The 72,089-nt window shown below is 46.2% G+C and overlaps 3 protein-coding genes, 1 long non-coding RNA gene and 4 other non-coding genes across 15 annotated transcripts in view; 2 read left to right on the plus strand and 6 right to left on the minus strand.

Annotated features, from left to right (window-relative positions):
* Nucleotides 1-8,441: 8,441 nt before the first annotated feature.
* LOC147006597 (uncharacterized) lies at nucleotides 8,442-10,941 on the plus strand. Its single transcript, XR_015054722.1, has 2 exons — nucleotides 8,442-8,716; nucleotides 10,684-10,941. It is a non-coding gene; the product is annotated as an uncharacterized LOC147006597 (long non-coding RNA).
* A 10,480-nt stretch (nucleotides 10,942-21,421) lies between these two features.
* Nucleotides 21,422-36,752, minus strand: LOC147006598 (dynein beta chain, ciliary-like). 3 transcript variants are annotated; one of them, XM_085868415.1, is made up of 3 exons: nucleotides 24,856-25,208; nucleotides 22,375-22,616; nucleotides 21,425-22,140 (listed from the first exon to the last, which is right to left on the minus strand). In XM_085868415.1, the coding sequence occupies exons 1-3, from the start codon at nucleotides 24,860-24,862 to the stop codon at nucleotides 22,126-22,128; spliced, it is 264 nt and encodes an 87-aa protein (XP_085724541.1). In that variant the 5' UTR covers nucleotides 24,863-25,208; the 3' UTR covers nucleotides 21,425-22,125. The 3 variants fall into 3 exon arrangements, 1 of the variants encoding a protein (XP_085724541.1); XR_015054725.1 differs by lacking the exon at nucleotides 24,856-25,208 and adding an exon at nucleotides 36,511-36,752 and having other exon boundaries at nucleotides 21,422-22,616; XR_015054726.1 differs by lacking the exon at nucleotides 24,856-25,208 and adding an exon at nucleotides 25,217-25,627 and having other exon boundaries at nucleotides 21,422-22,616.
* Nucleotides 24,408-24,479, minus strand: TRNAE-UUC (transfer RNA glutamic acid (anticodon UUC)). The gene has a single exon. It is a non-coding gene; the product is annotated as a tRNA-Glu (tRNA).
* Nucleotides 27,382-27,453, minus strand: TRNAE-CUC (transfer RNA glutamic acid (anticodon CUC)). The gene has a single exon. It is a non-coding gene; the product is annotated as a tRNA-Glu (tRNA).
* TRNAE-UUC (transfer RNA glutamic acid (anticodon UUC)) lies at nucleotides 29,773-29,844 on the minus strand. The gene has a single exon. It is a non-coding gene; the product is annotated as a tRNA-Glu (tRNA).
* TRNAE-CUC (transfer RNA glutamic acid (anticodon CUC)) lies at nucleotides 32,706-32,777 on the minus strand. Its single transcript has one exon. It is a non-coding gene; the product is annotated as a tRNA-Glu (tRNA).
* Nucleotides 36,753-55,398: 18,646 nt separating the features above from the next.
* LOC147006603 (uncharacterized) overlaps nucleotides 55,399-72,089 on the minus strand; it is a 40,217-nt gene continuing 23,526 nt past the window's right edge. The window contains exons 1-3 of one of the 5 annotated variants that reach the window (XM_085868403.1): nucleotides 66,577-67,044; nucleotides 66,340-66,387; nucleotides 55,399-57,740 (exon numbers count right to left, since the gene is read on the minus strand). In XM_085868403.1, coding sequence (XP_085724529.1) covers nucleotides 55,750-57,740; nucleotides 66,340-66,387; nucleotides 66,577-66,637 — 2,100 coding nt within the window. In that variant the 5' untranslated portion in view covers nucleotides 66,638-67,044 and the 3' untranslated portion in view covers nucleotides 55,399-55,749. Of the gene's footprint in view, nucleotides 57,741-66,334; nucleotides 66,388-66,576; nucleotides 67,045-69,484; nucleotides 69,617-72,089 lie in introns of those variants that run through there. The other 4 variants (XM_085868405.1, XM_085868407.1, XM_085868404.1 and 1 more) reach the window with 4 other exon arrangements.
* The window catches only part of LOC147006604 (uncharacterized), a 52,208-nt gene continuing 49,731 nt past the window's right edge, over nucleotides 69,613-72,089 (plus strand). For both annotated transcript variants that reach the window (XM_085868411.1, XM_085868412.1), the window contains exon 1: nucleotides 69,613-69,733. The gene's annotated coding sequence lies outside the window, so the exon portion shown is untranslated. The remainder of the gene's footprint in view (nucleotides 69,734-72,089) is intronic.

The raw sequence follows: 72,089 nt of genomic DNA on the forward strand, positions 1-72,089 counted from the left end.
GATTTGTTGCTGCACCCAAAGGCACAACAACCCGTCATTTTGACTAATAAAGTTTCACTCAGTTTCAAACTCGGTCTCTCCGAGCTCACTCGGTGAAGATCTGGATTCGATGCGTAGCTTGGCGCTAGAGTGTGAAACAAAATGGCGCCCATGTGTCACGTGACCATCAAATTCTGGTCCCCCTATGTCGCTACTCTCTATATATAGGTACTCTAGGTGTCACGAAGCGGAGTAGGAGGGTTGCACGACGCGGGGGTGTGCATGACGAGTTTGGGTAGAGGCCGCGGGGTCTTTTGGCCTAATGCGGCCACCCGGTATGACTGTTCCGGTGGGTGTGCAGAGTGCGAGTCCGATGGCTTGGGAGAGTAACCAGGACGGTGCGGAGTACGCACAGACATGGACGGGCGTGGTAGATTACCCGGGCAAATGGCTCGGGCCCTGCGGGGGTGGGGCGCCATTGGGATCTGGGGGATCTACCCCTCCAGGAGTCCCTCGGGAACTGGAGGGGGGTCCTCAAAAGGACCTTACGGTGGCAAGACGGACTTGAGGGCGTATATGGCCCAGTTCCACTGCGTTGCCAGAGGCAATGGCTGGAACGAGATGCAGGGTGTGGCGCAGCTCACGACGGCCCTGAGTGGAGCGGCATTGGAGGTCTTGACCACGGTACCTGGAGAAGGGGTTCATGACCCTTCTTGACCACGGTACCTGGAGAACCCTGGCGGACCTCCATTCTGCCCTAAAAAAACGATTTGGCATGGACCAGCAGAGCGAGCTTGTTAAAGCTCAGCTCAGTGGGCGCAAACGACGCTCCCAGGAATCACTGGGAAAATTGGCACACGACATTCGCCACTCGGTGGGGATCGCGCATGCCAACATGCCTCTGGAGTACTGGGAGGAGATTGCCCTGGACCATTTTCTCCGAGCGATAGGGGGCACCGATGTCGGGGCAATGCTTACCGTATGGCGCCCGGAGAACCTCCAGAAGGCGGCTGATACTGCCGCCTACTGAGAGGCAGCCAGAACGTCATTTGGAGGGGCCGGGCGGCATGTGGTAGCAGTCCGGCAGGTGGGCCCCGTCAATGACAGTGCGCCGGGAACCAGAGTGGGTACCATGGGCGACCGGGCAATCATTGAGAGGATGGTCCAGAACGCGGTTGAAAACCGTTTGGCAAGATCTGGACCGAGGCAGTCGGGCCCCGGAGGGATGAGCGATGGGCCATCAGGGGGTACCCCAATTCGGAACGGAGGGGGGGGTATAATTCGGCTTACCGGAGGCAAACACCTTACCAGAGGAGGTGTTACAATTGTGGCGTGAGGGACCACCTGTCACGGGAGTGTAACGCCCCGCGCAGGGAAAGGCCCCCGCGAAGGGAAGAGCCATGGCCCCCCAGACCACCAGCTCTGCCCCGGGCCGATAGGGATAGCAAGGCCCAACCATCACTCCCCCCCCACCAGTGCCAGGGAAACTAAAAAGTGCCGAACATGTAGGGCTGTGTTCGGCAGACTCGGACGGAGAAGAGCCCTCAGAACTGCGACAGGTCATCAATTGTGGCCAAATTGGCAATGGTAGTGTGGGGGAAAAATTTATATTAATGTATTTTAAATTGTAACAAATGGAGTTTCAGAAATGTAACTTTTATGCTGCAAGTTGAATTGGCTGTCATTTCTGGCCAAAAGACTTTTGCCCGAAATGATAAGAAATGTGTTGTTCTGGAGCAGAGTGACCGAGCTGATAAATGAACCTTTGCTTAGAAACGTACGAAGTGGCTTTTCGTCTAAAGGACACGTCTACAGTCTGGGTGAATATCCCCCAACCTCTCTCTCATAAAAGTATAAAATGCTTTGAAATGTAAAATTGTTTTCAGTGCAAGCACGTGAGGAAGTATAGTTTCTCAGTGGCTTGTACTCCTTGGAACTGACCAAGTACCAAGTTAGAATAAAACTCTCTGATGTAATGTAGAAGTGAATTGAATCGGGTTGGTCTAACTGTTAACTAAAGTAAGAATAAATGAAATAGAACCAAATAATAATGCAATCAATGGGGATTCTTAAGTTCATTGTACAAGGGTGAGAAGTGAATGGTGTATAATTAGGAAATAAATTGTTTCACAAGGAAGGACTTGTGTGGACATCAGTTTTATCAGTGTCGATAGGGTTTTTTGTAGGATTTTATAATCAAATCGGACAAACGTTAAACTCTGTCTGAAGTCAAATAGGATTCCACAATCGGCCAGTTAGAATCCTTCAGGAGGACAACGATCACAACAAGGTGGGTTTAAAAAATCCACATCAGTAGTTTGACAATGCGCTGCAAAATTGCCAGCGTAGGGGAAGACGCCGTTGTAGACACAGGAGCGAGTGCCACGATCATCAACCCTGTGGTCCTTAATTCGAGTGTGGACGGTTGGGATGAGATCCACCGTCTGCAAAACCATAGTTTGCAGCGAGCTACCGGGGCAACGGCCCCAATCATAGGACATGGTTTCGTTTCCTTTAAATTGGGCACAGGATACCACTAGTTGGGGGATGGGTTAGTGAAAGTTAGACCGGTCTCATGGGGCAGGGGTAAGTCCTCATGGGGCCCGTGGAATGGATTAGTTAGAGGGATTGTAGTTGAGATCAAGGTTGGGAAATGGATTCATGGGATTATTTGGAGACAAAGACAGACTTTGGATGTGTAGAGGGGACGTAGCTCAGCTACATAGGTTAAATGGAACGTGCTGTAGTTTAAGGGACGACGTCGGAGCACGAGGTAGTTAGGGGATGTAGTCAGAAGAATGGCTGAGATCAGCGATGTAGTGTTGAAGGGTTGTGAGGTGGAGACATGTTGAGTGAGGCCAGCGAGCCTTTGGGTATGGAGTGAATGTGGAATGCATGGTGCGATGAGTGATTGGGGGGTCAGTGTAATGTGAGTTCGGGGGTAAGTCAAATTGACAAAATGGAGGTCGTTTTGTTGTTGGTGGGAATGTAGGCTCGATACCCGCTTGGAGGGGTGCAGGAGTCCTGTTGACGCATTGGGAGCGTGGCTGAGAAAGGTGAGTATCGCTGAGTGGGAACCCCGGGCACCGGGCTCGTGGGCCGCGGTAGGCCAAGGGTCCAGTGGGGGCCGGGATAGTGTAGTGGGCACGGGTGATTTGTTAGAATTCATAACAATAATTTTGTCATTTTGTCAAAAACGAAAATCCGACGACACTCACTTACACTTCCTCACTCATCGGCGGTCTGTCGGCGACTGACAGCTTCTGCAGGCGGGAAAATATTCACGCATACGAATTAGGATCGCCTACATACGTGCACCAAACCACGCCTCCCGAGCTTCATTTGTTTAAGCACGAAAAATTAAGGTTGGATACTTTTTGAACACACCTCGTATTCGTTCATGTTGACGGAAATTTGATGATTGATTAAACGCCTTGTTACACACAGAACACTTGAAGGGTTTACACCACATATGTATTTTTTGACGACGTAACAAACTCAATCTGGAAATGATAGCTTGAAACATTGAAAAAAATTTTAAAAAAAACACCACCATGTGAGGAAGGAGAAAACAAAACCACATGTTTGAGAGTGACCCGAAGAGATTCTTCCACGAATTAGGGAAACAAAAGCAGAATGTGTCAACTCCCCCTGAAAAATAAAAGATCGAGAAACATTCTGGAAAGGAATTCTTGGAGATCGAAAGGAACGTAACAAGGAAGCAGAATGGATCGTGGACTTCGAAAAGAAGAAGCACCATGGAGGTGGAGGAAATGTCCTCAGTAATTATTGATGAAGAAATAAATAATTGAAAACAACTTCAAAAAATAACTCCCGTTTTGGGGTGACGGTCATCTCCATAATGTTTTTTACTATCATAATCGATGAACCGTTGCCAGATATCTCCTAAAATGACAGACGAGGTTTTGAAAATGGCGACTTTCACAACTTTCGTGACCTCGTGACCTTGACCCTGACCTCAAATCCAGGAAAAAATATGTCGTTGGGTATCACTCATCGACTTCTACCCACATACGAAATTTCATCAAGATCAGAAGTAAAAAGTTTTCTTTGTACCGGGAAGTGTTTTTGACCATTTCCAGGTTACGTGGCGGCCAAACGGGACGGAAATTCAAAAATCTGTCCGGTTAAATACAAGATAATATTTTTTACTATCATAATCCAAAAACAGTTGCCGAATATCTTGAAGAATGGCAGACAAGATAGGTTTTGAAAATGGCGATTTTTATAACTTACGTGACCTCGTGACCTTGACCCTGACCTTGAACCCGGACAAAAGTTATATCGTTGTGCAACACTCATCGACCTCTACCCACATACTAAATTTCATCAAGATCGGAAAGAAAAATTGTTGACGGACGGACGGACATTTGCTCCGGCTTTATTCGGTCATCTCGGTAGAGATGACCTAAAATGCCATCAAACTATATAATCCAGGCCCAGATGGAATTCCAAACTTCTGGTTGAAGAAACAACTGACCCTCTCCACAATCACGACACCAGGACATTCAAACAACTGATCCAAGAGGAAAAGGAAGTTCATGAGTGGTTTGCAGAAGGAAACACATTTCTCATCTAAAAATCTGAAGAAACCAACTTCCTCACAAATACAGGCCAATAACATGTCCACAAAAAACATTCAAACTTCTAACAGGAATCATGACAGAAATTATGTTCCATCACCGAACCCAACAAGGAGGTTTCGAGGTTGAACAAAAGGGCCACCACCCACGACTGAACAAGGCCCAAAGTGAAAATTTCAAAGTGCGAATAACCAAATTGTCCACTACCTGGATGGACCACAAGATAACTTTTGCGAGTGTTCCACATTCATGGATGATAAAATGCATGCAAATATACAAAAAAAATAAAAACCAATGTCACCTGCAGGGTGACCTGCATCTTGCCAAAAGGTGACCACGTGTGACTTCTTTAAGGTCACACTGAGGTGAACAGAGCTGCAATCCACCAGGAGCGACTCCTTGAGGAATATCTGCCTACAAGAGATTCTGATGAGAATCATTCGACAGAGTAACCATGAAAGATATGCGTTTGCCTCATAACGTCACCAAATGACGTCATAATGTCTCAAGCTTGACATGTCTCGAAAGCACTCATCGAGGTGTTCAATTTGAGGTACTACACGATATGGTTCCTAAAACTTGAAAATTTGACCTTGGGGTCAAATATGTTTGACCGAAGGCGCTAACCATGAAGGTCAAGGCCTATCGCCACCAAAAATTAATCAGCTGAGCGCCAGACGATGAACTATATTCCCATGAAGTTTGAAGACGATCCGATCAAAATTACTCAAAAAATAAGGCTTTCGTCGACTCCCCTGATTTGCAACAAAGTGACCTTGACCTTTGACCTTCAAAATTTTATGTGCTGAAAGGGACCTCTATCGGCCTCTGATATGCGAAGTTACAAAAATTTCCAATGATAATTGTGCTCTGCAGAATTTTTTATACGTGATTACAGACAAAAAAAAAAAATACAAACTGACTTACATATCTTGTAAAAACTTCGTTTTGGCAAGATAATAAATTCCAAGAAATCAAACTGATTAAGAAAGCAATGGAACTCTGGAATGCCACATTGAAAGTGCAGCACCAGAAGGAAATGTCAAAATACCAGATGTGAAGACATGGCATGGGATCTTCCAGGGAGACAGTCTTTCCCCCCTCTTATTTTGTCTTGCTCTGAGTCACCTCATCAACAATCATGGACATGGATACACCCAAACAACCAATATAAAAACACAAAGAATCAGGAAAGGCAACACACGGACGATACGTGGATGATTTAAAGCTCTTCCTGACCCAGCTGTTGTCGCTGTTGAAATTCTGGTTGGGACACAATAACCAAGGCTGAACTCCCAGAGCCATGACCACCTCACTTGGAGAAACCGACAACGCGACCAAAGCGGACTCAGCAATGGCAACAAAACGAGTTATTTTTCAATTCAACAACAACAATTCAACAATTCCGGCTCCGCTCCAGACATCGTGACATTCACTAAATCAATGAGTTCCTGTGTTAGTACACAGCACGGATCAGCACGGGAAACACAAGTTCTCGGTACGGGGTGAACGTCACGTACCGGGTCTGGACCCCTTGTCCTCGGGTGAACCGAGCATGGACCCGCGGTCTTCCGGAGAACCTCCCGGACCGACCACGTATCCTCCATCGGAGCCGCTCGTGGATCTCGGGTCATGGTGGACCGCACGTCGTGTCCGGTGAAGGACGGTACGCTGTGGTAACCGAGTGAAGAGCGCGAGCTGTTTGGGGAAAAAGCGAACAGGGAGATCGCGGTGTCTGATTGGTTCCCGCCACATCACGTGTCCATGATTTAAAATATATACAAAGATTGAACGTTTCGTTTTAACGGATTGTTTGTGTTTCAGATTGTGTTGTGAAAGTGGAAAATCGAGTCCGAGTTCGTCGATAAGAATTCCCTCGACACGAATCAACGTTCTTTATTTCCTGTTTTTGTATTTATCGACAATCTTCCCTCTATAACGGAGTTATATGTGGGTGTGTAGGTTTGGAAGTGTGTAGGTATGTATGTGCGTGCATGCGTCCAGACACGCCTTTTCCAGGTCGACCAGGTGGGGTTTATTTGCTCCCACACGGTTTTATAGGGAACCCGGTAAAAAGAAAACCAAGCTGTTTGGGACGTCGTGCAGCGCCACCAGGATTAGGGAGGGACGGTGAACAACTCGAATAAAACTACTGAATGGTCTCGTTGATAATATATTATTTAATTTATACAAAAGCAGACTCTGAATGTTTGTAACGAATGGTGACGATGACCCTCAAAAACTGTCCATGTCCTCCAGGTGAGGAACCCACCTGTGGTGGGGAAGAACCGTCATCAAGGGGAAAGGGCAAATGCACAATCAAGCAAAAGGTCAAACTGATCAAAGTACAGAACGGACCAGGTGTCATCACGTGATCGACTGTAATATCATATTTATTAATTAATAACTATAATGTCCTGCAGAGCGCACGGTAGTTGTAGTTTTGAAGAATTTATGTATTTGAAATGGTCACATTGAGATTTCCGATGGTAAGTCAAGGTGGTGATGGTTTAACGGTGGTGATGGTTGATTGGTGATGGTAAATAATTATAGTTTTGATGGTGGTGGTTGATAAACGATGCTTGATGATCATGGAAAGTTCGAATGGTGAGTCTGGTGAAGTACTTGCTGTTTCGGCGGTTACCTGGTGCGATGAGTACGAGCTTTTCCAGAGAACTGTGCCAGGTGTTGTCAGTTCCTGCTGTTCTTGAGAACACCTGGTTCGTCAGTCAGTACGTGCTGCTCCAAAGAACACCTGGTTCGTCAGTACCTGCCGTTCCAGATGTTGTTGGTGCAGTACATATAGATTCAGGAGTGGGAGGTGAGCTCGATTGGTCGACTGCCCCCTTCGGAACGTGAACCCTCCTTCCGAACACAATGAAGGTTGTCTGTCCCTGTTTGCGCACCTGGATTTGTAGACCTCATTTCGTTCCGAGAAAATTTTGAACATACCTGTTAATTCATGAACTTTTTTAATTCATGAGATTCAACTCATATCTACAGGTGAGAAACCGAAACTTGAGCACGTGTGGATCTTCGCACCGAACTGGTCCATTCGATTATTTCATGTTCGTTTTATAACTTGGATCATGAACGGTTTTTGATGGGATTCACGGCCCTTACCCGAGCAATGGATGTGTTGGTGATTGAGAGTGTGGGGGTCTGTGGGGGTCTTTGTGCAACTCTTTCTTGAGCAGTTCATGTGCTGCTCACATTTAAACCGTCAAACCCGGGTTCGATTCCTTCCCGCACAACAAACTGTCACCTTGCTACGTCACTGGCAGCCATCCTTCGGGTGAGACGTTTAACCGGCTGTCCTTCATATTAGCATTAGCAGTGAGACGTTTAAGATCCTTCAATGTCTTCCACGAAGAGTCGGTGAGTTATCACCGGCACCCTGTACAAATTACAAATCCCTGCCCTGAGTGACTGTTGGGAAGGAAAGGTAAACCCACTCTTTCGAATCGAATGATGAATGAAGTGATGAGGTATAAAATGATGTCATACATGTACAAGAGGGAGGGGAACACGTCATGGATGGGATTTTCATTGACAATTCAATTCCGGCTCCGCTCCAGACATCGTGACATTCACTAAATCAATGAGTTCCTGTGTTAGTACACAGCACGGATCAGTACGGGAAACATAAGTTCTCGGCACGGAGTGAACGTCACGTACCGGGCGGGTCTGGACTCCTTGTCCTCGGGTGCACCGACCATGGACCCGCGATCTTCCGGAGAACCTCCCGGACCGACCACGTATCCTCCATCGGAGCCGCTCGTGGATCCCGGGGTGTTCTCTCTGAGATCTCGGGTCATGGTGGACCGCACGTGGTGTCGGGTGAAGGACGGTACGCTGTGGTAACCGAGTGAAGAGCGCGAGCTGTTTGGGGAAAATGCGAACCGCGAGATCGCGGTGTCTGATTGGTTCCCGCCACATCACGTGTCCATGATTTAAAATAAATACAAAGATTGAACGTTTCGTTTTAACGGATTGTTTGTGTTTCAGATTGTGTTGTGAAAGTGAAAATCGAGTCCGAGTTCGTCGATGATTATTCCCTTGATACGAAACATCGTTCTTTATTTTCTATTTATCGACAATCTTCCTTTCATAACGGAGTTATAATTATATGGGTATGTGGGTATGTAGGGTATGTGGGTATGTAAGGTATGTAGGTATTATCATCTACTCCTCCGGGAGGATTTGACCGAGGAAGCTGAAACTTTCAGGGATTAATGAGGGAACCCCGACATTGTGTCTGTGCAAGTTTCGATTGATTCCATCAAGTTTTGAGGAAAAAGTTAATTCAGGACCCTTCGGGACCCCCATTCATGATGATAGGAGGAAAACCACGGGGTGACCTTCCCGGGTCAGATTACGGTCACGTGTGTGTCCGAGTGGTGCTCAGGTTTCGTAAACCAGACGACGGTCTCCTTGGGTTAACCTGAGGCTGTTCCTTCGGGTGAGTGCCTTTAATGTCCTTTCCCTCAGAGAGGATGATCACCTGTCTCTGTTATCATCTGAGCTCAAGCGTTTAATCCGAACACCTCTCGCTTGGTGTGCGTGCGGTAACAAAAAAATAAAACAATCCGGTAGGCAGCCATGGGTCGCCGAGCATCCGATGACCTTTGACCCCTGATCTGACTTAATCTAGTACTAAGCACTTACGAAATTGCAATCGAATCGGTTAGCCCGTGAATGAGCAAGGGGGCTTTGAATGGTCATTTTGCCCGAAAAATGCACTCATTGACCTTTGACCCCTGACCGAGCCGAAATAGGTCAATATGTCCTGAAGCAAAGTTCTAGTACTCATTGAGTACGAAGTACCTGTGATCTTTCATTCGTATTGGTTAACCCGTGTAGGAGCAAGGGTGCCTTGAATGGTAATTTTGCCCAAAAAATGCACTTAGTGACCTTTGACCCCAGACCTACTCGAGATAGGTCATTATGCAAATGAGTAAAGTTGTAGTACTCATTACGGTCTATAAGCATGTAAAGATTCATTCCATTCGGTTCAACCATCTTGAAGCGAGTGTACTTTGAATTTTCAGCGGGAATGCTCAATGGCCCTCGGACACCTAAGTTGAGAGGGTTGCCATTTGGAAACTATAAGATCAAGAAAAAAATGGATGTCACATGGCGGATAGAGAATCACCTTGAGATTATGCATATCAAATCTCATCGAGTTCCATCTTCTGATAACTACTCGGTATCAATTTGAATGAAAAGTACCGAAAATGCGGTTTGATATCGGAAATCCCCAAAATTCGAGGGGGTGCTGTGGGTGAACACAGATATAAATCAAAAATCCGGCTCCATCGTTTGTGCACAATGTATTCCAGATGATTAGTGTGAATTTTCATGACCATTTGACCATAACCCTAGGAGGAGTAGCATTTGGCACGAAGGCACCTCCAGCTCTCGTATATTATCGATTTTTGCCCTTTGACCCCTGACCTAAGCAATATCAGTCAATATGTCCTGAGGCAAAGTTGTAGTACTCATTGCGTGCTATGAACCTGCAAAGTTTCATTTGGATCGATGCACTCACCTGGTCGCTTGGGGGCCTTCAATTTTCGGGCATACCCCATTTGTAGGGGGCGCTGAGGGCAAAGTATTCCATATATCACAAAACCCGGAATATATTTGGTAGAGCATCACCTGTAGATGATGCATGCCAAATTTCATTAGAATACGTGGGATAATGGCTTTCGGAATTGATTTCTCGTGAACGGTACCGATTTTGAAGGTTTTTCGGCTGTTGCTAGGGGACCAAAGCGTCCCTAGCAACCATCACAATTCCCAAAGCACTTGGTCATAAGATGTACCTACCACCCGAGTTTGGTCAAAATCGGCCAACGTTTACTACCAATTATGCTGATAACAAACGAACAAACAGACAGAATTACTGACAATAAGGGTCACCTATTTCGGCGACCCAACTGTTCAGCCTGGTGGATGTTTATGTGCTGCTCTTCCGAGTGCTGTTGCACTGTAGTTTAGAACTGTGTTAACTGTATACCTAAGCTCCAGATAACTGAGCTCTCTTCACCCTTGTTTGTCATTCATCAAAGCGATAATATCCACGTGCGTGTGGCAGGTGCTCCCCTGGTGACATCTGGAGGGGTTTTCCACCTGCTCGATACCTGTCAGCACATGCGCTTCCTCGACATTTCATTCTGCCCCCTGCTGGACAAGGCGGTGGCCATCCAACTGAGAAATAGCTTTCCACACATCTCCATCAAGTACACCAGCAGCTGGTGAGGTCACGTGACCCGTTCAGAGCGACAAACACACCTGAGAAGGAACTCTCTGATCCATGCATGAGAAACCGATTACATCATGTCGGTTGAGGATCGTCCGACCGCTGAACTGAAAACGAAATGTACAAGTGTGACATGATCAGCACGTTAATCAAACATCACGTTTTGAGATTTTTGGTTTAATTGGAGATTTGCTGAAAGGACTGCTTTTTGTCCGTCACCATAATGTACTGAACGTTAAAATTGACAAATGTTGTGCCAATAAATGTTCCCAAACTGAGAACCCACCTTTCTTGGAGTGTTATTCTTTCACCTTTCATCCCTGCGGCTTTTGCCAACAGATACAAAGGCTCTTTGTTTTATTCTCTGGGTATGGGCCAAGGTTCGTGGAGGATCTGCAACACAAATCGTGCACACACGTGCAGACAAATACACGAGACAGCACCGGACAATTTCGCACAAATACGGCCGCTGAGCTTGGGATGAGTGACGTCACTTCCCGAGGGCACTGCCATCTTTTTTGACGTCACTTTACTCGCCGCATCAGTGGGGCAGTCTAGAGATTTTCTCATCATGGATTCCAACCTACGGGGTTTGTCCACGCCATATCCTTTCAATGCTGAGCGTCCAGCGTGGAAGTAGAGCGTACCATTTTTTTAGTCGTGTGTGTGATTCTGCCAAGATTGGAATTAAACCGCCTTCCTGCCAGACTCAGGGTTCATGCTCCAACTGTTCTGACACAGAGTCTGAAAGTCTTTGTGGGTGAGTCCACGTTTCGTTGGGCATGTTGGTGAGAAATTATCAAGGTTGTCCTGGACTGAGATCGTGGAGTCGTGGCTTGGGATACCAGGCTTGACTCGGACAACACCAGTTGGTTGTGCCATTCGATTAATGATGCAAAGTTCATCTTCTCGACTATAAGAGAGAGGTTCGTCCGGCTGTCTGACGACATTTTTCTCAGAAACGGCCCAACGGATCTTCGTCAAACTTTCAGAAGTTCATCAGTCGGTGATTTCGGGATAATAATTATTTTTTTGAAAATTTTGAAAAACAAACTTTTATTTTTTTGTAATTATTTTTTAATCACTTGATAGAGTGCCGAAGCCTTTGGAGCAATATCAAAGGTAATATTAAATTACTTTTTATCAAAGGATCATGGTACCTCGATTGAAAACAAGTCCAACACCAAAGCTTTGATCTCTGTACTGTGAATGTTAAAATCTTCGAGATGAGGTTGAAAGCCCTGGAGGGAAGAATGGGATTTTCAAATCAGATTGAATAAAACTTTATTTTTTGGTGGGGGGAGGGGGAGGGGTACATAAAATCAAGGCTCATGGAAGAGCTTGTACATTGAACCCATCAGGATGCAACAGAACAAACGGTAAAGTGGAGAGGGTGGGGGTACCAGCAGTGGAGTTAAAAGACAAGATTGAGGCAGATTTGGACAAAAGTGGGTGTGGGGAGGAATGGGGGCAAGAAAGGATGGATGGGGTGGACATTATAATGGATGCAGAGAAACTCTCAGGAAGGAATTCGGGGGGATTCCGGTTCGGTGATCAACTCATGTGGATAACTGATCGGCACTCTCTCCGACCAGTTCCCCCAACATAAACACACTTATGTTCCCCCGACAATTTACGTTGAGTTTTACTCTTTCATTTTTAGTTCGGCTGTTCGAAGAACTGAGAACGTGAGCGTGAAAATGTTTAAAATTTTGGTGCAAGTTATTTTTTCCTTTCTAATGTTTTTATCTACCACATTATTTTTTATACGCCTGATATATATATATATATATATATATATATATATATATATATATATATATATATATATATATATATATATATATATGTGTGTGTGTGTGTGTGTGTGTTTGTGTGTGTAAACGATTTACGATTTTCCACGTTGCATTTACAACTGTTTTTACAGCTCTGACAAGTCCCCAATAATTACAATCTCTCACCATCTCTCATTTGTTCTTCCTCATTCTCTCCCCCTTTCCATCATTCCTTCCTTCCTTCCTTCATCGTTCCCTCATCTGAGGGAAGCTGACAGCGTGTGATCAATTTTGAGCCGTGTGCGTGCGTCCAGGTGCGAACGTTCATCAAGCGCATCCACCGCACCTCGATCTCTCCGTCTCCATTTTGTTTTCCGTGTCATCAACGTGACCACAAGGGTCACCAGCCACATCTCTCGGCAACATCAACAAGTTGAGAATTTTTCATCAACAAGTTGAGAATTCGTCGAGCGCTTCAGTCCTTCATTTTGGGCACTCAGGTGGTGAGGGTCATCTTGGACCTCGATGTGGCGGAAGACTCAATCCGGCGATGACGTCTCGGCCGACATTTTGTGCACGGCTCCGGCATCTCGAAATTTGGCACGACCACGACCCCATGAGCATTCCAATTGTTCCACAATGTGAACATTTCCGCTGAGTCTTATTTTCCCCACAATCGGGAAGTCTTCCAGTGTTCAAGCTGTTTGGTTTGTTAACCCTCATCGAGTGACCGCCGACCTCAATAACCAGTAAATCCTTCACATGTCTCACCTCTTCAACAATGACCTGCTCCTGCAGCGTCTCCGCAGCTCGGTTGTCCGCACCGCCGCTGCTGTCCTCACACGATGAAGAGCCCAAGAGAGATTTTTCATTCATCCGTCCGACGTCATCCTTTTCAACAACTGATACGGTCAATTCCTCTTCTTCTTCTTCTTCTTCTTCCTCATCATCGTCATCATCGGAGTCAGGATCTCCCGCCCCATCCAGCTGAGGAAGAGATCTGTCCAAAAGCTCATCAACAATTCAATCACTCATCCTTTTGTGTGTCCATCCACAATGTACGTTGAGTGTACAAAAACACACAAAAACTCACTCGAGTCCCAAGACATTGATGCGGAAGTCCTAGTCTTTCAGAAAAGCACCAGCTCAAGTTTTATCCAAAGTACTAAATAATTCTACAACTTTCGGCCTTCAGGTGAATTGGGTTCAAACCTCCCAATGATGCAAGTCGTCTCAATTTGATGCGTACCTGCGTCCTCACCTGTCGGGACTTGCTTTGGGACCGGTGACCATGACTTCAATTCCTTTCGCTTTATTTACCCAGGTAATATAACTCGACTCCATCAATTTTGGGGAAACAAACCTTGCATGAGACTGGGTCACCACTGAGCACGTGGATATTATTCGCCAATGAGAAAGCGTCGAGCTGCCCGAGTTCTACAACTTTTTGTTTTTTTAAACACAGCAAGTCTTATCTCGCGTTGAAGGAAACCAGCAATGACGCACACACACCCAAAGGCCTTGAGTTCTCCAAACTCTTCCTCAGCATTGTCTTTGAAGCCATCCGTCTGGAACAGCAGCTGAGGTTGAAGCACCGAGTCCAGAGAATCAGGGTCAGCGAAGGCACACGCTTCACACTGTCCGGCGTTCTATCATCGCACAAAGAAAAATAAAGATGGCAGACAATTCTTGATATGGACAATGATGTCATAACAATTGGTAATTGTGAGGTCATCTCATTGTTTACCTGTTGTTCAGTTTCATCCATTTACAAATATTCTAAATGTCCTCTGAGAAGTGAGACTGGACGAGAGACAAATTAGAGGTGGACCGAGCATATTGGATAGTTGTTGAGGAGTCATGTGACCCCGATGATGATGATCCAATGATTGCGATTTCCGGTGTCGTGACAAAACTTGCGTGTTTATTGGACGATCATGAAAAATAAAACATTTAAGAGTGCGTCTTGGAATCTCTAGAGCATCTTTGGTTCTGCAATGTCTTTTTGTAAACAAAGTAGACCCTCGTGGAAGAGCTGGAGCAGAGAGAGAGAGAGAGAGAGAGAGAGAGAGAGAGAGAGAGAGAGAGAGAGAGAGAGAGAGAGAGAGAGAGAGAGAGAGAAAGCCGAACAGAAAGGCACAAGGGAAGTGGGGAAAGGAGGAAGAGCATACCAACACTCACATGAGCAGAGGGACACTTGGAGGATGAATGTGTGAAGAGAAGAATGAGAACAAGGGGACGGAGAGAATGAAGCGATTCATCGAATTGTATCGTAAGACTTTCATGTTCTGTCAAAATTCATTTTGCAGCATCGGTCGGTCCGACGCAAGAATCCTCCATCACAGGATGAGGCCGTGAGGCCAATGAAGCCGACACAGTCCTCACAGCACTCACGTACCCCTCAATCCACACTGTTTCTCGGTAGTTATTCAATTCCACCCGAAATCCAATGGCTGCCACCACCTTTCAAGGGACACAATTCCATGCATTGCCTACTCTTGAGTGAAACACCTCTGCCTTCGCTCTCCTCTTCATTGCCTTCAGGCTGTGGCTGTTGTCTTTGACGACAGCACTGATGAAGAGCGTGACTGAACTTTAAATGTATTTATATTACATGTATTAAATGAACTTTAAATGTATTACATGTATTACTTCATGTAATAGATGTACATAAGTTACAGTGCATGTTATGAATTTATTATCGTCATAATGTGAAATAGCTTAGATCAACATGATGTCTATAAAAGTCACTTTCACAATTGTGTCAGAATCTTAAGTCAATTCTTCATGTCGCATATCTGCTTCGGGATTTCTATCGGTCAGCATTAGTGGGGCGACATACGATTTCAGTTATAACTATATAATTTCAGTGACAATTATATCATTAGATATATATTTTTCAAAGGGTAACTAAACTTGGATTATGTTGATGTAACAAGTGTGACAGCAAGTCCAATATTTTTGAAGTAATTAATGTTTTTGTTGATATTTATTGGTAAACCCGAAGCTGATTTGTTGAGTAAAATTCCACTATTTTTGCCTGTAGGTCACACAAAAGCCTTTGTTACATCACAAATGGTTTTTACAGATATACATGTCATCATTCCGCACATTTTGTTACCAAAATTGTGTTTGTAGCACCAGTATTAACAAATATATGAGCCAAAATCTCTGGCGATTAAATCCATTTTTGCAGTCTGCAGTGGTACATATTATGTAAACGTGATTTTCAAAATGTTGTGCAATGACCTCAGGTTCACAACCAAGATTTTCTAACTCCCCAAACATCCCTCTTCAAGAAAAAATAGGTTGTGACTTGTTCTACCGTGGGTAGGGGTTTCTCACAATTTTAGGCCCCTTTTTTAATTTGGCCACGAGCCTAATTACCTGTCGTCCATTGGGGTTTTGCGAACTTGCACTGAGCTGTCGAGCCTTGGTTCAAATCCTGACCCAGCTGTAAACTACTATCCTGGTGTTTCTCACATAGGACGAGGTATCGATGTTTACCTCCGTCCCTCAGATGGACCATATTACCGGAGGACCCGCCTGATGGCACTGGTCGATGGTGGACGTTAACCGTTTGACAGTCTTCCACGTGGAGTCGGTGAGTTATCACCTGAACACTGAACCAATTACAAATTCAGAAAGTAGTCGGGGATGAAACCACCGTTTGGGAGAAGGGAATGAAAAGCCTTCCTCATCCACCATGTCACTCATTTACCTCGATGAGATCACCAAGGTGGAGTCGAAGCTTACATGTACCCATCAAGTTCAAGGTAATTAATAATCAGGTGCACGTGTGGTGGATACACCTTGTGTACTGCACTGTATGTTGAATTATGAAATACAATTCTTACAAATCTCTCGTTCATTCATGCATTCTCTTCTCAAATCATGTTTTGCTTTCTCTTTCCTTCCCCCGTTTGTCCTCAACATCATCCTGAACCAATTTGTCCTCCTCGCCACTGTCATCCCATTGATCCCCATCAGATGGCACTCCTGTCCTGCAGCCAATTCGGGAAAGCAGGATCGAGATATCGGACAACTTGATCATAACAATATCATCCAGGTTTGGACATTTCATTTTCCTTGACTCGTTCTTTTCCTCCTCAAGCAAACAGCACTCAATGGCCTATTACTGCAAAATACACAGTGTACGATCATTCCTCTTGGCCAACGGCCTCGCCTGGAAGGCCCACGAAAATAAATTGCACAAACGTCCCACACGGCCTTTAACATCCTACACACGTGACTTCGATGAAACATGACCACAACCTTCATCACCCGTGACGCACCAAAGTTTGTTCAGGACATCCAAAAATTCAGGGTCTCAGGAGGTTTGCAGGGGGGTTTGAGTGACTGTTGCTCCTGATCCAGGTGAGGTTTTCACTTTGTCATTCTGGGCTATTTTGTGTAGATTGGTGACAATTTTTTAAAATTAAATCCATTTTAAATTCAGGCTGTTACACAACAAAATGTGACAAAAGTTGAGGGGTGTGAACCCTTTCTGAAGGCACTGTAATTAGCCCTTCCATTGTCGTGCCAAACCTGCCACGTCCAGGCCTCGCAGACACTGCACAAGAACATGAATGATCGATTCCAAAGGATAAAACACCAAATAAATAGATCAAAAGTGATGGCGGTTTCACAAAGAAACATTAGGAGAGGTTGGACATCTCTTAATAAAATAATAAATGTCACTGTGTCAGTGTGTCTCCCCCATAACTCCAAAACCATGAAACCTATCAGCCTGAAACTTTGCATGCATACTAAGGGAACTCCAAGGGAGTGATTGAGTGAAAACTGGGTGTTTGGGTTAATTTAAACACCTCCACCGCGCTCTCCCTTGCTTGGATCTTAATCCGCCATGTTTTTTGGCCTGCTCAACAATGCCTTGACTTGGAACAAGCCGCAACGGTTTCTTACTGATAAAGTGTTTTTTTCTTCTTTCCTCACTCATGTTCTCGAATGTCTGATCATCATACCTACGAATCGCTGGATACGTAGCAATGCATATAAACGCCAGAGTTCGTGACTTTATTTTATTTCCGCGCATGTCATAACCTTGAGAATCTCTCAAACTAAACCAAATTTCAAAATTTAAACCTCTTTATTGACCTCAGCAGCAGTCCTGACTCATAAAAATGTTCATTTGTCCAATTCAGACTTTTTTTGACATTCCGGGCATCTCCGGGTGCACGGTGTTTAAGATGACCGATCGGCAATCGCGAATCACTCACCAAGCTTGCCGTTCTTTATTAACCGTTTCAATGGAGTGTTTCAACCACGCGACACCTCACTAGGGGATGAAAACAGTCATTTTCTCACAATTCATTGCTTATAAACACACGAGCCACCATTTGTCACGCGGAAGAGGTGGGGAGGAGGCACGGGGAGAGTGGGATAATTGAGGGGATGAGTTGTGAGGAGGGATCCGGCGTTGCCTAGCAACGTCAGGTACCTTTGCTCGTCCATAACATAAAAGCGACGCACGTCTCGGAACACATTTAATTACTTTACACTTATTCTAAAACATTCTCATGAAGAAATAACTAAACTATATTAATCTCCGTTACTGAAGCAGGTTATGTCTGTTTGTCACACAACCGTTGATGTTTGTAACATAAATTGTTACGTTTTCGTGTTTGTGGAATAATTTTAATAATTGTCATCGTTATGACGTCACTCTTCCCCTCCCCAATTATGTTTTCTTATCAGAATGCTCGTCATCGTTTAGCCGGACTACATAACAGCAGGAGAGTGAAACGAACCAAGCTTGCACGTCTGTTCAACCACAAAAACCCACCAACAACTGTGATCCGAGACAAGATGGCAACTTGGTAACAACACGCGGAAACACTGGGATATCCTTTGGGCCTTCCTGGGACATCACATGGAAAGCCTTAAGTGTTGACATTTTGAAAATGAATTGTTTACCTTTTTCATCATACACCTTTGGGCCTACGGAAGACCTTTTCTTCTTCGTCTTTCATCAATACTATGGACAGTTTTTCTTGGTTGTTCTGTAGTTCGATTGTTAACTGGTTCATTGGGTTTTTTGTTGTTGTTTTTGAGGTGGAGGGGGAAGACCTTTGTCGACACAAGATGTACAAACTGTCGTCCTGGAAACCCTCCACAGAGCACTTTCAAGACCATCGTCATTTGCGATGCGAATTCTCACCCAGACCTGTCTCTTACTTGTTACCTGCTTTAATGAAATGACTTTGCCTTTGCCCTACTCTGTGAAATAGTTTATTTTTTCCAAAAGAAAGCCTGTGCTGTGTTTTATTATTCAGTTCTCAAGATTTATTGGATGGTTTAACAATAGGGGGGACGGAAGGGGGGGGTGTCGGTCTCAAAGAATATACCTCGAGGGATTTGTGTGATCCTTTCCAGCCTCAACTTCTGCTCAAGTCCAACGATCGAGAATGTGGGCCAAGGGGGTCATCGTTAGTGGGAAGGGAATTTGTCATTTATTTATTTATTTATTTAGAGATACAGGTGTATCGGCTCATGGATGGAAGAGCAGAACAACAGCGAGAAACGGATGACGGACAAAATGGTGTAAAGGGAGAGCAATGGGACAACAACAACAACAACAATAACAGGTGGATCATCCACAGCACCCGAGGGTGGGGAGGAAGGGAACTCAAGGAGAATGGTGAGAACAGGGTATCGATGTTTACTGATGCTCGGTCGTGGGAATGAGAGAGACCATGAGGTGGTGGTCTTCTGCGGCAGACTTGAGTACCTGGAGGGAAGAGCTCGAGTCCAACGGACTCAGGAAGACAGTTCCATGGGGTAAGAACGTCATCCATCCCCTCTTGCTTTGAAGAACGAGAAAGAAAGGGGGAGGTGAGGAGAGAGAGTTGGCGTTGGGGGGTGACAGAGAGAGGGGACGGTACTTTCAGTCCTTTGTAGTCCCTTTCGACACTTCACACCCTTAAGACTCCAACTACTATTGGAATGTACCCTTTGTACCTTTCGGTCCAATAGATTGCTGGACCTTTAAAGACCCTTCAGACATTTACATCGTTTTCATCTCTTTTTAGACCCCAACTACTTTTGGAACATACCCATAGACCTTTTGACCCCTTCTGACCCTTTAAACCCCCTATGTACCCTTTTGACCTTTATAGTCTTTTAAAGACCCTTTTCCGACACTTTTGAGACTTCTTAAGGGGTCTTTGATTGATTGAGAGTCCAAAAGGGTCGTTGATTGATTAAGGACCCGCTCGCTCATCCTGCATCGTTTTCACTGTGGGAATCCAATCGAGTTAGGAGGCCTTTCAGCCCCCACGGGCAAAGAAATTTCCCTTCAAACTTCAAATAAACTTCATCACCGGATGTATCCCAACTCCGACCGCCCTCCATCAGGACATCTGTCTCACTTGGGACTGTTCGTTGTCATGGTCACCGGTACTGCATCCTTTGCTGAGAAAGATCGACTGCAGAGTTGACTGCTCTTCCATTCTGTGTTTCTTACTCTTCCTCAGCGAGCCCAATGATTCTCCTTTGGTTTTCCCTTCTCCAGCTTTCTCCTTCATCTTGGAAAACACAAACTCTTGTTACCTCCACCAACCGAAGGTGGACGCAGCTTGTTTACAACACAGACGTGTGTGTGTGTGTGTGTCTGTGTGTGTGTGTGTGTGTCTGTGTGTGTGTGTGTGTGTCTGTGTGTGTGTGTGTGTGTGTCTGTGTGTGTGTGTGTCTGTGTGTGTGTGTCTGTGTGTGTCTGTGTGTGTGTCTGTCTGTCTGTGTGTGTCTGTGTGTGTGTGTGTGTGTGTCTGTGTGTGTGTGTGTCTGTGTGTGTGTGTCTGTGTGTGTGTCTGTGTGTGTGTGTGTCTGTGTGTGTGTGTCTGTGTGTGTCTGTGTGTGTGTGTGTGTGTGTGTGTCTGTGTGTGTCTGGCTGTGTGTGTGTCTGTGTGTGTGTGTGTGTCTGTGTGTGTGTGTGTGTGTGTGTGTGTGTGTCTGTGTGTGTGTGTCTGTGTGTGTGTCTGTGTGTGTGTGTCTATGTGTGTGTGTGTCTGTGTGTGTGTGTGTGTGTGTGTGTGTGTGTGTGTGTGTGTGTGTGTGTCTGTGTGTGTGTGTGTCTGTGTGTGTGTGTATGTGAGCAGGAAATCTCAAAAGGCCGTGGACGGATTCGGACGAAACTTGGTGCACGGGTTGAGTGTGTAACGAGGACGAAGCGATTCGATTTTGGCGAAGATCCGAATCCGGATCCGGACAGGAGAAGTTTTTAATTCTTCACCGGTGAGAGATTGGGCCAAAAACGATACACGTGGGATGATCTCTCAAAACGTTGTGGTCAGATGATGACAAAACTTGGTGGTGAGTTGAGTCGGTGACAAGAACAAGTCCATTAGAGTTTAGTTCAGGTCCGAATCCAGATCTGGCCTCTTCGTGGAATACAAAACGTTAACCGTTCAGCCTGGCGGAGGCACGCGCTCGACCGAGTGCCCTTCTAGTTGTACGTGTTAACATCTTCATATCTGCTATGTTAAACCTCGTGTTGTATTAACGGTTAAGATCTTAAGGTCCTTGAGTTTGAGCCCCTGTCGTGCTGTTAACTAACAACAGGTGGGTTGTCTCTTCCTGGTGGGTTCTCTTCTTCAACAGGTGGGTTCATCCTTCCGAGGTCGGCAAAATGAGTGCCAGCTTGCTGGTATCCTGTGTCGGAGAGGCGACCCGTCCAGGATTGTACCCACCACCCAAGGAGACTACTTTAGGCCGCTCTGCACAGAGGATGGTCCCAATGGATGGATGGGTTGGCTTTACACCTCACTGCAGCTCCAAGGTTACGATACACGAACATCTTCCTCTCCTTTTAACACAAATCGGGACTTGGTGAACGGTACATCCACAAAGGATGGGGAAAGGTGTTCACCTGAAATCAAGGTGCACGGTTTCAGGTCGTCGCGTTTACCTGGAAGAGCGACGGAGATGCTGCGGTGCCTCGTTTGCGTCGGGACAGGGAAGCCGTGCTCCGAACGTTCCTCGGGTACTCCGACCGTGCCTCCGTCGATTGAAACGAGCACGTACAACGAACAATGCGAACGTCACAATGGGAAAACAAATAATTATTTCAAACCACCGTCTTTCATTTCTCTCTTCTTTATTTATTTATTTATTTATTTATTTATTTAAAACCCACGGGTCCGAGCAATTGAAGGTTGTTTGTAACAGCAGTGGATCAGCAGTTCATGAACCAACTCTGAGAACTCGCACACCTTGCAATGAATTCCAATTTTAAGGCCTTCCTGGCGTCAGGAAAAAAAACAAACAAAGGATGAAGAAGACAGAAGAAGAAAAACAAGAAGAGGAATAAGAAAGGCTCAAAGACTTTTAGAAATGTTAAACATGACGTGGAAACAGCTGTTGGTGAAAGAAGTTCAAACTGTTAACAAAGTCACGTGATCAGCAATGGAGACACACTTTCTTGGCTTCACAGTTAACTGAACTCCAAACTGGCACAAAAACGTGGGCACAGCACTTTCATTCGTCACGAATCAATCACCTGGCAAGGGGATACCACAGGTGGGTATCAAAAACTTTCAAAACACTTCAACACATCAGATGTCAAGGCCACTGGACAGTCATCGTGGAACACGACGGCTCTTTTACACAGGAGGTGGAGGGGGAAAGGGGGACAGAGGAGGGAGGGGAAGGGAAGGCAGACATGCGGTGGAACGTTAATTCCGATTCAGCCAACACCCACTTTGAAGCCTTCAATCACATCACCTGTTCACACCTGGAGAAGCAAGGCGACACCAGCCAGCACCCACTTTGAGGCCTTATCCTTTGAACGAAGACCGAAAGTCCACACGTAAGTCGGCCCACGCTCTTGAGTCTTGTACACGGGACATTCGTGCACGGTTCGGCTGTCTTGGCGATCGACTAACACGGCCTTCACAAGGATGACCGGCATCGACGGTGTCAGCTCCTTGGGACGTGATTCGGCCAGTGAGCCTGACTGGGTATCCCATCGTGCACCTGCAACGATAAAAACATCTTCTGTTATTCAGCAGGAACCTTGAAGCTCGTCCAAAAGAGCTCGTGACGCAACGTTTCGCCGAATCATTGTCAGTCCATCAACGAAATATATATATATATATATATATATATATATATATATATATATATATATATATATATATATATATATATATATATATATATATATATATATATATTGGATTAATCTCAAGGAAATTGTCCCCAAAAGGAGGCTGTCCTCGGATGACGATAACAATGGAGAAAAGACTGTCAATTTCTGGAGGGTGAAGGCCTGTTCGAGCATTGTTCTAAGGCTGCCATCTTTTGACTCGACTTGAGTGTGACGCGATGGAAAAGAATGTGGAACGAATGGCAGGACGTGTGATTGGGAAGAGCTGGGTATGTGTTGAGTGAAGCGCACTGTTACTGGATGACCACTGACCACGTGATGTTTGAACGACCAAAATATCTGAAATCAGCGGCTATCAGCTCCCAAAGAGGTGCGGTCTGCGTGAAGTGGCTTTCTCAGGTTTGGACACAAAGCATTGAACAATCCAACGTTGGAGGTGTGCCATTTTGAGGAGGTGTGCCATTTTTAGGAGGTGTGCCATCATCACTTGGTTTCAGGTGACTTCTGTTTGTACTGGTGGCTTAACCTGCTGGTTTGGACAAATCCGTTAAGGTTGTCTGGTCACGGACTCCGTACTGCTATGTAAGATTGGTCACGGAGTCACCTCTAGCCGGACAGCAGTGCTGGCCCAATAGGTATGGTGGTGGAGATGAAGGCCGCCATCGATCGGGATGTATATGATGGTAAGTAAAAAGTGTATCATCTCTCTCTCTCTCTCTCTCTCTCTCTCTCTCTCTCTCTCTCTCTCTCTCTCTCTCTCTCTCTCTCTCTCTCTCTGTCTCTCTCTCTCTCTCTCTCTCTCTCTCTCTCTCTCTCTCTCTCTCTCTTTCTCTCCACCCCCCTCTCCCTCTCCCTCTCTCTTCCTCCCTCTCCCTCTCTCTCTTTCTCTTTCTCTCTCTCTCACTCTCTGTGGTGACCTGCCTGAAGGCAGGTTCTTCGCTGCTGTCGAAACGTCATGGTATGGATTACACCGGAGAGTTTCATTCTCAGCAGCAGTCAGGGCACAGATACAAATTTGGACGGAGTGGTGGTGCCATTGGCTTCTTTTTTTGGATACAATATCGAGGCTCATAAAAGAGGTAATATGCAGAACGTACAACAAAGGGAGCAGGAGACAAGATGGGCAGGAGAGGGAAGGACAAAGCAGTCTGGAACAAAGACATGAGGATATCTGTGGAAGGGAGAGGGATGGGGCATGGTACATGGGAAAAACAAGATGGACATGACAGGGCTGGGTGAGAAGCACATGATGTAATTACGGCAAAAGTTTGCTGTTATCAGCCCAGGTCACTTCGTTCCATAACAAGACATTTTTATCAATATTTAGGGAAAAAGACTCTTGGCAAAGGGAAGGATAACTGACAGCCAATTCGACTTATCGCATGAAACTTAAATATATAAAACACCAGCACAATTACAATTTTGAGTACATTTATAAAATTATTTCTTCCACAAAGGTTCCAATAAATTAAATAAAATTGTCCATTGTGAGATCACAACAAATCAATCAGATTGTTCACAATCTTCGTCAACAATCAACACAAGCAAGGAAAATTGAAAACATGACTCATCGATCACATGAAAGGATGATCGAAGATACAAAAACCTTGATGCGAAAATTATAAAATAAAAAAATCATGGACTTTGAAAATAAATAATTCCCTGGCCGGGAATCGAACCCGGGCCTCAGCGGTGAAAGCACCGAATCCTAACCACTAGACCACCAGGGAAGCTGATTCTGGTGAAAGCGTCATCAATATTAGTAAAACGGAGTATCGTACATGTTCGAAAATGGACGTTGAGAGAAAATTGATGACGTCATTCTTTCAAACACAACAACACGATCACAAAACTTTACTGAAAGCTTGAACCCTCCTTCGTGTTCGACGGGACACATTGACCCCGCAGAGTTTTGTTTTCTTGCAACTTTTTTAATAATATTGAATAAAAACAATAATTTGGCATGATCTTTCACACATGCACCAAATAAAGGGGTTTACACATTCCTGTGGGTTTGTTTCATTTTCTTTTTTCGGGATTGTCTTTAAAAATTTAAACTGACATTAAAAATTTCATGTGAAAAAACAAAACATTTTTACACCTGACCTTTCATGTATGTTTAGAACAAAGTGTGATGCATATTCCGATGCCATCTCCATCTCTGGTCCTGACGGTGAAACGGTGAAATGAAACGGAGACCGGTGGTGGCTGCGCGGAAACGGTGCCGTGGAAATCGTCTCCTCGGACTGTTTCCACAGCACTGTGAGGCAGCCATCCCAAGCAGCTGTCTCCACAGAGGTTATAATGGGCGCGGGAGGGGTGGCGTATGACAGAGGGGAATGATATTCAAGGAATGGATGCAAATATGCAAAGAATGGAAAGCCGAATGGATGATGGCTGTTCGGACCGCGATGGAGACGGGCAAGTTCGAGGGGACGAGTGATGCCGTAATAATTAAGGGAGAAACCTGTGAACTCGGGCAGGAAGAGACGGAGAACCAGGAATTAGAAGAGGTGGATGAAGGGTCAAAAATTAAAGAGGAACACACATAAGAAGAGCTGGGAGGGGACATTGAGGTTTAACGGGTGGAATGTGTCGAGACCCGATGCGAGGGTCGGATTCGCCTCCCACAGGAACGAGGGGAGACGGTATGCTCCCTCGAAGCAGATTGAATTGACAAAAAATAAACTTTTTTGTGAAGACATCTTTGCGGCCTGTTCCAAATCAAAGCATGGTGATGTCGGCCACAAAACATGGCGGCTTCATAACTCAGTGAGGTTACCCAGGAAACGCTTTAAGACCCCAGACAGCGAGGTGGCTGAGGATACGCCTGATGAAGGATATAATTAAATAAGGCCGTTTATTATCTTCAAAAGGGGTGTTTTAATTAACCCAAACACCCAGTTTTCACTCTTGCACATCCTTGGAGTTTTCTTCGTGTGCATGCAAAGTTTCAGGCTGCAAGGTTTCATGGTTTTGGAGTCATGGAGGAGAAACATTGACACACACGCACACACACGTTCATTTCCTTTTTAGGTCATTTCCAATGACCTAATGATATTGGTGAGAGAAAGGGTAATATGGGTCCGTCCGTCCGTTTACAATGAGGTTGAAGCGGGAGATCTGGTCATTAGTGATCCTGATAGAGGTCGATGAGACGTACACGATGGTATGACTTTCAAGGTCACCGAAGGTCAAGGTCAAGGTCACGAGGCCTTTGAAGTTGCGAAAATGACGATTTTCAAATTATATCTCCTCCGCCATTTCTCAAGCGATCTTGACTTTGATTGCAGCATATGAATCTCGGGGACAATATATAAATTGTTATCGGGCCGGATTTTCGATATTCGCTTTCTTTTTCGTGTCACGTGACTTCAAAGTTGGCAAAAAATGAGAAAATGACGATTTCCATGCGAAAATGACGATTTTCAAAATCTATCTCCTCCTACATTTCTCAAGTAATCTTGAATTTGATTGTGGCAAATAAATCTATGGGACAATATATAAATTTTGTCGGGCCAGATTTTCGATATTCGCTTTCGTGTCACGTGACTTCAAAGTTGGCAAAAATGCGAAAATGACGATTTTCAAAATCTCTCCTACATTTCTCAAGCAATCTTGAATTTGTTTGTGGCATATGAATCTATGGGACAATATCTAAATTTGGTCGGGCCGGATTTTCGAATTTCACTTTAGTTTTCGCGTCACGTGACTTCAAACTTTGCAAAAACTGACCTACCTTCAGGAGGCTATATATTCTCTACTGGGCATGGTAAAAGTAAGTGAATGGTGTCATTGCATAGCAGCTGACCTTGTATATTATATTTATACATTTTCCGCCGAAGGTGCAAAAGTTTCAAAACCCGAAATGTAAACGTCGGCATTTATTTTCAAAATATAATTTCGTGCAAGCACACCAAAATGTCGAGTCATCTTTAACCAAACTGCGCAATTCGAGCTGCGCAGTGGAACTGCGCAGTGGTCTTCGGTCATAACTGAACATTGAGAACTTGTGGTATTATTTCTCGCAGAGATGACCGTCACTCCCGCACGGGGGTAATTTTATTGGTATAGACAGCTGTGTCGGAGTGGCAACCCTTCCAGGATCGTAACTGCAGCCAAGAAACTTGCAGCAGAACCGACGCTCTCTGCAGAGCATGGTGAATGAATGAATGAAGTTAAGACAGTGTTGAAAGAAATTGCAAATGAATGAAACATTCCAAACTATGTTGTGTAAGAACTCTCATCAGATGTTACACGCACGAACACTTGTAAATTGTCCATAATTAGTGATTTAGAGAAGTTTACCCCCCATGGATTTATAAATTACCAGTGGTGTTCAGTATTATGTAATTCTGATGGGGGAACCTTGAAACATTAGGCCATATCCAGGTCCTGCTGCTCCGGAGGTCACCGAGGGTCATTGGGGGCTCCAAGAAATTAAATAAAATTGTCCATTGTGAGGTCACAACAAATCAATCAGATCGTTCACAATCTTCACCAACGATCAACACAAACAAGGAAAAGTGACAACACGACTCATCGATCACATGTCAGGATGATAGGTGATACAAAAACCTTGATGAGGAATAATATAAAAGAAATAAATAATGGGACTTTGAAAATAAATAACTCCCTGGCCGGGAATCGAACCCGGGCCGCGGTGGTGAGAACACCGAATCCTAACCACTAGACCACCAGGGAAGGTGATTCTGGTCAAGGCGTCATCAATATTAGTAAAACGGAGTATCGTACATGTTTGTAAAGATACGTTGAGAGAAAATCATTCATTCAAACACAACAACACGATCACAAAACTTTACTGGAAGCTTGAACCCTCCGTCGCGTTCGACGGGACAAATTGACCCGGCAGAGTTTTGTTTTCATGCAACTTTTTAAATAATATTTAATCATAAAAAATAATTTGGTATGATTTTTCACACATGCACCAAGTAAAGGGGTTTACACATTCCTGTGTGTTTGTTTCATTTTTTTTTCGGGATTGTCATTAAAAATTCAAACTAACATGAAAAATTTCATGTGAAAAACAAAACATTTTTACACATGACCTTTCATGAATGTTTAGAACAAAGTGTGATGCATATTCCGATGCCATCTCCATCTCTGGTCCTGATGGTGAAACGATGAAATGAAACGGAGACCGGAGATGGCTGCCTGACGGTGCCGCAGAAACCGTCTCCTGAGAGACCGGTGGTCTCCGTTTCCACAGCACCGTCAGGCAGCCATCCCAAGCAGCTGTCTCCACAGCCACACGCTCACCAGTGACACCCAGGCAGCCATCTCCACAACCACCAGGGACACTGTCAGGCCAACCGTTGGAGACCATTTACACAATTTTCACCATGACGACATGACACAGATCACATGATCCACACCACATTTAACCAATCAGATCAGTCCATTGCATTCGCAGTCAATTCCAACGAACCATGAGCTTCTGATATATCATATTTAAATATGGGCCCTCAACGCCCCTTGAAAATCCGAGTCACGGCACCAACTGCCCAGGTCAAAAAACCAGTAAAGACCAGTAGCTTACTGGTCAACTGGTACAAGTTGAAAACCAGTAGCCAACTGGTACCAGTAAAGCCAGTTGGTTTCTTACTGGTTTTAAAATGGAAATTGGAATAGAGTGATATATTACCAGTTGAAATACATGTATTTAACTAACTGGTATCAACTGGGACCAGTACATTGTAACTGGTATCAACTGGGAGACCAGTACATTGCAACTGGTATCAACTGGGACCAGTACATTGCAACTGGTATCAACTGGAACCAGTAAGACTTTAACTGGTACAAATATGAGCTACTGGTTTTTTCAACTGGGAAATTGGAATTCTGACTGAATTTAACTGGTACCAGTTGAAACCAATAGAGACCAGTTAAAGACCAATTAGAACCAATAGAGACCAGTTGAAAATGTGTACTGGTTTTAACTGGTTTTTCGACCTGGGTGATGAGGATTTTTTTCACCAAACCTCATGGTGATCGTTGTAGAATTCTTGCGTTGTTGTGGAATCTTATTTAACTTGCAGGGTTTAACGTCCAGCCGACTCGGTTTTAAATGTATTGTGTTCCTGTTCCCTCGTACACTTCACACAATGAACTTGAGAACCCCCATTTGTTGCAATATTGTTTGGTTATATTTAATTTATTCTTACTTTTTAGTTAACCGTTAAACCAACCCGATCAATTCACTTTCCACAACGTGAAAGTACATGACATCAGAGAGTTTTATTATTACTTGGTACTTGGTCAGTCCCAAGGAGTACAAGCCACTGAGATGGTGTACATCACAAGTGCTTGCACTCTCTTGGAGTACAACCCACTAAGATGGTACTTTGACATTCACAGACGAATAAAAACGGCACGCCGAGTTCAACGTCCATCCGAGGGCATCATCTATTATCTGTGAATCGTCACACATGCTAAACATCATCAAATCATTTTTACATCAAATAAACACATCGACACGTGCTTGCACTAAAACAAGATTACATTTCAAGGCATTTCGACTTTCATGGGAGAGGGGAAGGGGCTGTTAACTCCAACTGCAGGACGTGTCTTCTTGGTGAGAAGCACATGATGCAATTACGGCAAAAGTTTGCTGTTATCAGCCCAGGTCACTTCGTTCCACAACAAGACATTTTTTTTAATCAACATTTAGGGCAAAAGACTCTTGGCAAAGGGAAGGATAACTGACAGCCAATTCGACTTATAGCATAAAATTTAAATTTATAAAACACCAGCACAATTTCAATTTTGAGAACATTTATTTAATTATTTCTTCCACAGGGGCTCCAAGAAATTAAATAAAATTGTCCATTGTGAGGTCACAACAAATCAATCAGATCGTTCACAATCTTCGTCAACGATCAACACAAGCAAGAAAAGTGACAACATGACTCATCGATTTCATGAAAGGATGATAGATGATACAAAAACCTTGATGAGGAATGTTATAAAATAAAAAAAATCATGGACTTTGAAAATAAATAATTCCCTGGCCAGGAATCGAACCCGGGCCTCGGCGGTGAAAGCACCGAATCCTAACCACTAGACCACCAGGGAAGCTGATTCTGGTTAAGGCATCATCAATATTAGTAAAACGGAGTATCGTATATGTTTGTAAAGATACGTTGAGAGAAAATTGATGACGTCATTCATTCAAATACAACAACACGATCGCAAAACTTAACTGGAAGCTTGAACCCTCCGTCGCGTTCAACGGGACATATTGACCTGGCAGAGTTTTGTTTTCTTGCAACTTTTTAAATAATAATTAATAAAAAAAATAATTTGGTATGATCTTTCACACATGCACCAAATAAAGGGGTTTATACATTCCTGGGTATTTGTTTCATTTTTTTCGGGATTGTCATTAAAAATTTAAACTGACATTAAAAATTTCATGTGAAAAAACAAAACATTTTTACACCTGACCTTTCATGTATGTTTCGAACAAAGTGTGATGCATATTCCGATGCCATCTCCATCTCTGGTCCTGACGGTGAAACGGTGAAATGAAACGGAGACCGGTGGTGGCTGCGCGGAAACTTTGCCGTGGAAATCGTCTCCTCAGACTGTTTCCACAGCACTGTGAGGCAGCCATCCCAAGCAGCTGTCTCCACAGAGGTTATAATGGGCGCGGGAGGGGTGGCGTATGACCCGCTCCCCCCGTCAATTTTTCCCCTCGATCCCTGCCGGTTCCACACACCAACATGGCGGATTGGCTCCGCCGAGTCCATTTGACTTGAGCCAGTTGGTGGAAATACGAACGAACATGCAAAACCAACAGAGGGGTGATATTCAAGGAATGGATGCAAATATGCAAAGAATGGAAAGCCGAATGGATGATGGCTGTTCGGACCGCGATGGAGACGGGCAAGTTCGAGGGGACGAGCGATGCCGTAATAATTAAGGGAGAAACCTGTGAACTCGGGCAGGAAGAGACGGAGAACCAGGAATTAGAAGAGGTGGATGAAGGGTCCAAAATTAAAGAGGAACACACACAAGTAGAGCTGGGAGGGGACATTGAGGTTTAACGGGTGGAATGTGTCGAAACCCAATGCGAGGGTCGGATTCGCCTCCAACAGGAACGAGGGGAGAAGGTATGCTCCCTCGAAGCAGATTGAATGGGAAAAAAACAAACTTTTTCGTGAAGACATCTTTGCGGCCTGTTCCAAATCAAAGCATGGTTATGTAGGACAAAATATGGCGGCTTCATAACTCAGTGAGGTTACACAGGAAAGGCTTTAAGACCCCAGACAGCGAGGTGGCTGACGATACGCCTGATGAATGATATAATTAAATAAGGTCGTTTATTATCTTCAAAAGGGGTGTTTTTATTAACCCAAACACCCAGTTTTCACTCTTGCAATCCTTTGAGTTTTTTTTTGTGTGCATGCAAAGTTTCAGGCTGCAAGGTTTCATGGTTTTGGAGTTATGGAGGAGAAGCATTGACATACGCACACACATTCATTTCCTTTTTAGGTCATTTCCAATGACATAACAATATTGGTGAGAGAAAGGGTAATATGGGTCCGTCCGTCCGTTCACAATGAAGGTGAAGCGGGAGATCTGGTCATAAGTGATCCTGATAGAGGTCGATGAGACGTACACGATGGTATGACTTTCAAGGTCACCGAAGGTCAAGGTCAAGGTCACGAGGCCTTTGAAGTCGCGAAAATGACGATTTTCAAATTATATCTCCTCCGCCATTTCTCAAGCGATCTTGAATTTGATTGCAGCATATGAATCTATGGGACAATATCTAAATTGTTATCGGGCCGGATTTTCGATATTCGCTTTCGTTTTCGTGTCACGTGACTTCAAAGTTTGCAAAAAATGCGAAAATGACGATTTCCATGTGAAAATGACGATTTTCAAAATCTATCTCCTACATTTCTCAAGTAATCTTGAATTTGATTGTGGCATATGAATCTATGGGACAATATCTAAATTTGGTCGTGCCGGATTTTCGAATTTCACTTTCGTTTTCGCGTCACGTGACTTCAAACTTTGCAAAAACTGACCTACCTTCAGGAGGCTATATATTCTCTACTGGGCATGGTAAAAGTTAGTGAATGGTGTCATTGCATAGCAGCTGACCTTGTATATTATATTTATACATTTTCCGCCGAAGGTGCAAAAGTTTCAAAACCCGAAATGTAAACGTCGGCATTTATTTTCAAAATATAATTTCGTGCACGCACACCAAAATACCGAGTCATCTTTAACCAAACTGCGCAGTTCGAGTTGTGCAGTGGAACTGCGCAGTGGTCTTTGGTCATAACTGAACATTGAGAACTTGTGATATTATTTCTCGCAGAGATGACCGTCACTCCCGCACGGGGGTAATTTTATTGGTATAGACAGCTGTGTCGGAGTGGCAACCCATCCAGAATCGGAATTGCAGCCAAGAAACTTTCAGCAGAACCGACGCTCTCTGCAGAGCATGGTGAATGAATGAATGAAGATAAGACAGTGTTGAAAGAAATTGCAAATGAATGAAACATTCCAAACTGTGTTGTGTTAGAACTGTCATCACATGTGACACGCATGAACACTTGTAAATTGTCCATAATTAGTGATTTAGAGAAGTTTACCCCCCATGGATTTATAAATTACCAGTGGTGTTCAGTATTATGTAATTCTGATGGGGGAACCTTGAAATATTCGGCCATTTCCAGCTCCTGCTGCTCCGGAGGTCACCGAGGGTCATTGGGGGCTCCAAGAAATTAAATAAAATTGTCCATTGTGAGGTCACAACAAATCAATCAGATCGTTCACAATCTTCGCCAACGATCAACACAAGCAAGGAAAAGTGACAACACGACTCATCGATCACATGTCAGGATGATAGGTGATACAAAAACCTTGATGAGGAATAATATAAAATAAATAAATAATGGAACTTTGAAAATAAATAATTCCCTGGCCGGGAATCGAACCCGGGCCGCGGTGGTGAGAACACCGAATCCTAACCACTAGACCACCAGGGAAGGTGATTCTGGTTAAGGCGTCATCAATATTAGTAAAACGGAGTATCGTACATGTTTGTAAAGATTCGTTGAGAGAAAATCATTCTTTCAAACACAACAACACGATCACAAAACTTTACTGGAAGCTTGAACCCTCCGTCGCGTTCGACGGGACAAATTGACCCGGCAGAGTTTTGTTTTCTTGCAACTTTTTAAATAATAATTAATCATAAAAAAATAATTTGGTATGATTTTTCACACATGCACCAAGTAAAGGGGTTTACACATTCCTGTGTGTTTGTTTCATTTTTTTTTCGGGATTGTCATTAAAAATTCAAACTAACATGAAAAATTTCATGTGAAAAAACAAAACATTTTTACACATGACCTTTCATGAATGTTTAGAACAAAGTGTGATGCAGATTCGGATGACATCTCCATCTCTGGTCCTGATGGTGAAACGGTGAAATGAAACGGAGACCGGAGATGGCTGCCTGACGGTGCCGCAGAAACCGTCTCCTGAGAGACCGGTGGTCTCCGTTTCCACAGCACCGTCAGGCAGCCATCCCAAGCAGCTGTCTCCACAGCCACACGCTCACCAGCGACACCCAGGCAGCCATCTCCACAACCACCAGGGACACTGTCAGGCCAACTGGTGGAGACCATTTTCACAATTTTCACCATTAGGACATGACACAGATCACATGATCCACACCACATTTAACCAATCAGATCAGTCCATTGCATTCGCAGCCAATTTCAAAGAACCATGAACTTCTGATTTATCATATTTAAAATCCGGATCTCCTTAAATTCTAAACACCTCGAGACATCCCATCATTAAGGGAACCTGTTCAGAGCGTGTTTCTTGAACTTTTTAAAATATAATCTGATATTTTCTTTTAAGTTCCGAAAAATTCACGTCACTATTGAAAGATTATCCAATTAAAAGTTTAGTTATTTCCTCAATACACGATTTGCTCGTCATCAAGCAAGGGGGAGGAGCCTCCATGACGTGTCTCGCTATTTGCTCCGTCAAGGCACGTGACGAAATATCGGAAGTCGTTTTTATTGTTGTTGTTGTTGTTGTTGTGATCAACATTGCGATCTTTTTCGACTTTCTGTGATGAATCTTTCATCCGCGATATGATCCTGTCAAATAATCTTAATCCTGCAACACTTATAATATTGTATTATTAATGATAATAGTTTTTAAATGATTCTTCGGAAGGAAAAAGACTTTTTCACAAAAAGGAACATTGACATCGTTCGAATATAACATGGGTACGTGGGAAAATCACATGACCAGGCTGGGAATCGAACACAGGTCTTTCGGTTAACCCTTGCATTGTTGTGCCATGTTCTCACACATCCATGTTCTATTGTTCGTTCACACTCCCATTGTTCTCCTCATTCCACGTGAACATTGAACGATCTCCACATGTCATTGTGCTTACTCTTCTCGCCAAGGATTGTTCAACATGTTGACAGACGAATGGACTCTGGGCAAGGCCCCAGAGGAGACGGTACAAGACAGAAAGACCACCGACCTGCCTGTGGTGAAAGAGACAGAGACCCAAAGACTCGGCCTCATCGCGGGAGTTCACACAGTCCCAACGGTGGGATTGGGAGATGACAACACCGTGAGAGTATACCAGAAGATCTCAATCAATCATCCGGTTTATTTAATATAAATCCCACGTCACATCGTGTGCACAAGGTTTGGGGTCAAAGTCGCTCCGAATCCAAAGGTCTCCGATAAAGGTCATTCCGAATCCAAACTTCCCGTCCGTGTTTTGTGACTCGCTCGCTGTTTTGGCGCCACGTGCTCCTCCCTCACGCTCCCATCTTCCACCATTCTGTGGACGAAGTGCCGCTGAAGGTTCGTGCGTCGCCTTCCTGTGTGTGGACACTGATCGTGCGGAGTCCTCGACGGACGGGAGTGGGGACGGCGGAAACCGGACGTTGGGTGGTTCGTTTGTCCGAGACATAATAAGGGGGTTTAGGCCCTCGAGGAGGGGAGTGGTGAGCGAGCACGGATTTCGCTGTTTGGGAGGTCGGGCTCAAGGAGCGAGTGCATCGCCGATCAAAGGGAATCGGACCTTGGTGGCAGCTGTGATGGAGGGGAAGGGTACTCGAGGTACCCCTGAGACCCGAGATCCTCCATTTGAATACCCAGCGATCAACATGGACACGTTGCTGACCGCAGCACAAATCCTTCACCATCAGGAGTAGAAACGTCCATGCGGTGAGGGGGGACAGGGGGGATCTGGGGACGCGATGTCACCGGCGGTATGACGTCATCAACGCGTTGGGGGAATGCCTGCTCATCCCGCCTCTTCACACCTCGTTGTTACCTCCACCACCCAGGTTGGACGGACGTTATGTTTCCATCCCTGTCTGTCTGTCTGTCTCTCTGTGAACATGATATCTTAAGAAGTTGCGGATTGATTTGGTGGACTGGTTCGGTGTGTGACAAGGACAAATTGATTCGATTTTGCTGAACCCAGTGGTCCTAAATCATTCTAAGCTCATTCACACCAACTCATAATAGCTTTGCCATACTCAAAGAATTGTCGTCTTCACCATTGATGACCGTGCACGTGCAATCAATGAAACGAAAATCAACCAATTCTTCGAGCCTCAAGCCTTTTCCAACAAACGTTAATGTCCTGATTTCAATCAGTTGCCAAATCTCACACACAGCACGATGACCTCCCGGGTCCATGCGAGATCTGGAGATCAATTGTCCTTGCAACGTGCTCCGCATAATTCTCTCACGCTTGTAACCACAATACAACTGCGTGTGTATTCGACCCACGTGTACCCACATGCTCTGAAACGTTGTACGCAAACTATTTCAGACACTTTTCCAGAGCATTGACTCAACACCAACAGCTCACATTGAATTACTTTTATTCCCAAACGCGATTAATTAAATAATTCTGATTTAAATTGGTTACTGGTTTTAATTCACGTTACTGGTTTTTGTTATCTGAATATTTCCTCCCCATACCACCTGTGAAGGGAGGAGAGCTATCGCCAGTAACATTTTCTGTTCTTCTTTTTAAGGGTAGCTCATTCGTCAAACAGTCCACGTTTTGTGTCCCACTGATAAGGCCGGATCCGGATTCGGACCTGAAACAAAATCGAATCGCCTTGTTCTCGTCACCGACCCGACTCGTCCACCGAGTTTGGTCCGAATCCGTCCACAATTGTTTTGACGCGTCGAGCTACGTATCGTTTTTGGCTCCAGAAATGTCGCCTCGAAATCGATAAATGTCGCGAAAAGGTTCGAATCCCGAATCAGGAAACGTATTCAGGTTCCGGGTTTGTGGTTTCCTCTCTCCAAGGGAGCCGAAAATCCCCATCGCTCAATGCTCATTGGTCAACAGAAATCACGTGCGTTCATTCTGAGCACACGATTGGTCAACATTAAAATAATAATGCTTGTGGTCATATTGTTTCACGTTTACAGGAAGTGCATGGGCAGGGGGAAAAAAAAACAACAAACAGACTTTTTTTTTACAAGGAATCTCGAATTCACGAAATAATCAAAGTGTTTACAACGAACAAAACAACGAGGATCCGAGAGCAAAGGCCTAAATATAAATAAATAAATAAATCAAGGAGTACCTCACGGAGAGGAGGCCGTTCATGGAGGTTCTGTGGGAATGGAGGAACGTGGAGGTCGTGGCGGCTCGTGTGACGACCCGAACCAAGTAAACTTAATTTAACCGAGGTCCGAACTCACCATGTTTTAGTGGATGAAGGAAATCTTCACGAACACGAACACCACAAGAAGCCTTCGCTTAAAAAATTACGCTACTTCTTCTTCTTCAAAAATTACGTTTCTTCTTCTTATTCTACAAAAATACGCTACTTCTTCTTCTTCTTCTTCTTCAAAAATTACGCTACTTCTTCCTCTTCTTCAAAAATACGCTGCTTCTTCTTCTTCCTCTCCGTCTTCTTCTTCTACTTCATTGTGATGTAATCGTGACGTCATGAGGATGCGTTTGAAAAGACAAAGTGTTTTAACGTTTTATTTATGTACATCCGTTTGTTAAAACTACTTAAACGTTGAGGTGACGGCGCTTTTTTTTTGATAACTACCTTAACGGTTTAACGAGTAACTCGTAACATGTAAAAAGGAACAGGTTGTGCAAGAGGTGTTAACCTTTTAAAAGGTAACCAACATCTGGGCAACATGGGGTCTTTGTTTCCCTCCTCCCCCCCCCCTCGAGAAATTACTTTAAGAAAAAAAACAAACTTTTTTTCCTCATTTTATTTCGATCACGTGATTGAAACCGCCGGCATGTTTAAACTCGAACCAGCGACCTTCATTTTGAAGGTCACCCTGGACTGCTCATGACGTCACAAGTATTTGGAGCACAATGGTGCCTTCCCACCTCGGGGTGGTGCTGAAAACACACACACACACACACACACACACACACACACACACACACACACACACAACCACGTGATCACTGCCTCGAAGCTGTCAAGCCCGTGTTTGAATCCTGCAGCAGCCATGAACCTTTCACGGGCAAGGTGTGTGCCGCCCTTAAGCCGGGCGTCCGATCTGCTGACATGAGTTGGTGCACGTTAAACACACCACCGTTTCCTACTCGCGAAGAGTAGGCGAGCTATCTCCGGCACCCTGGCCAAATTCTAAATTCTTGCCCGAACCTTTTGTCGAACGTCAGGCCTGGCCAGCCGGTTCGTGAAAGACTTGAACCAAGCTTCCCCCACCGGCCACGCCCACAAGACGGTGGGAATCATCGTGGCCTTTGAAGAAAAAGAGGTTGTATGGTGAAGGTGGTGGTTAGCTGACTTCCAGGGAGATGGAAGACGACCTCGCACAAACGATCGGGTGAACAGAGCAGAATGTTTGTGAAGTACAACATGACGTCATTTGATTAATAAATCGTTAAAGAAGGTTAAAAATGCCGAGAATAAACTTGAAAAGATCCTTCGTCTTCTGGGGGGGATTGGGAGGGGGCGTGGTCAGCATGATGCGGAACGTCAATGAGACACGTGGGGGGGAATGGGAGGAGGCGTCGTTACCATGACGTGACGTCACTGCGACACGCGGGGGGGGATGGGAGGGCGTGGTCACCATGATGCGAGACGTCAATGAGACACGCGGGAGGGGTGGAATGGGAGGGGACGTGGTCACCATTACGTGACGTCACTGAGACACGCGGGGGGGTGAATGGGAGGGGGCGTGGTCACCATGATGCAGGACGTCAATGAGACACGCGGGGGGGGTGAATGGGAGGGGGCGTGGTCACCATGACGAGGGAAGTCAATCAGACACGCGTGGGGGGGTGAATGGGAGGGGGCGTGGTCACCATGACGTGTGGCACTGAGACACGCGGGGGGAGGGATTGGAGGGGGCGTGGTCACTATGACGAGGGAAGTCAATCAGACACGCGGGGAGGATTGGGCGGGCGTGATCGCCATGATTGATATCAGAGCGCTGAGGTAAATACCTACAGAGGGTGAAGTACTGAGGTAAGAGTGAACGAGTGAGTGAAACAAGCTGGTTTGGGTGTGCTCGCCATGGCGGCTTCATCTCACAACAAGGATTGGCAGCTTGCCAATCACAGTGTGCATGAAAAAGGTGAGAGGGTTGATTTACGATTTTACCAGTGACGTCACACCTTGAACGGATGGACGTCGACCTTGGATTCTGAAGCTCATTTCACCCTCAGTAACAACTCGAAAGGTCCTCAGGATGTTGGAAGTGACCGTTGGGGTTTTGAAGATAAACTGTTGGAGACAAAATGAGTGATGGAAACGATTTCGGAGGAAATATGGAGCCGAATCGTTTGGGGCCTTGTGGGAGCGATTCAAACAAAGATGGCGGAACGTGTCAGTCGGGGAAGATGGAAACGATGGTCACGTGATCACTTCATCTCGGGACGGTTTGAATTCCCGTTGAATGAACGGTAAAAAGGAGGATTGTGTATTAATAGATTCATCGGTTTATACATAATTCGGGCAGAAATACTCGTTATGGCCCGACAGCACGGACACCGCGGACAAAATGGGGGACGAATGCTTTGTCCCACCGTCACAGGCTGACCGGGTGTCGTGTATGTAACGGGATCGTCCCGTTTCGTACTTTTTCCGGACACCATTTGTGTCCGTGCCGTGTCCCGCCATCATGTCCGTGACACGTCGATGTCCGACCCCAGTAGATAGGGAATTGTGGAGGGGGGGAGACAAGAGGAAAATATACTGTGGCATCAGATGCCCAACTAAAACAGACCTGGTTGGTCCAAAGACCTCCACAAATGACCGAAATGATGTTTAAATTTAAACTTCCTTCGTTGATCAAATACAAACCGAAACTGTCGTAAAAAGCAGGAACGTGTTCGCAAAGAAAACGGTCTCTGCACCCTCCGGAAGCCTTCCCGGCACACAGCTGGTCCCATTCAATGGCCGGCAACTCTCCGTGGGTAGCGCCATCTTCTGGACCACCCTGTACTCTGGGGCGTGCTCTCACTAAGTGTTGCACCCCTCTTCAAGACTCCACAGCTCACTATTTCGCCATGGCCTGCAGCTCTTGGCCCAAATGACCCGTGGTTACGTCCATTTGTGCCACGTGCTCCAACCCCTCCACCTGGCCTCACCTGGACAATACAACCATCCCCTATTCTGCTCTCATGTTAACAATCACCACCCTCCTCGGCGCGACTTGTTACAATAGGACTTACCTCTGACAGATCCCAAATACAGGAGGAAATGTCACCTACTCGAACACACGGACAGACCAAGCTATTGTTACCACTCCATGTGTGGATCCTCCTTCCCCCCTCTTTTTCTACAGAACAATACAGAATGTTTGTAAAATTACACAAAAGAGAAAACACAGAACCTCCAGCAACTCACTCAGAGAGACATGCAAGGCTTACTCGATGGACCATGCCGCACCAATACAATGCACTCCTCAAGGGAGGACCCGAGTCAGATGTTTTACTCTAGTTCATCATGGATGGACTCTTCCACCGGGTCACGTATCACTGAGACCAAGATGATGCGGTGTTGGTCTTCAAAGGTGGACTCCACCACCGAGTCACATCCAAATCAGCGTGCGATATTACCCTCACCGTCATCACGACAGGACCACAACACTGGGTCGCATCCAAATCAGCTTGCGATATTACCCTCACCGTCATCACAAAGGGACCACAACACTGGGTCGCATCCAAATCAGCTTGCGATATTACCCTCACCGTCATCACAAAGGGACCACAACACTGGGTCGCATCCAAATCAGCGTGCGATATTACCCTCACCGTCATCACAAAGGGACCACAACACTGGGTCGCATCCAAATCAGCTTGCGATATTACCATCACCGTCATCACAAAGGGACCACAACACTGGGTCGCATCCAAATCAGCGTGCGATATTACCCTCACCGTCATCACGAAGGGACCACAACACTGGGTCGCATCCAAATCAGCGTGCGATATTACCCTCACCGTCATCACAAAGGGACCACAACACTGGGTCGCTTCCAAATCAGCGTGCGATATTACCCTCACCGTCATCACAAAGGGACCACAACACTGGGTCGCATCCAAATCAGCTTGCGATATTACCATCACCGTCATCACAAAGGGACCACAACACTGGGTCGCTTCCAAATCAGCGTGCGATATTACCCTCACCGTCATCACGAAGGGACCACGACACTGGGTCGCTTCCAAATCAGCGTGCGATATTACCCTCACCGTCATCACAAAGGGACCACAACACTGGGTCGCATCCAAATCAGCTTGCGATATTACCCTCAGCGTCATCACAAAGGGACCACAACACTGGGTCGCTTCCAAATCAGCGTGCGATATTACCCTCACCGTCATCACGAAGGGACCACAACACTGGGTCGCTTCCAAATCAGCGTGCGATATTACCCTCACCGTCATCACAAAGGGACCACAACACTGGGTTGCATCCAAATCAGCTTGCGATATTACGCTCACCGTCATCACGAAGGGACCACAACACTGGGTCGCTTCCAAATCAGCGTGCGATATTACCCTCACCGTCATCACAAAGGGACCACAACACTGGGTCGCTTCCAAATCAGCGTGCGATATTACCCTCACCGTCATCACAAAGGGACCACAACACTGGGTTGCATCCAAATCAGCTTGCGATATTACGCTCACCGTCATCACGAAGGGACCACAACACTGGGTCGCATCCAAATCAGCGTGCGATATTACCCTCACCGTCATCACAAAGGGACCACAACACTGGGTCGCATCCAAATCAGCTTGCGATATTACCCTCACCGTCATCACGAAGGGACCACAACACTGGGTCGCATCCAAATCAGCGTGCGATATTACCCTCACCGTCATCACAAAGGGACCACAACACTGGGTCGCTTCCAAATCAGCGTGCGATATTACCCTCACCGTCATCACAAAGGGACCACAACACTGGGTCGCATCCAAATCAGCGTGCGATATTACCCTCACCGTCATCACAAAGGGACCACAACACTGGGTCGCATCCAAATCAGCTTGCGATATTACCCTCACCGTCATCACAAAGGGACCACAACACTGGGTCGCATCCAAATCAGCTTGCGATATTACCCTCAGCGTCATCACAAAGGGACCACAACACTGGGTCGCATCCAAATCAGCTTGCGATATTACCCTCACTGTCATCACAAAGGGACCACAACACTGGGTCGCATCCAAATCAGCGTGCGATATTACCCTCACTGTTATCACGACAGGACTACAACACTGGGTCGCATCCAAATCAGCGTGCGATATTACCCTCACTGTTATCACGACAGGACTACAACACTGGGTCGCATCCAAATCAGCGTGCGATATTACTCTCACCGTCATCACGACAGGACCACAACACTGGGTCGCATCCAAATCAAATTGCGATATTACCCTCACTGTCATCACGACAGGACCACAACACTGGGTCGCTTCCAAATCAGCGTGCGATATTACTCTCACCGTCATCATGAAGGGACCACAACACTGGGTCGCATCCAAATCAGCTTGCGATATTACCCTCACTGTCATCACGACAGGACCACAACATTGGGTCGCATCCAAATCAGCTTGCGATATTACCCTCACTGTCATCACGAAGGGACCACAACACTGGGTCGCATCCAAATCAGCTTGCGATATTACCCTCACTTTCATCACGACAGGACGACAACACTGGGTCGCATCCAAATCAGCTTGCGATATTACCCTCATTGTCATCACGACAGGACCACAACACTGGGTCGCATCCAAATCAGCTTGCGATATTACCCTCACCGTCATCACAAAGGGACCACAACACTGGGTCGCATCCAAATCAGCTTGCGATATTACCCTCACTGTCATCACGACAGGACCACAACATTGGGTCGCATCCAAATCAGCTTGCGATATTACCCTCACTGTCATCACGACAGGACCACAACACTGGGTCGCATCCAAATCAGCGTGCGATATTACCCTCACTGTCATCACGAAGGGACCACAACACTGGGTCGCATCCAAATCAGCTTGCGATATTACCCTCACTTTCATCACGACAGGACGACAACACTGGGTCGCATCCAAATCAGCTTGCGATATTACCCTCATTGTCATCACGACAGGACCACAACACTGGGTCGCATCCAAATCAGCTTGCGATATTACACTCGCCGTCATCACGAAGGGACCACAACACTGGGTCGCATCCAAATCAGTGTGCGATATTACCCTCACTGTCATCACGACAGGACCACAACACTGGGTCGCATCCAAATCAGCTTGCGATATTACCCTCACCGTCATCACAAAGGGACCACAACACTGGGTCGCTTCCAAATCAGCGTGCGATATTACCCTCACCGTCATCACAAAGGGACCACAACACTGGGTCGCTTCCAAATCAGCGTGCGATATTACCCTCACCGTCATCACAAAGGGACCACAACACTGGGTTGCATCCAAATCAGCTTGCGATATTACGCTCACCGTCATCACGAAGGGACCACAACACTGGGTCGCATCCAAATCAGCGTGCAATATTACCCTCACCGTCATCACGAAGGGACCACAACACTGGGTCGCATCCAAATCAGCGTGCGATATTACCCTCACCGTCATCACAAAGGGACCACAACACTGGGTCGCTTCCAAATCAGCGTGCGATATTACCCTCACCGTCATCACGACAGGACCACAACACTGGGTCGCATCCAAATCAGCTTGCGATATTACCCTCACCGTCATCACAAAGGGACCACAACACTGGGTCGCTTCCAAATCAGCGTGCGATATTACCCTCACCGTCATCACAAAGGGACCACAACACTGGGTCGCTTCCAAATCAGCGTGCGATATTACCCTCACCGTCATCACAAAGGGACCACAACACTGGGTCGCATCCAAATCAGCTTGCGATATTACCCTCACCGTCATCACGAAGGGACCACAACACTGGGTCGCATCCAAATCAGCGTGCGATATTACCCTCACCGTCATCACGAAGGGACCACAACACTGGGTCGCATCCAAATCAGCGTGCGATATTACCCTCACCGTCATCACAAAGGGACCACAACACTGGGTCGCATCCAAATCAGCGTGCGATATTACCCTCACCGTCATCACAAAGGGACCACAACACTGGGTCACATCCAAATCAGCGTGCGATATTACCCTCACCGTCATCACAAAGGGACCACAACACTGGGTCGCTTCCAAATCAGCTTGCGATATTACCCTCACCGTCATCACGAAGGGACCACAACACTGGGTCGCTTCCAAATCAGCGTGCGATATTACCCTCACCGTCATCACAAAGGGACCACAACACTGGGTCGCATCCAAATCAGCTTGCGATATTACCCTCACCGTCATCACGAAGGGACCACAACACTGGGTCGCATCCAAATCAGCTTGCGATATTACCCTCACCGTCATCACAAAGGGACCACAACACTGGGTCGCATCCAAATCAGCGTGCGATATTACCCTCACCGTCATCACGAAGGGACCACAACACTGGGTCGCATCCAAATCAGCTTGCGATATTACCCTCACCGTCATCACGAAGGGACCACAACACTGGGTCGCATCCAAATCAGCGTGCGATATTACCCTCACCGTCATCACAAAGGGACCACAACACTGGGTCGCTTCCAAATCAGCGTGCGATATTACCCTCACCGTCATCACAAAGGGACCACAACACTGGGTCGCTTCCAAATCAGCGTGCGATATTACCCTCACCGTCATCACGAAGGGACCACAACACTGGGTCGCATCCAAATCAGCTTGCGATATTACCCTCACCGTCATCACAAAGGGACCACAACACTGGGTCGCATCCAAATCAGCTTGCGATATTACCCTCAGCGTCATCACAAAGGGACCACAACACTGGGTCGCATCCAAATCAGCTTGCGATATTACCCTCACTGTCATCACAAAGGGACCACAACACTGGGTCGCATCCAAATCAGCGTGCGATATTACCCTCACTGTTATCACGACAGGACTACAACACTGGGTCGCATCCAAATCAGCGTGCGATATTACCCTCACTGTTATCACGACAGGACTACAACACTGGGTCGCATCCAAATCAGCGTGCGATATTACTCTCACCGTCATCACGACAGGACCACAACACTGGGTCGCATCCAAATCAAATTGCGATATTACCCTCACTGTCATCACGACAGGACCACAACACTGGGTCGCTTCCAAATCAGCGTGCGATATTACTCTCACCGTCATCATGAAGGGACCCCAACACTGGGTCGCATCCAAATCAGCTTGCGATATTACCCTCACTGTCATCACGACAGGACCACAACATTGGGTCGCATCCAAATCAGCTTGCGATATTACCCTCACTGTCATCACGAAGGGACCACAACACTGGGTCGCATCCAAATCAGCTTGCGATATTACCCTCACTTTCATCACGACAGGACGACAACACTGGGTCGCATCCAAATCAGCTTGCGATATTACCCTCATTGTCATCACGACAGGACCACAACACTGGGTCGCATCCAAATCAGCTTGCGATATTACCCTCACCGTCATCACAAAGGGACCACAACACTGGGTCGCATCCAAATCAGCTTGCGATATTACCCTCACTGTCATCACGACAGGACCACAACATTGGGTCGCATCCAAATCAGCTTGCGATATTACCCTCACTGTCATCACGACAGGACCACAACACTGGGTCGCATCCAAATCAGCGTGCGATATTACCCTCACTGTCATCACGAAGGGACCACAACACTGGGTCGCATCCAAATCAGCTTGCGATATTACCCTCACTTTCATCACGACAGGACGACAACACTGGGTCGCATCCAAATCAGCTTGCGATATTACCCTCATTGTCATCACGACAGGACCACAACACTGGGTCGCATCCAAATCAGCTTGCGATATTACACTCGCCGTCATCACGAAGGGACCACAACACTGGGTCGCATCCAAATCAGTGTGCGATATTACCCTCACCGTCATCACGACAGGACCACAACACTGGGTCGCATCCAAATCAGCTTGCGATATTACCCTCACCGTCATCACAAAGGGACCACAACACTGGGTCGCATCCAAATCAGCTTGCGATATTACCCTCACCGTCATCACAAAGGGACCACAACACTGGGTCGCTTCCAAATCAGCGTGCGATATTACCCTCACCGTCATCACAAAGGGACCACAACACTGGGTCGCATCCAAATCAGCTTGCGATATTACCCTCACCGTCATCACGAAGGGACCACAACACTGGGTCGCATCCAAATCAGCGTGCGATATTACCCTCACCGTCATCACGAAGGGACCACAACACTGGGTCGCATCCAAATCAGCGTGCGATATTACCCTCACCGTCATCACAAAGGGACCACAACACTGGGTCGCATCCAAATCAGCTTGCGATATTACGCTCACCGTCATCACGACAGGACCACAACACTGGGTCGCATCCAAATCAGCTTGCGATATTACCCTCACCGTCATCACAAAGGGACCACAACACTGGGTCGCATCCAAATCAGCGTGCGATATTACCCTCACCGTCATCACAAAGGGACCACAACACTGGGTCGCATCCAAATCAGCGTGCGATATTACCCTCACCGTCATCACAAAGGGACCACAACACTGGGTCGCATCCAAATCAGCTTGCGATATTACCCTCACCGTCATCACGAAGGGACCACAACACTGGGTCGCATCCAAATCAGCGTGCGATATTACCCTCACCGTCATCACGAAGGGACCACAACACTGGGTCGCATCCAAATCAGCGTGCGATATTACCCTCACCGTCATCACAAAGGGACCACAACACTGGGTCGCTTCCAAATCAGCGTGCGATATTACCCTCACCGTCATCACAAAGGGACCACAACACTGGGTCGCATCCAAATCAGCGTGCAATATTACCCTCACCATCATCACGAAGGGACCACAACACTGGGTCGCATCCAAATCAGCTTGCGATATTACCCTCACCGTCATCACGAAGGGACCACAACACTGGGTCGCTTCCAAATCAGCGTGCGATATTACCCTCACCGTCATCACAAAGGGGCCACAACACTGGGTCGCATCCAAATCAGCGTGCAATATTACCCTCACCGTCATCACGAAGGGACCACAACACTGGGTCGCATCCAAATCAGCTTGCGATATTACCCTCACCGTCATCACAAAGGGACCACAACACTGGGTCGCATCCAAATCAGCTTGCGATATTACCCTCAGCGTCATCACAAAGGGACCACAACACTGGGTCGCATCCAAATCAGCTTGCGATATTACCCTCACTGTCATCACAAAGGGACCACAACACTGGGTCGCATCCAAATCAGCGTGCGATATTACCCTCACTGTTATCACGACAGGACTACAACACTGGGTCGCATCCAAATCAGCGTGCGATATTACCCTCACTGTTATCACGACAGGACTACAACACTGGGTCGCATCCAAATCAGCGTGCGATATTACTCTCACCGTCATCACGACAGGACCACAACACTGGGTCGCATCCAAATCAAATTGCGATATTACCCTCACTGTCATCACGACAGGACCACAACACTGGGTCGCTTCCAAATCAGCGTGCGATATTACTCTCACCGTCATCATGAAGGGACCCCAACACTGGGTCGCATCCAAATCAGCTTGCGATATTACCCTCACTGTCATCACGACAGGACCACAACACTGGGTCGCATCCAAATCAGCTTGCGATATTACCATCACCGTCATCACAAAGGGACCACAACACTGGGTCGCTTCCAAATCAGCGTGCGATATTACCCTCACTTTCATCACGACAGGACGACAACACTGGGTCGCATCCAAATCAGCTTGCGATATTACCCTCATTGTCATCACGACAGGACCACAACACTGGGTCGCATCCAAATCAGCTTGCGATATTACACTCGCCGTCATCACGAAGGGACCACAACACTGGGTCGCATCCAAATCAGCGTGCGATATTACCCTCACCGTCATCACGAAGGGACCACAACACTGGGTCGCATCCAAATCAGTGTGCGATATTACCCTCACCGTCATCACGACAGGACCACAACACTGGGTCGCATCCAAATCAGCTTGCGATATTACCCTCACCGTCATCACGACAGGACCACAACACTGGGTCACATCCAAATCAGCGTGCGATATTACCCTCCCCGTCATCACGAAGGGACCACAGCACTGGGTCGCATCCAAATCAGCGTGCGATATTTCTCTCACCGTCATTACGACAGGACCACAACACTGGGTCACATCCAAATCAGCTTGCGATATTACCGTCACCGTCATCACGAAGGGACCACAACACTGGGTCGCATCCAAATCAGCGTGCGATACTACCCTCACGGTCATCATGAAGGGACCACAACACTGGGTCGCATCCAAATCAGCTTGCGATATTACCGTCACTGTCATCACGAAGGGGCCACAACACTGGGTCGCATCCAAATCAGCTTGAGATATTATCCTCACCGTCATCACGAAGGGACCCTTTTTGAATGCGGAAAGGGTCGTAGCGTGGTCTGTGGAGGATGGCGTTTGCAAGCTGGCGTCGTGGCGAAGATGGTTAAATGGTGGTGGTGTTGTTGTGGCGATCGTAGCATGGTTGGTGTTGTGGCGTAGTTGGGGGTGGTTGTGTTGTTGGCGTCGTGGTTTGTTGTAATGGTGGGCGAGATATGTCGGTTCAAAATAACGTTAGAGAAAGAAAAACACTATCAAAGCGTCACAGCCCCTATGAGCACGAAGAAATCCCTCTAAACAACGGTGGGGAAACCTATCTGAACACTCACTTTCCAGGATAACTGATCTAAGGAACCTTTATGGTGTTCTGCGAATTTCCACAGCCGTAACAGTATATAAGTATATGCAAAATTAGTGAAGATAACAACACAATCTATTTGTTGTAATAAATTACAGTTGTTGATCATGAGGAATCACATTTCAGAAGAGTTATTTGATTGGATATCTTTAAATACAACTGAGCAGATAATTAATAAAAAAAATAAATTATTATCTTACTATTTGCTGATGATACATTTTTTGGAAAATAGACAACATCGCAGCTATATAAACTATATATTAATTCCCTTACAATAATTTTGTGCATAAGATTCACAATTTTCTTTATCTTTCAGAGAGTGGATGACATCGCAGTTATATTTATCATAATACTCGTGCATAAATCACACAGTCATGCCAATACAATCATTATGTGCATTTGGTTAACAAGTTTGCTTTACCTTTCTTGCTTCTGTTTATTTCCGATGTACTCACATATGCTGTACCAGACCACGAATCATAAAAATTGAGGTATCTCTCTGAAATCAAAATGGACAAACCTCATTCCAAGCATCCTCGTGTAACTTCAGAGACAAACTATGCAATATGTCTGAAGTGTCAAGTTCAAGGTGGACAACTGGTTGCCAATCCCACCTCATGTAACAAGTTCCTGGACAGTGTTCATGAGCGTGCAGGTTATGGTGATCCTGGTTATCTACCATTGAGCAGCAGACTCCCGGCTGTTGATGCATCAGATCTTCAATCATATAATATGGGGCGCTTGGCACAGGGAGTGCTTTCAAGAGACTGTGCATTTGCTCAAAATTGATCGTGCGAAGATGCGATTTCAGAAAAGTACAGCCACCAAAGATTCTACCATTCTGCTATCATCTCCAGTAGGCCATCCGTCATCTTCCCAAGCATCAAAATGTGATGATAACTCACCGTGTTCAGATGCCACAACAGGGACGAAGCCATTCACCCGTTCATCATCAGTCTCACATGACAAGATGCCATGTTTATTCTGTAGTGGAGATGAAACGACAAAACAATTGCATGAACTGTGTTCATTTGACGTTGGAAAACAAAATCTACGACGCTGTCCAAATCAGTGATAATAATGAATGGAAGGTTCGATTACAAGCCTTATCACCAAATGACGCTCGGGCCATAGATGTAAAATATCATCTCCCCTGCAACGTGAAACATGTACTGCGTCAACCACAGCAACAAACGTTGAACCCTCACCAAGTGGATCAGAACCAAAGGACTATTCTTGCCGACATCGAGTTCTTCAATGTATTGAAAAATGTACTTCACTCTGGCAACAGTTTCAATGAATGATGTCACCAACACCTACATTGGCATCCACAGAATGCATGGAGTGGTAGGAGGAAAATTGATTCAGAATAAACATGCTAAAGATCTGATCAAGACACACCTTGAAAATGTTGAATTCTCACGTCCCAGTGCGAGACAATCTGAAATGTTTTGCTCCAAGACTACGAAAGATTCTGCCATCAGAAAGGAAATTGACTCCCGAAGTATGGAACAGAACATGAGAAGCATTTTTGAATGAAGCCATGGGTCTTTGACGGATCACTTAACAGTGGTAGTAGAGATGATAACGTCCCAGCATCCTTGACAGCACTGCTCCGATGGGTGTCAGAAGGGCCATCCATGTCCTTGGCTGATGAACGTGCAAACCACATTGATAGAGCAACCATCAACATTGCACAGAACATAATGTATGAAGTGAAAACCCAAAGGCAAGTGACACATATACCCAAGAATGTGAACTCATTTGCAGAATCCGAGAAATTGCCACCTACAAAAGGAGCACTGGAACAACACATCAAGCGAGCTCATTATCAGGCTATGGTGTGGTACCATGATGAAATAGCCAAACCCAAACTACCAGAACCATCAGAATATGGTTGGACATAAGAGAACAACCTATACAGGCCAGTGATAACCCATCTACCACCTGCACCAAAGGCTGTGCTGGAACTTGTGAGGTGCAAATGTGTCAAACAAATGTGTAGAACGGCACGTTGTTCCTGCAAGCGAGCAAATGTTGTGTGTACAGAGATGTGCACTTGTGAGGCATCTGATGACATCTGTGAGAACACTCAACAATCAGCAGCCTCTGATTCAGATGACAATGATGATGAACTATAATGATGAACTCTGAAATAATATAAAATATAACACTTAAGTTGGCCAAGCGGCATGCACCAATTTTGTTCAATAAATTTGAAAATACACTATATTTTCCATATTTTAAAATATATAACAATTTAGAAAAAGTAGCATGATAATTTCCTGCCAAAATTACTCTGTACATCTCACCGGTCATTTTAAGGTATATATGATATACTTATAATTGTTTTGAAAAAATTAATTTTTGTTAAAACACGATCATGGTCATCTCGTATTTTCTGGAAAAAATCACACTAAACATGCATAAAAAAATTGGCACCAAGATTTTTCAATATCAATATACTCCTGTAGTCACAAAAAAACATGACAACATAAATTAACATAGTTTGCAAACATGACCATGTATCTCAACATATGCCCCTGCACTATGACACCATGGGTGACGGTAATGACCTGATGGTGTAATCATGACACTACCTGTTACATGCTTAAGATAACGCCGGGCAAGTAGTGACTGCACCGTATTAATATTAGTATACCAGTCTTTAACGGACCCAATTATTCCCACATTTTTGTGGGGTCAGCAGGTCAAACGTTTTTGTCCCAAGTCTTTCATAAATCGTATGGCGAGGCCTGACGTTCGACTGAAGGTAACTTTGGCAGGAATTAGTAATTTCTTGATTGTGTCGAAGATAACTCGCCGACTCACAAAAGGCATTATTGACCACTAACTCCCAGCCTGGGCCGATGGGTCCTCCTGCTTAATGTCCATCTGAGGAACGGCACGCACGATGATGCCTCGTTCAACCTGTGAAACACCAGGATGATAGTTTACAGCTGGGTCTGGATTCGAACCCAAGCTGGACAGCTCAGAAGACAGAGTGCACCTCCGTGGTCTATCCTGCCAGCCCTGGGCCATGGACTGATAACAAAACGATTCAATTTGGTGCTTCTGGCTTTCATTCGGCCTTTCTTTTCCACTCCATGTTCCCCACCATATCTCTCTCTCTCTGTCTGTCTCTCTCTTTGTCTGTCTCTCTTTGTCTGTCTCTCTCTTTGTCTGTCTCTCTCTCTGTCTGTCTCTTTCTCTCTCTCTCTCTCTCTCTCTCTCTCTCTCTCTCTCTCTCTCTCTCTCTCTCTCTCTCTCTCTCTCTCTCTCTCTCTCTCTCTCTCTCTCTCTCTCTCTCTCTCTCTCTCTCTCTCTTCCCCCCTTCTCTCTTCCCCCTCCCCTCTCTCTCACTCTCCCCCCCCACCGTGGATGATTATGTCGGATAATCATGTTGTATAATTATGGTCATCCTTATTTTTCATAAATTTCTGACCTTCGACCCCAAAACCCGTGTCACCGCAAGTGACGCAATGCAGCACAACTTCTTCTCCAAGACTGATGGGTCCAATGAAGATCTTGCACCCGGCAAGACCACAAGCGGAGACCCTTGAACTCCTCGATGAGAGGGTCGAGTGTCCGTGCACTCGGGATTTCTTGCCCTTTCATTCAGTTTTATCAACATTTTAAATGCTGATTGCTTTTCAACTAATTGGTCTCTTAGATGCTCTTAAACTATTTGTAATTCTTCATAACCTTTCCTTTTAGTGATATCTTCTTTCGTGTTTCATGTGAACCTTGTGCTTTTAATAAAGGATGCTATTTCCTATGTTCTTAGTTTCTGGTTTATCCTTCCTTCCCCCTCTAACCCCCATCCCTTAAGTCAGACGTAGCTGGCAGCATGGTCGGAATGGAGCGTGAACAGATGCTTATTGCTGGCCTGAATGATTTCCACGTTTTCTGAATGTCCGGTCTTTTTTCATTTTAGTATGCAAAGTCAAGGCTCATTGAAGAGTGAGTTGTCAGGAAGGAAAAACTAGATATTTAAGGGGAGGGTGGTTTGTCAGGTCAAGTATGGGAGCATGTGCCGGAGCAGCGCATCTCCAGAGGCCTGCGTCTGGCCACCCCCCAGGCAGATACCTGGCCCATCCCCATCTCCTTGAGATGCCGATCAACCTGCTGCAAGCACGAGTCACGTGGTTGCCCGTTGTCCTCCTCCACTCACGAGGCTCCCTCACTGAGAGAATCTGGTGAGCAGGATTAGCGTCAGGAAAACGAGCCACATGTCCATACAGCTCCATATACAAACACACACACACACACACACACACACACACACACACACACACACACACACACACCCCGTGTGGCAGCGAGCGAGGCTGATAACAAAGTGAGTAAGTTACGAGTGAGAAAGAAAAGTTAATGATGTTTGTTTGAAAAGTTGATGACGTTTGTTTGCAAGAGAGAGATATTAAAGCGAGCCCGGTAGTTATAGTTCGAGACAGTAAGTAAGACCAGAAATCCTGACACGGAGAGTGTAAGATGATTCCAGGCACCACTTTAAATCTCCTAAATCAGAACGGTAGTACCACCTTGAGCGGTTGCTGTCCACAACCCACCACCTAAATTACATCATACGTGGTGTTTTGAATGTTGGAAATTAATTACTCTGAATTGTTGTCCATCGGTAGCACACCTTCAACGTTCACACAACTTGGACCCTCTGTGCCTTTTGCCATGCCCCGAACGTTTGAACAACCCGGGTCATCCGTGTTGTCTCATCAGTTATCAATATCCGTAGACTTCGGCAGGGTATCAATATCAACATCAGAAGTGTACTGTTTGAGTTCCTGCTTCAGTAAACAAATTCCCTTTTAATTATCTTGATCATTACTGATATTTGCAGAAATCTGTTTTCCTGCTTCTTGTGTTTGATTGTACTTACTGGTAAACTAGGGATGATTTTACATCACTGATGTCACATCGGAATTCACGAATCTCACCCACTCTGACAACACACCTGGATAACTCGGAGGTGGCTCGATGGTGTCTTCTGGAAGTCTCAAATCCGATTGTTGCAGCAATCTCTTTGCCCAGTTCATCCAAACCTTTCTTCAATCTACCGGTAGCCAAGCTCAATCACACTTGTGGAAAATAATTTACCGAAGAGCTTCTTGCCTGCATCTTTGGGAAAAAAAAAATTGGGGACATGGTGTTTGAAGCCATTGCCCAGTTACTCAGTGTGAAACAGCAAATTGGTATTTAAAAGTACGTGCTAGTGATACCCGCTACCTCGAAAGTGAAATGTGGTGTCGATACCCCCTCCATCAGGCGGGGGTCAAACACCAAGGGGGAGAAAGAGGGGTTGGGGGATGGTGAGGAGGGTATTATTACGTGTCCATGACCTGACCCTGTGTTTCATATTCATCTTCATTGATGCAATTTATTTGTATAAATATAAAATAACAAAAGTGTTTGTTAAATATCCTAATGATCAATCAATCGATAAAGCAACAGATAATGGCAATGTGTGTGACATCATAGGGAGCATGGATTTATTTATTGGTATGCAGCCTGCAGCTGGTTGGCTGCATCATTTATTGTTTTTGCCTGCTCAGTTGACGCAATGCCCCTGTTCCCAGCACACTGATACTCATTTCGCCGACCACAAAAGGATGACTGGATGAGTCAACACCACCTGGTGTTAATTAAACAGCTTGACAGCGGCTTGAACTCAACACCCGATGATCTTAAGCCAGCTGTCCTTGACCGTTAAGCCAATACACAGGTGTATGGATGATACAGGTATGTAATAGCAGTGGGCCATAGTAGCAGGGTTTGTAGTGAACGGAATCAACTGGCGACACTACGCGCTCTACAGATGCCGTTCCACATTTCTAATCGATCGATTTATGATTTTATCCAATGATTGATGAAACACCGAAAATTAAATCAACATCTGAAATCAGTGAAATGATCAATTTATTCAATCAATGGGAAGGAAGGAAAAACAGGAAGTGATTCCGACACTTTGACAACATGACGTCCACTTGATTCACTTTGATTCCAAACGGTCCAAACATCTGAGGTCAAGTCCTGTGACGTGGACGAAGGACAACGACTGATGAATCGAAATTATTGAAACAAACAAAAGGCAACTGTCACGTCATCTCTTTCGGGAGAGTTGTAAGGGGATACTGAAGATCAGGGAAGGAAAGATCATTGCCACTTACATCAATTGAATGTCAATGGCGAGTCAAACCGAAAATTAAAAACAATAACAAAGCAACCTTCTTCTCTTATACCAAGTACAGGGACTTCTTCTCTTATACCGAGTACAGGGAAGTACCGACCACCTTAGGGATAACGTGAGACCCTCTTATCTGGTCTACAACTGCTTGAGCAGTGCATGAGGAGCCATTAGGGAGTTTCTATCAGATCTCGCAGAAGGAAACTCCAAGGAGGGAAAACCCGTCTGTCTTCCCTTTTCCCCCATGATAAGCCTCACCCCCCCCCCAAATGGTCACTTTTCACCATGAAAAGGGCACCCTTTCTATGACATCACCCATTCTATGACATCACCCAGTCAACATTTTCATTCAGTCATTTCCACATTTGTGCTGTTGTCTGTCTGACTCTGCTGTTTGACAAAAGGGTTGTCGATGTAACTGCACCTGTGTGCGAGTAGTGTTACTTGGTAAAAATAAATAATTTGTCAATTATAAATTAATTACACGAGGAATCAAAGAGAGATGTCGGGATGGACCTTGCATATCGTCATAGTACCATCCCTACCTTGTTTAAATACCTTTTGGTGTGACCATCCCCACCTGCTTATTCATTCATTTAAATGTTTTTACACATGTTGAACTTAAGGGAAGAAACTGAATTCTCATCGAATAAATGGAAAAGGGTATTTGGACTTTAGATACATTTAATAATTTATATTCGTCTATAAATAACTATAATCAGATTAAAGTTCCAATTTACATTGAACTCGGAAAGTAATCAAAGATAAAGGTTGAAATGATTGGGAAAAACAAACATTTTAATGGTTAACACCTGTACACCTGATCATAAGACGGACAAAGAATAAACTCTCACAGGTGATGTGAAGAACTTCAAACAAGAGGAACAACAAACACAGTAATGGGATTAAAGATATCCCAAAGTTTGAGAAGCAAAATAGAATTCCAGTTCATGTTTACACTTTTAATAAATAAAAATGAATCGTGTGTGTGTGTTTGAGTGCGTGTTTATTTGTTTGAGTGTGTGTGTGTGTGTGTGTGTGTGTGTGTGTGTGTGTGTGTGTGTGTGTGTGTGTGTGTGTGTGTGTGTGTGTGTGTGTGTGTGTGTGTGTGTGTGTGTGTGTGTGTGTGCAACCACCTCCATTTTGAAGGGTTATGTTTGTTTGAGCAAGTTGTGACGTTTTCTTGTTCTCAGAGTTTCGTTCCGAGGGTTCTTTTCAGGATCATCACTTCACACCAGACAGTCTCCAACTGTAGTTAGTTTGCAGTAATATGAATTCCCAGGGATGTTTTTGAAGGTCTCAGTGAGATTCTTGTTCATCACTCCAGTTGCTGCAAAGATCCCTGGCACAATGTCGACACTCCTCAACTTCCAGGTAATTTTCACTTCATTTTCCAGATCCAGGTATTTGGTTATTTCCCTGATAACACGTCGCTGCGTCCTGTTGTATCTTAGTGTGTATTTTTTGATGACGAGACAAATTTGATGAATCAGAAAATGTCTTGTTACAAAAAGAACACTTGTAGGGTTTTTCCCCGGGATGTATTCGTTGATGTCGATGTAAAGTTGATGAATCAGCAAATGCCTTGAGACACACACAACACTTGTAGGGTTTATCCGCGGTGTGTATGTTTCGATGACGATGTAAAGTTGATGAATTAGTAAATGCCTTGGGGCAAAAAGAACACTTGTAGGGTTTATCCCCAGTGTGTATGTTTCGATGACGATGTAAAGATGATGAATTAGTAAATGCCTTGAGGCAAAAAGAACACTTGTAGGGTTTAATCCCGGAATGTATTCGTTCATGTTGATGTAAAGATGATGATTGAGTAAATGCCTTATTACAAACAGAACACTTGTAGGGTTTTTCCCCGGAATGTACTCGTTGATGTCGATGTAAAGTTGATGAATCAGCAAATGCCTTGAGACACACACAACACTTGTAGGGCTTATCCCCAGTATGTATGTTTCGATGATGATGTAAAGTTGATGAATTAGTAAATGCCTTCGGGCAAAAAGAACACTTGTAGGGTTTATCCGCGGTGTGTATGTTTCGATGACGATGTAAAGTTGATGAATTAGTAAATGCCTTCGGGCAAAAAGAACACTTGTAGGGTTTATCCCCAGTGTGTATGTTTCGATGACGATGTAAAGATGATGAATTAGTAAATGCCTTGGGGCAAAAAGAACACTTGTAGGGTTTAATCCCGGAATGTATTCGTTCATGTTGATGTAAAGATGATGATTGAGTAAATGCCTTATTACAAACAGAACACTTGTAGGGTTTTTCCCTGGAATGTACTCGTTGATGTCGATGTAAAGTTGATGAATCAGCAAATGCCTTGAGACACACACAACACTTGTAGGGCTTATCCCCAGTGTGTATGTTTCGATGATGATGTAAAGTTGATGAATTAGTAAATGCCTTCGGGCAAAAAGAACACTTGTAGGGTTTATCCCCAGTGTGTATGTTTCGATGACGATGTAAAGTTGATGAATTAGTAAATGCCTTGGGGCAAAAAGAACACTTGTAGGGTTTATCCCCTGAATGTATCCGTTCATGTTGATGTAAAGCTGATGCTTGAGTAAATGCCTTGTTACAAACAGAACACTTGTAGGGTTTATCCCCGGAATGTACTCGTTCATGTTGATGTAAAGATGATGATTGAGTAAATGCCTTATTACAAACAGAACACTTGTAGGGTTTATCCCTGGAATGTACTCGTTCATGTTGATGTAAAGATGATGATTGAGTAAATGCCTTATTACAAACAGAACATTTGAAGGGTTTATCCCCGGAATGTACTCGTTTATGTCGATGTAAAGTTGAGGAATCAGCAAATGCTTTGTTACACACACAACACTTGTAGGGTTTATCCCCGGTGTGTATGTTTCGATGATGATGTAAAGTTGATGAATTAGTAAATGCCTTCGGGCAAAAGGAACACTTGTAGGGTTTATCGCCAGTGTGTATGTTTCGATGACGATGTAAAGTTGATGAATGAGTAAATGCTTTCGGGCAAAAAGAACACTTGTAGGGTTTATCCCCGGTGTGTATGTTTCGATGACAATGTAAAGTTGATGAATCAGAAAACTCCTTCGAGCACACGGAATATTTGAAGGATTTTTTCCCGGAATGTAATCTTGTATGACGATATAAATTTGATGAAGTAGTAAAAGTCTTGTTACACACGGAAGACTTGTCGTGTTTCTCGTTTCCTTGGATGTGCTTGATCGCCTTTAAACAACCTTTGTGGTTCTTGGAAGAGATGATGCTCGATTTGTGATTGTCCCGACAACAAGGCATTTTCTGATTGAAATGATCTTCTGTGTCGAACTGAGTAGAGTTGGTAAAAGAAATGATTTTCATTTCTAAATCTGCAAAGACAATGAAACACGAAACTAACCGGAAAGCATCAGAAAATGCATCATTCGACCCCTCCACCCCCCCCCCCCACACAGCCCTGCAGACCCTCTTAGACCCCGATATATCTGTCTATAATTCCAGCAATCTCTTTGTATGTGTGTGTGTCTGTGACCGCTGTTTCTCGACAACCACTGGTCCGATCTCATTGAAACTTGCCAGGTATATTGCTGGGGACCTGAGTACGTGCCTTTTCAAGGTTTGATATGAATCGGACAAGTGGTTCCCAAGTTATGGCCATTTATTTACCAAACCAATGACAGGACACGTTGATGCGTTGGCGTGGCCGTTGGGGAGGAGATCCTCAGCCGCGTTCCCCATTACTGGTTACAACGTACGGACTTCCCGATAGTGATGACTTACTGCATTCTAATAATTTCTCGATTTCTTATGCGTATTTATAGATAAACACAATGCCCCCAATCCAGTCGTCGGTTACGAGAGCGAAGGAATGGCCTGTGTATTTGTTTGAGTTTTGTTTTTTTTGCACATACGGCCACGCACGTACAGGCCCGCGAGAGCGAAGGAATGGCCTGTGTGGTTGTTGTTTCTGGCACGCGGTTTGAATGTTTTTAATTTTTTTGCACATACGGCCACGCATGTACGGCCACGCACGTATGGGCACGGGAGAGCGAAGGAACGGCTGTGTGTGGTTGTTGTTTCTGGCACGCGGTTTGAAAGTTTTTTGTTATTTTTTTTGCATGTGCGGCCACGCACGTATGGGCACGCGAGAGCGAAGGAACGGCCTGTGTGGTTGTTGTTTCTGGAACGTGGTTTGAAAGTTTTTTGTTTTTTTTTTGCACGTACGGCCACGCATGCACTAGTATTTTTTAATGTTGTAAAGAAACTTGGGGTGAATGTTGTTGTCAAGTTTCAATGAAATTGTGTCATTTTGGAGAAGAAAGCAAACACATATTTTGGGGGGTGTCAATGCAAATTTCTCCAAAATTAGCATAATGGGATTGAGGGTGACAAAAAAAATGTTGCCAATTAAACTTGATTGAAATTACCTTGAAAAATTAAATGTTTTTTGCATACAATACAATGTTACGTAATAACTCTTTCATGGGAAATGCACTCAAATACAACATGATTATTACATTTATGTACTTAAACATGTATTTATTTTAATAATACATATTTGCATTTTAAATGATCTTGTATCCCTTGACTGTATTGGAAGGATACCAGTCTGATAAGTAAAAACAACCCTTGTTGCCAAAAACAGATGAGTCTTCCAAATTATCTTTAATCTTCATTCAGTATAATAGAATCACCTCGTATTTTATTTGGCTTATTAAGGGATTCCTGCATATAAATAATTATATCCTGGTGCCTGAACGTCTGGCTGGAAACAAGAGTCCAGCTTAAATGGAATGTTTGTGAAAATAATGACCAAAACTCCCATCAACCTTCAGGTCATAAATATTCCTTATCCCTGCAAAATTAAGCTGAACTATTCCTTTAAGATTATTCCTTAAAGTGAGTAATTATTTCCCCTGAACCCCAAAAATGTCAGCTCTGGGGTCAGCATGTCTGGAGGATGAACAGACATTGTCTCACTGAATACAAAATAAGAATTCAAACTTTCCATGGACTGCAGGATCAGACGAACACTTATTGAAGCGCCTTTGAAATCTCCATATCAATATGTTCGTGTTTGTATTTGTTTTGTTTCAATAAATCACTCAAATATACAGAAGGAATTGAAAATTCTTCGACAGGAGCAACCCACCCGAAGACCCCTCAGACATCGATTTTTTAAAATGCTGTTTACAGACTTTACAACGTCATGGGTGATGAAGGTTGTGGTCAAGTATACACTTTTATATATACACTCGGTGAATGCACCCGGCGTTGCCCGGGAAAAACTAGGAAGAAGAAAGGGGTAAATTGCGGTGCTTCATATATATATCACATTTAATTTGGACACATTTAACATTTCTTTGTCGTTTTTAGCGTTCGTCATCACTGCTCATGAGGCTGTCACGGAGAGTGTCGTAGTTACCAGCAAGGTAGTTATTTTGCTCCCAGCGGATAACGCCCAGTCACTCTGTCTCGATCTTGTAGTAGACATCGTCCAGAAGCTGATGAAAGAGTCGTCGCATCTGCAGTATGTGGTTGCTCTCTCTCACCCTGATGTGGTAGCTGTGGTACTGCAGCTGTGTGAGTTTTCGTCCATCCTGTCCAGTCGCAGTCCTGGCCACCAGATGGATGCTGTCGCCATCTGTTCCATGTGGCAACACAATGGGATACTGGAGTGCATCATAAGATGCATGCTGCTCACTGATGCCTCATCGCGAAGTCTGAGGATAATGTCTCTGGGTACTTTTGGCTCATTGTCTATCAGGATGGCGACTTCTGGTGCAGACTGGGAGATGTAGCAGCATCTGTGCTCTCCTTGGGGTCGCTTCTTCTCTCTGATGATGATCTTGCGCTCTTCAGAGTTGCCTCCTTCTGCAAGTACATCCCTTGCAGTCTTGAGCCCACGGACCAGATGGTTATTCTCGTGAAACCACTTTGTGAGCATCTCAAGGATGTGTGGTTTGAGGCCGCTGTGGTTCCTGGCAGCCAGCTCCTTGGCGTGTAAGTCCAGGAAGTAGACCTGTAGGAACTTTGGCTGGCCCTCTTCAGGCGGGAGCGAGCTTCCAAAGTGATGGAACGCTTGACCTTGGATCCGGATGCTCGGGTTCCAGCCCTGGACTTCAGCTTCCTTGTGCCCTTAGCTCGTCATCGCAAAGCTGCCATTACACGTCCGAATGTTGTCAAGGCAGTGCTTGCTGAGGGGACCTTCGCCTGAGACAAGTTCCTTCAGCAAGGGAGGAAGGGCAGGAGAGGGCTCAAGAACGACCTTCCCATCGCTGCAGCACACACCCTTGGTCTCTCCCTCGAACTTGTAAGCAGAATAGTGGGTGCAGACTTGGTCCATTCGGCTGATGTCTGCATGAGTTGTGGGGTCAGCCGGATCGTACGTGGATGCCACCCTGTTGGCATTGTGCTCTTGTGCCCGGGCCAGTGCTCGTGCTTCTGCAGCGCGGTGACGCATTGCCTCAAGTCTTGCATCACACTCTTCCTCAGTCTCATTTGCTCGCCACTGTTGTTGCCGCTGTGCCTGCTCATTGAGCCTGACATCTTGCTCCTCTTCAGTCTCCTATTGTCTTGGTGTGTTTTCGCTTTGCTGCAGCTGCCTTGGCACCAATGGAGCTCCTCCTTTTTCGGGGCATCGAAAATCAGAAAGTCCAATTTTTCATCAGAAACTTTGTAAACGTTTCCTCGTCTATCCATCATCCACTGGTCTGTCCATCCACTGGTCTGTCCATCCACTGGTCTGTCCATCCACTGGTTTGTCCATCCACTGGTCTGTCCATCCACTGGTTTGTCCATCCACTGGTCTGCCTTTGTCTTATTTTGATCAGTTTGTGAATAAAAAAGTCACGACGCGGAAAATCAATCAATTGCAGAAGAAAAATTAAACGGAAAAAAAAACCGACGATGTTTTTTTTTTCGTTTTTTTTTAAACATCTAAGGTGTGCTGGAGTACCTGTGTGACGTGCTGATTCCGAATATGACTTTAGTTTTGCTCTGTGATGCGTAGTTCTCGAGTTATAAGAGGACAAACATACGTACAAGACTACTATATATATTGTTGTGGTTGACGAAATTCACAAACCACCATTCAGGTCCCTTCGGTGAGATATCTCGGAAAGTATATGTGTAGTTAGGCCCAAACCCGTTGTCTAGAGGGAATAAATGTCATTCAAGAGGGCTGCGACTCTTCAGGATAGCCGTTTTTCTTTTACTATCTTTATTTTGGACCAGCCGCCATTATTATCACCACCAACCACGTCTCAACAGCCATCACAACAACAACCACCAACCACAACGCCGCTTCACCACAACCGCCACGACCTTTACCGTCACAACTCGCCACCATCGCATCACCGTCATCTCGCGCCACTCGTGGGCACCGATGCTGGACTCGTGTAGGGCGTGCACCGAGCAGCGTGTTCAAAAGCATCGCGGACTTACCGCAGAAAAACGGATCAAAAACGACTCACGCCCACTTTTGTTCCGTCCAATCGGTGAGCGAGGGGCGGTTTGGCCCCGCCTCCAGGGCGTTGGAGGGCGGTCGCTATATGCAAATTCATGGATCAAAAAGCATTCACGCCCACTTTTCCTCGGGCCAATGGGGAGCGAGGTGAAAGGTCGGAGGCAGAGGGTCAAAGATGAAAGAGCGAAGCCACGGGGCTTATAAAAACGACTGCGTTCGTCAGTCGAGGGGCAGTTGGGAGTTCGCGGAGTCGGAGTGAAGAGGACGGAGCTGTGGAGAGGCGGCGGCGGCGAAGGCGGTTGAGGGGGTGCTCGCGTCGGATTCGGTGAACTGCGGAGGGAAAGGCCGACGGCGCGACCGAGGTCGTGGTGGAGACGCTCGTCGCGGGACCCGAGATTCTTCTGAAATCCTCCTTTCCCCGAGCATCAGCAACCCCCTCCTGTTTCCCCCCGCGCTGAGAGAGTGCGACAAAAGGGGGCCCCCTTCCCACCCCCTGCCAGCCACTGTCCGCGAGGCCCGCGGAGTTGAGGCACCACCGCCACTTCGCGTCTCATCATCAGACGGGTAGGCCCGACACGGTCTCGGCCCCAGGCCCGCCTACCCCCTCATCCTGGAGGGTGGTTCTCTTTTCTTTTGCTTTGGGAATATGTGTTGTCGGCGCCGTCTGTGAAGTAAAATTGTATAAGTGTTGCCGAGTGCCCGGTAGTCGGATAGATCTGCATTGTCGCATTTGCTTTTTGTCTTCTTCTTTTCCATGTGCTTTTGGTGGAATTGCATATGTGTGCTTCCCGTGTGCCGCGAAATAAATGTGCTTATTGTTGAACTGTTTTCCCGCTTCGCTTCGTCATTTCTTTCATTGAATCCCCATCTTGCTTCACGTAAAGGGTTGGTCGTGGGCTAAGACGCCCGATAATTAATCGAACCGTCGAGGCCGACGAATAACACCGCTCGGTTATCCCGATAGTACGGAATGGGTCGCTTAAGTGGCCCGTGTCCGAAGTCGACCTGCGGCGAGGTGCGATCGCCCAGTCTACCCTCCGTGTGGGTACTTAGGTAGGTCGAATTTGGCGAGCAACCCTATCCCACGCGGGGGCCGATTGGCTCGATCGCGGTGAGACCGAAAGGTCCACCCGTGACTGGTTCCCGGCGTTAGTCCGAGAGGGTCACGACTGGATTGTCCGTCCGGTGGGCGACGTGCCGCGATTCGAGTTACGTGGCCGTCAGCACGCCGGCGGGCGCGAATCCGCAACAATATATATATATATATATATATATATATATATATATATATATATATATATATATATATATATATATATATATATATATATATATACTGTATGTATTGATCTGGATGATATCTCACCTCTGTGCTCCGTTTCTTTTTCTTTCCCCACAACGGTCATTAGAGTGTAACGGTTGTGGAAATTCGCATTACACCATAAAGAGTCCTCAGGTGAGATATATAGGTAAGTTCATGTGTAGTTAGCCCAAACCCATTGTATGGAGGGAATATGTGTGATTCATCCGGGCTGCGACACTTTGAGTTCGCCATTTTTCTTTCTCTATTGTTATTTTCGACCATTAAGCCGCCAACAACGCAAACAGCCACTACCTTTACCTTCACAACTCCATCCCGCAAACATCGCTTCACTGCCATTCCCAAACGACGCCCGCCAACCACCAAACCACCACAGAAAACCCCCCACCACCTTCGCCTATCTCCTTCTCCAACCATCGACCACACCACCAGTAAACACCAAACGTCATGCTGTTCAGGGCCCGTTTGGCGATTGGTGCCGAACGCATCGAACCGCGAGCGCGAATGGCTGCCTTTCCGAGGGAGAAATTCGGATCAGGAAGGCTTCATGCCCCCTTTTTCTCCGTCCAATGGGCGAGCGTTGGGCGGTATAGCCCCGCCTCCAACGTGATGAACGTGGATTCTTTACGAGAGGAATTCGGATCAAGCAGGGTTCACGCCCCCTTTTTGGCGCACCAATGGCTGAACAGAGGGTGGCGTGGCCGCGCCTCCAATCGCGTTTTGATCCTGAAATTTGCATATAGGCTCCTCCTGTGGCCTATAAAGACGCGAGCATAAGGCGACTCGGAGAGTTCGCGCAGTTGAATTGCAGGCGGCTGGTTGGGGCAAGAGAAGAGTTCAAGTTCGAGTCAAGTGAAGATGGCGGTCGGCAACGAGGTTGCGGTGTGGGGGTCGCTCGTCTCGTCGCGGGGTCTAAGCCAGCCAGCTATTCCCCTCTCCCTGAGCATCAGTAATTTCCCCCACCCCCCCCATCCGCGCTGAGATAGTGCCGGGGGGCCCCGTTCCTCCCCCACCCTAAACGTGGTGCCAACAAAACTGCTTGCGCGGAACACGTCGGAGAGGCCTCGCCGACCACGCTAGGGGCACAGAATCGGGGCGCAGCTGCACGAACATTGCGGCTTGCCCGCCATCGCGTCACGAGGACACGGGTAAGACCTTCTCGGTCTCGTGGACCTGGCCGCTCCTCCAGGATCCACGCACATTTGGTCCACGGACCTGTCTGCCTCCTTGCCTGTGAAGGTGGCTTTCTTTCCTTTGCTTTTTGTATGAGTGATGTGGCGCCGAGTCCCGACAAGTAGAACTGTATGTGTTGTAAATAATTGCCCTTTTATTCGGTCGTATTGCATTTGCTTTTGTTGCATTTTGTCTTGACTGTAATATACGTGCCCTCCGTGTTTCCGTAATAAATGTGCATTGCTTGTTGAAATGTTTCCCGCTTTGCTTCGTCTCCTTCCTTTTATGAATCTCCATCTTGCATCACGTAAGGGATTCGTAGTGGGTTTCAACATCCCGGTAATTAATCGGAACCGTCAAGGCCGACGATAACTCCGCTCGGTTATCCCTGTTATACGGAACGAACTGCTTAAGCGGTTCGTGTCCGGAGTCTGCCTGTGGTGTGGTCCAACTCCCCGGTACGCTACTCGCGCAAGTACTTCGGTAAATCGACCATTCGGCGATCGGACCCTATTTCGCGCCGGTAGAATGCGGACTGAGTTGTGGTGAGGTTAAATCCCCACCCGTGACTGGCTCCGGGCGATAGTTCCCGGAGGATCACGACTGAATTGTCCATTCCGGTGGGCGAGGCGGCCGCTTTTGGCTACACGCGGTCGATTGCACGCCGGCGGGCGCGAATTCGCAACAATATCAACCAACATTGCTCGAGGACTCCGCAGCCCCCTTGGACAGGACACTGCCTTTTCACCATGTCCTGCTTCTTGATGGTGTCATGCGCAGCCATGGATGGGTTTCTGCACGGAGTGAGTGTCCTCCTCCAGGTGTTCGTGACAGTTGGTGTAACCCAGTGGACCTCCTACAGACCTACACCAACACCACCGCCAGTCAATGGCCCACGTGGCAGGGTAGTGTCCTCCTCCAGGTGTTCGTGACAGTTTGTGGAACCCAGTGGACCTCCTACACCAACACCACCACCAGTCAATGGCCCAGGTGGCAGGGCAGTGTCCGACGGCAATGGGACCAACGGCAGGATGGGCCAAGACGGCTCCAAGTTTGTCACGACCCGTGAGTCCGTCGAGGACTCCACCAATATCCCGAGATCAAATGCCACCACAGGGCCAAGCAGCAGGGACACGTCATGCTCTAAATGCAGGTTCAACGGCGTGATGTTGGACAACACCATGAAAGCAGTTTTCAGTCCGCCCGTCCACCCTTGGACACCGCCGTGTGGACCGTCCGACATCTCTGCTGGGATGTCCTCATCACGTCGCTCGGGGCCGTGTCCGTCGGGATGCACCACGTGCCCACGATCCATGTGGAAGGTCACGTGAGGAGCACGACCAGCGATTTGCAGCCTGCCCGAGGTAGTTCGCCAGGTCAAAGACTCAGGTTCCCAGGCCGCAATTTCCCCTCAGACGAACGAACGATCAAATGTTTGCGAAAAAGGCGCGTTCGGTCCATCAAACACCACAATGAAGGATTTGTCGTGTTGGAGTGGGGTGGGTGGCAGATTCGTCATAAAACAAAACGAGTCAACAAACTGCCTGACGAATCGGCTTTGATGAACTCAACGGTCCATCAGACGGAAACGGGTTATTTCCTGGATTGGCGGTGACGTCACACTGCGTCACCCTATCGCATCACTTCCTTATTCCTCTCGTGGAACCGTCTGGGATGTAATTGTGTGGACAACACGTTTGTTTGTACCCAGAGTGTCTTGGCAGGTAAAACACCACTTGGTGCTTCATGGTGAATTGGAAACCTCAACAAGGGCTGAACCGTTCACGTTTTGTATCCACTGATCGGATTCGAACCTGAACCAACATCGAATCGGCTTGTTCTTGTCACCAAACCAAATCATCCACAACTTTTAAAAATAACATGATGCGTCTCGTTTTTGTCCCCGGCTCTCAATGGTGAAGAATAACTTACGATATTAAATAATTCTCGTGTCCGTATCCGGATCTTCACTAAAATCGAATCAATTTGTCCTTGTCACACACCTCACCTGTCCACCAAATTCCGTCCAAATCCATCCGCAACTTCTGAAGATATCCTGTTCACAGACAGACAGACAGACATGAGTGAAAACATAACCTCCGTCCACCCTGGGTGATGGAGGGAACAACGAGATGTGAAGAGGAGGGATGAGCAGGGATTTCCCCGACACGGTGATGACGTCATACTGCACGTGACACCCCGTCCCCAGCTTGACCCCTCCCCTCCCGGATCCCTCCCCACTCACCGCCCGGACGTTTCCACTCCTGACGGTGGAGGAATTGTGCTGCGGTCAGCAACGTGTCCATGTTGATCGCTGTTTATTCAAATGGAGCATCCCGGGTCTCAGGGGTACCTCGAGTACCCTTCCCCTCCACCACAGCTGCCTCCAAGGTCCGATTCCCTTCGATCGGCGATGCACCCGCTGCCTGAGCCCCGACCTCACCAAGCCGTGCTCGCTCACCACTCCCCTCCTCGAGGGCCGAATGGGGCTTAAACCCACTTATCATGTCTCCGACAAACGAATCACCCAACGTCCCGTCCGTTGAGGACTCCACACGATCAGTCCAGACACAGGAACGTGATGCACGAAACTTCACCGGCACATCGTCGGTAAAATGGTGGAAGATGGGAGTGCGAGGGCGGAGCACGTAGCGCCAGTGGACGAGTCACAAAACCCGGACTGGATCTTTGGATTGGGAATGACCTTCACCCGGTACGTTTGGATTCGGAGCGACTTTTACACCAAACCTTTTGCAAATGATGTGACGTGGGATTGATATTAAATAAACCGGATGATTGATTGATATCTTCTTGTATTCTCTCACGTTGTAGTCATTTCCGGATCTCAAACGTGGGATTGTGCAAACTCCCGCGATGAGGCTGTCTTTGGATCTCTCACTCTTTCACCCAGTCAGGTCGGTGGTCTTTCTGTCTTCTAACGTCTCCTCTCCGACCTTGCCCCCCCCCCAACCCCGCTCTGTCTGCGATATGCCCCCAATATTTCCGCAGGGAGCTCAAGGTCCGCCAACAAACCCCTTCTGGTAAAACGACCAAAATCACGAATCACTGCTCACCTTCACTCTTTCATTCCTCTTTTTCCGCCTTCGGAACAAACTCCAACGCTCTCTTCACTCCCACTCTTCCCTCCAGGTCTTCAAAATAGCTGTTCACCACAATATCTTATGAGGCTATTTACCACAATATCAAATAGCTGTTCACCACAATATCAAAATAGCTGTTCACCCCCACCCCCATCCAAATCCTCGATCTTTTCTACTCCGTTAATCCACCTCAAAACCCACCTCCTTCAAATTCCCTGCTTTCCTTCCTGAAAGTCCCTGTAATCTCCATCTTGGATACTCCATGTTCCCTGCCCAATCGCTCTCCCTTCTACAGATCTCCTCATGTCTCCGTTTTGTCCTCTTGTCTCCTGCTCCCCTTGTTGTATGTTCTTTCTGTGTTAGCTCTCACAAGAGCCTCGACATTGAAAACAAAATAATAATAACAATTCTGGAGACAGCAATGGTTCACGAGCGGTATTTGACGATGAAGATTGTTTCAGAAGTCACGGATGAGACAATGTGATAATGTTTGACCAACTTATAAAAATGATCAACATGATGTGGTACGAGTGACAGGTGATTAGTTGCAAAATGTCGAAAACCCGGTTTCTTTCAACAACTTAAAAAATTTGACCTTTGCATAACCTTTAAAGGTCACAAAACAATGTTGTGGACATTAAAATAAGGAAACGATATGTGCTATAGCTTATTAGAGTGAGTTCGTCGAAGAAGGTCGAAAACCCGGTTCGATTCCCACAACTTTGAAAATTTGACCTTTGTGAACTTTAAAGGTCAAGGATTATGACCTTTGGTGCAAAACTTCGTCTGGAACATTCCAGGAACAATATAACGTCATATAGGCTATATGGCATTTCGCTCTCCTCGGATAATTATCCATACTTTGATGAAATCAGCGTAAAAACAAACTTGAAGGGGGAGCCACGGGCAAGGTGTTCGAGATAGAGCAAAATGGTTTCAAAACTTTAGGTGGGGAATGACCTCAAGATTATGCAGAAAAAACATTGTCATCCGAGCTCTCAAAATTTGGGCGGTCGTATGATTTTTATGTCAAAATTCGAAATTTTCTGAGTTCGTGACCTTGTGACCTTGACCTTGGGACGAAAATGAAAAATCGAGCTCCGTGGGGCTATGCAGGTGCCATTGGACTAACCAAATACCGAAACCCCTTTCAGATTCGACAAACACCCTCGGAGAAGATGCAAATTGAAATCGGCTTCCCCTAAAAACACATGTTTTTTTGGGCGTGGCTCCGCCCGTAATGGACGCACCATGCCCATTTTCAGGAAAACACAACGAGATCATGATATGAACCTCCCACCAAAATTTTATCAGGATCGGATCAAAACCCACGGAGCTATGCTCGGGACAGACAGACAGACAGACAGACAGACAGACAGACAGACAGATAGACAGACAGACACACAACAACAACGAATATAGTGGTCACTTATTTTTTTCGTGAAAATATTTTTTCGTGAACCAATAACAATTGATGTGAAACTTCAGCAGATTTTGTGAAACTGAGTGATGTTGAGTTGGGGTCCAAAAAGACCCCAGTTGGTAAGATTCGGTTGTAAATATTGTTATGCATTTCAGAAACCGGTCTGATGAATGCATCCACACATCCAGGTCCTCAGACAGTTATTTCCTTAAATGCATGTTCAGATTAGCCCCATCCCCATGTCTAATGGGATTTTCAATGTGATGCGTTGAGAAGGGTAAAGGATAGATCCCCTCTCTTATGGGAAGCTTTTTTTCTTTACAACAGACACGTTTACACACATTTCTTTCGCGAGCGCCCGCCCTTATTTTTCCTCAGCAACGTTCTTTCACGAGCGCCGACGCCCGCCTTTTTTGAGAGCACACGGGTCGTCATGGTAACCGTGGCGCGAACTGCGCCCACCGAGACGGCCGGCAAATATAAAACGAATTGGGGGTCCGTTCTGAGGAAGAAAGCGGGGCGAAAAGAAAGCCAGAGAGGAAGAAGAGAAGCGAGCAAGAAGAGGGTTTAAGCACGCAAAAGAGGAGAAGAAAGCGAGCGTGTGGTGCACGTGTGGGTGTGAGCAGCACCAGCGGCGAGTGAGGCACGGGTCGGTCACCAACAAGTGAGGGGCGGGTCAGTCACCGACGGACCGTGTGGGTCACTGGATGTCACCAGTTTCGTGAAGTGTGAGAAGCTGCCCGTGTCGCAGCACCAGGGTCGAAACACGCTACAGACGATCTCGGTGCCCTCGCAGACGCAGGCTGGGTGCTGACGACGGACGTGACACGCACGCACACATTGCAGGACGTTTTTGCTTCACCGACGACGACTCTCTGGTGGGCTGAACGATTCTTCTCCCCCCCCCCCCCCGTGAATGATCTGTTGGGTACCCTTGTCTGTGTTTAGCTGTAAGAAAGTCAACCCCGATAAGCATCTGCTCTTTGTCTCTTTCCTGGCATTTTGATTGATTTTGCTTTGAAATGCATTTTTTATTTACCGAAGAAAATAAAAAATTCTTTTTATTTATTTATTTTATTATTAATAAGTCATTTGTCGATTTCCGACCTGTCCGTGTTTGTCCTTTCCTTCCATTGGTCTGGCATTGTCCGAACCGAGATAGACTGGGAGGTAATGACCACAGATTTGACCAAAAATCGTCTGCACGCATCAGCGGTTAAAACGCTCGGCCGCCCTAATTAAAATCTAATTGAGATAACATTGGTGCTTTGCCGAAGACGCGCTCCCCACTCAGGTGACTACGTGACCTCTGGTTAAACGGCATAATTAGACGGTGGACACTGGAACTCGTGGTTAACTGGGTGGCGTTCGTGGTTCTAAAACAACCCACCGTACCACAACGTTAATTGTGAGCAGTGGCCCCAGGTCCGGCTCTACTGAGGACAACCGGGGATTAATCCCCATGAGTTACAACAATATTGTTACGGCTGTGGAAATTCGCAAACCACCATTCAGGGCCCGTAGGTGAGATATCTCTAAGTACATGTGTAGTTTGCCCAAACCCGTTGTATGGAGGGAATTTATGTGATTCATTCGGGCTGCGATCCTTTGAGTTAGGCGTTTTTCTGTTCTATCTTTATTTTGAACCAACCAAGTCTCAACCGCCATCACACAACAACCACCACGCCAGCCATCGTCCCCAACTGCAACCACGCTCCAACCCTCGGACAACAACAACAACGCCAACAGCCACTACCTTTACCTTCACAACTCGCTCCCACATCATCGCATCACCGCCATTCCCAAACGGCACCATAACCATCAAACCACCACCGAAAACCCTCCACCACCTTCACCTCTCTCCTTCTACGGCCATTCCCGCACAACCTGTGAACACTGAGCGTCGGGCTGTCTTGGGCCCGTTCGGCGATTGGTGCCGAACGCACCGAGCCGCGAGCGCAAATAGCAGCCTTTCCGAGGGAAAATTCGGATCAAGAACGCTACACGCCCACTTTTCCTCCGTCCAATTAGCAAGCGCAGGGCGGCTTGGCCCCGCCTCCAGGCGCGTCTGTGTGAAATCGATATATGCAAATTCTAGGATCAGGGGAGATTCACGCCCCCTTTCCTCCGACCAATGGGCGAGCGTGACTCCGCCCCCGAGGTCATCCTGATCCGGATATTTGCATATTAGCTGCTCCTGCCAGCCTATAAGAAGGCGAGCGCAAGGCGAATGAAGTGAGTGGAGTCGGGTGGCGAAGTGATCGGTGTGTCATCGAGTTGGGTTCTGGAGTCGGCTGAGAAGAGTTGCGGGAAGAGGCAAAGGAGCTCGGGTCCGAGGCGAGAAAGACGGCGGTCAGCAACGAAGTCGCGGTGTGGGATCACTCGGCGTGGGACCCAAGCCAGCCAGCCATTCTCCTCCCCCAGGGCATCAACAATTCCCCCTTTCCCCCGCGCTGAGATGGTGCAAACAGGGGGCCCCGTTCCCACCCCACTCCAAACGTCGTGCAAACGAAACCCGCCAAGGAGCACGGAATCGAGGCACAGCCACGCGGCCACATCTGCGGCTCGCCCGTCAACGCGTCACGAGGACGCGGGTAGGACCCCCCCCCCCGGTCTCGCGGACCTGGCCGTTCCTCCAGGTCACGTGCACAATTGGCCTACAGGCCTGTCTGCCCCCTTGTCTATGAGGGTGGCTTCTTTCCTTTGCTTTTGAGTGAATGTGTGTTGGCGCCGTCTGTAAAGTAGAACTGTATAAGTGTTGCCATGTGTGCGCGTAGTCGGTGGTAACTCTGCGTCGTTGTTGCTTTTGTTTTGGTTGCTATATGTGCATTTTGACTGTTTGGCTGTATATATGTGCTTTCCGTGTGCCGGGAAATAAATGTGCATTGTGTGAACTGTTTTCCCGTTTCGCTTCGTCTTTTCTTTATTTCCCCTCCATCCTGCTTCACGTAAAGGGTTCGTAGTGGGTGCAAAACGCCCGGTAAATAATCTGAACCGTCGAGGTCGACGATAACAACATTCGGTTATCCTGATAGTACGGAACGGGCCGCCCAAGCGGCTCGTGTCCGGAGTCGACCTGCGGCGAGGTACGATCGCCCGGTTTACCATCCGCGTGGGTACTTCGGTAGGTCGAGTTTGGCGAACAACTCTATCCTACGCGGGTGGCCGATTGGCACGATTGTGGTGAGGTCGAAAGGCCCACCCGTGACTGGCTTCGGGCGATAGTTCCCGGAG

The sequence above is a fragment of the Eptatretus burgeri genome, unplaced genomic scaffold (genome assembly GCF_056783735.1).
Source record: "Eptatretus burgeri isolate ZD-2024b unplaced genomic scaffold, Ebu_testis_v1 Ebu_testis_scaffold_3161, whole genome shotgun sequence".
NCBI classification, from domain to species: Eukaryota; Metazoa; Chordata; class Myxini; order Myxiniformes; family Myxinidae; genus Eptatretus; species Eptatretus burgeri.